We start from the raw sequence: 71,900 nt of genomic DNA on the forward strand, positions 1-71,900 counted from the left end.
TGAAGATCTGTCGCCCAGAAAGAATAATAAATTAAAAAAAAAACTTTTTACTTACTTGCTACTTAAAATTTTCTGATTATGTACTGGGTGATAAATCTGTGGTGGTTGAATTTAATTCCCAACAGATGGTCTGCAATTTTGATTTCACAGTTTTGGTGGGATTTTTTACTGCTCTTTATTTGGGTCACAGCCATAAAGTCATTTTGTAACTTTTTGCCAGTATTCAACTCTACATTTGCAACTGCTTTTTAAAAAACTACAGTATCCCCCTTTTTCAATTACATAAAGGCTTTTGATCATTTGCAGTGAAATATTAAAAAATAATTTACACAAGGTCAAAATTTACTTGTGACCAGTGTTGTATGTTTAATTCTTATGTTGTTGGCATTTTTAAAACTTGCCACTGTACAGTCTACTCATTCTGGTCAACTGATAAGGGTCATCACTTAGGGGTCTGTCTGTAATAGTCTCTATGTCAGTATTTGTCTCAAGTCTGAGCTCCAGCTACTGACCACTTGGAGTATTTGGCTTACTTCCACCTTTAATGAAAAGTGACAGCTGCATTGTTGTGGGATTTTTCCACATTACTTCACAGTGAACATGAGCAGTTATTTTGTATGTGCCCAAAACACTGAACAATTTTCTACCAGGTTTTGTGTCCTGTAAAGGCAGACTTTAACACTTAAATAGACCACTGATACCAAAAGTTACAGGATGTGTGTGGCTTTCACTGTGCTGTTTGGTATACCTCAGAGTTTTGGTGGGAAGCTTTTTTTCTTTGGTGGATAAATATTATAGTTAAAGAAATGCATAAGGATTATAAAAAATAGATAAATAAAATAGAAGGGGCATCAAGAGCTTGGCACATAAACTCCAATTACCCTGCATTACAAGCACAAAACAGACTCCTAAATTGAATGAGCAGAAAATTCCAATGTTTTTTCTCTCTCTGTCTCTCGATGACTCTGTCGAACTTTCTGGATATTACAGAGAAAAAAATGGGTTGCACACTATTGAAAGAATACCTGTTTCAAATCTAACCCAACTCTGATGAATCACACTGTAATAAATCAAAGACTAAAACTGGCAGTCTGTTCTCCAAATAAGGACTTTTTGACTGTGTTGAGGCTGACAGACAGCAGATTTCCTATTTTAATAACTGACTAAAATACTTTGACATTTTATCTGCAGGTAGACCTTGTAGCACTGCATTTAGGGAAGCATGTGAGAAATGATTAATTTCATAAAACATTTTACAAAATGTCTAGGGGAAAAAATATCCCAAAAACTAACAAATCTGTGGGCAGAAATGTGACCAAAGGCTTGTGCCAAGAAATGAAATGCTACTTTTGCAAGAGATTCTCTGAAATTTGTTGTAAACACAAAAAAAGGAAATATACATATGGAGATGGTTGGTACTCGATTTACAGCAATATCATATTAACAGTAAATGAATAGTCACATGTTACTTCCTCTAAGGATCTGAAAACGACCAGGATAAATTATTTCGTGCCCTGCTTTTTCATGAGGGGAGTTAAGGGACATAAGAGTCCTTCCCTGATTTCACGTTCGACCACACCAAACCCCAGCGCCTCTGATACTGAAGATCTCAGTTTAGGAGGAGTTTGTGACTCCTGCAGCTTCTCTAGGACCTTTTACCTAAACGTTTCTCCGCCTGAGAGAGAGTTGGTTAGAGCAGAAACAATTGCTGTGACCTACAGAGACTTCTGTCGTGCAAAGTTTCAGACCTCGTGGCCAAGTAAACACTTTCCGGGAAACGAGCCAAACTGACCGGCAGTTATCTTGTAACAGAATTTGGTTAGGGAGGGGGGGGAATAAAGACAGACGACGGTCCGCGCGCTGCCAGCATGGCGCAAAAAACTGAGGAAAGTGGGCTCCATTTCGCCAAAAACTCAACGGGAAGCGACGTCGGCTGGCTGAAAGAATCCGACAAAGCAGACCAAATCATGTTCGAATCCGGACACATGAATCCGCTATCCTGTGACACGGAGAAACCCTGCTGTCAAACAGCTGCTGCTCCTCAGGAGGGGTTGTTAAACGTTGACTGCCGAGTGGGCGACACTCGCTCTTTTCCTGCCCGCGCCACAATCTCAGAAACAGCCAGGGAGCTGTGCAAAGCCGTGTCCGTGTCGCTGGGACTGACCATGGAGTCTACTGACACGAGCGAAATGGATATAGCTCACCCCTCGTGCGCTGCAAATGACCACATTCGAGGAGAGTACTTGTTGGGAGTTGGAGCGGTGCCGCTGAGCTGTCCGCGCGCCCAGGCTGCTGTCAGCGAGCGGGATGAGCTGCCTCCGCACGGACACAAGCAACTGGTGGACATGTTCAAAAGTTCAGAGACTGGCTCACGCTTGCACCACCTCACCTCCACTCGGACGTGTATGGACAATCGAAACTTCACGCTGTGCAACGCTGGTGACATAACTTCAGAGGAGGCAGATCATTTAGACACGGCGCGTGCAGCCTCCTGCCCTTACGCCCAATCCGGCCCAGCCAACTTGGCACGGTTATCCACTGACAGGCCGTGCCGGGTCTACAACCCCCCCGATGAAGCGAGAGACTTCAGGGAAGCCATGGAGAACAAGTTCGGTGGATATCAGCCGGAACAATTTAACATCAGAATCAAATCAGAGGACAATGAAAACGCCGGGGCGTTATGGGGGAGTAATTACACCTTTGACGAGAAATACAGCTGTCAGGGCTGGGGTCCGAGGCAGTGCATGAATCCTGACAGCACGGGCACAAACGCACCGTTCATATGTAATCCATACGAGAGGAGCGCGGGGCGTCCTGAGCAGTGGTACCCGGGCGGGATGCTGAGGCCGCCCTATCCCAACTCTGGCTACATGAAGAGCGAGGTGGGCGAGTGGCTGAACGTCGACTACAGTGACCCCAGGTAATCGGTTACAACAGCAGCAGCAACAACAGTAATAATATTATTAATAATAACAGTAATTATAATAATTATAAACAGATAATCTGTCAATAAGAACAATATTAATCACAATAATAAAAATGTCTAGGGACGAGTTTGATCCTTTTTCTTTCTTTTCTTTTCTCTTTTTTTTTTAACTTACTTAAAAAAATAAAAAAAACTTTAGGAAGATACTAAAAAAAAGCAGTGATCTAGGGATGTCAGAGATTTATGTGTGTCATCAGTCCACAGGGTGACCCTAATCTGACCACAGCCTGTGCTTACACTCTTCCCCCTCTGTTATTCCCTCTGCATTTTGATGAATTTGGCAGCCTGCTTTGCAATAAGTGAAACGAAATAGAACACTTAATCACAGCAAAACCTGAACTTCAATCACAGAAAAAAAGACAAATTTAATTCCACCTTTTATTATTTATTTCTCAGAGTCTAAGGTCTTTTTGATAACAGCTGAAACATTTGTTGTTCACTTGTTTTTATCAGCCAAATAAATGTCACATTTAACAGATAAAAAATATCACAGTCTCCTGCAGGCAGTGATGTTTTTAAGGACAGTAGCAAACCATCAAACAGAGAACTTTAGAATTACAAAAACAGGATTTTAATGCTTTATTGTAATGATTTAAAATATTTCTTGCTCCATAATATTCAAGTCATATCTCTGACTTGGAGCATTTTTTAATTGCATTATTGAGATAGTCCCATAGATTTAATGACATTTATAAAACCATTACAGTCTTGTTTTAAATAGTATCCCATCTGATTAGTCACTTAACACAAAGTATATTACTTATACTATTTTGTCTGTTGCACCTGTTCATAACATTGATTTGACGTTAACAGCTACAGTGTGATTCTACATTTCAGTGTTAAAATGGTCCTACATTCTTTAAAGAAAACACGTGTTCTTCTGAAAAGTCTTTTAGTTGCTGGATTTTATAGTAATAATATATAAATATATAAATAAAAATTAAGTTTATTTTCAAATTTGAGGGGTTAGTGATTGATTAATGTGGAAAGGTAGGACCTCAGACTTCTCATTGGTTTGGTTTACTTACTACTTTTTTGGTTGATATGTCGAGGATTGACTTTAAGGTCTAGTGTTGTGTTTTTATGTTGTCTTCAGAATAGTTTCCACCATTTTTCAGTGATGGGTTTCCATAAACAACACAAGACCTTCAAACCTTATTTTACAATTGGATGGTCCTGAATCTGTTACAGGGTCAGTGACAGCCACACTACCACACACCTTGTGCTGGTTTGTTTTGGTAGTTTCCTGTATGCTTTTTTTGTCAGGTGGAGTTTTCACTGTTAAAGCTGGACGTAGCTGCTCTATCACAATCTTATTTTTACGCTAAATCCTCCTTGAACCACATACGCTCCAGACACCATGTCCTTTAAGTGACTGCATGTGAGTTCACCAAATGATTGAGGACATTGACACTCAGATCTCAGGCTATTAGAGTTCACAGAGATATCTGTTCGTGCCATAATAACCAAACCTAAAACATTAGTTAATTCACTATTTGTACAGCAAGTGGCCAAAAAGTAAAGAGTAGAGTTCACTTGCATAACACTATAATTTAAAGATTCAACCCATAAAAAGCAGGTTTTAGTTTGGTACTTTAATTGTGAGAACAGTGAGACAAAACACCAGCAAAAGCTTAAACAAGTATCTGCTCCACATGATAAAAAAAACGTGAGATTTATGGTGTCTGTCAGGGTTAATGATCTGTCTATTTGAATTTTTGGACTAAATCTAAAAGCCATGATCAGAAAGGAGTTAAACAGAGAGGTCGGTCAATGTGTGTCAAAGGTCTCCGGCCCAACTGCAAACCCATGTTTGGGGGGTTTGTTTCTGAATTCCACGAGAGCAGATGTATGTGAGCACCAAGCCCTTTAAAATCTGGGATTTCCAGCTCTCTTTTTTCTCATCACCTCAATTCCTGCAGCTTGTTCTACGAAGCAGATTCACAGAACCATTACAATGTAAATGAAAAATGAATGAAGCAAATGGTCTTTAATCCTCCTCTGTTTTAGATTTGAGTGGTTTTTTAAACTATGGTAGCCAGAAAGATGTTTATAGATTCTACAGATTTGCTATAACCAGGGAGTAACTTTATTCCATCTGTGTTTCTGTTTTGGTTCCCAGCATTTATAGAGTAAATATTGTTTAAGTGGTGGTAACTTTGCTCACCACTACCTCCATGTATGCTGCTTAATGGAAAGGAAAACTTTGAGTGCCACTGAATGGAACAATTGATGAATGAAATCAAACCAATGACTGGTCTGTCACCAGGCCAAATCTAGACCATCTGACCTGAGGGCAGAACAGTTTGCCTTCTTTTTTTCCCCAATAACTTTGATTAAGATGAAAAATTTGTGGGTCTTACTTGAGTCCAATAAAGGCACTACTGTAATTGTTTATCAAACAGTGACATAAACAGACAAGCCGTGAATTCTTCCTTCAAAATCAGATTTTAGAAGGAAGAGAGCAAAGTAATAAAGAGGACATTGTTTGCCTCAAAAAAGCAAACATGCATGGTGTACAGTGCAGTGGCAGAAATGTGCATCAGAGGATACTATGCTGTGAAAGTATTGGCAAAAAATATAAATATTGGCTCTGCTGTATTTATTACAATTTAGCTAGTCTGCCTAACTCTGCAAATACTCCAGAGCCATTTTGGATGCAAAGTCTTCATATGGAGAAACAAGCAAATGAAAGTCAACCAGCATTAAGCAAGGGATCTAAAGTAAAACAATGTTTAAGTAATGTATCTATAAAAATCTGATCAGCCTTTCAGTGGTCAAACAGTACCAGAAAAATATTGTTGAAGCTTCTTAAACAGAGCACAGAGAAGTTGGATTAATCTGATGTTCTGCTGCATTAATCAAACAGCATTGTGCACGGAAAATAGCCCAAATTAGATATGACTGACCTCTACTGTTACAAAATGTTCAGATAATGAAAACCACTCATTCATGAAGAAAAAGGAAAAGGTGGGGTTTTGCAAATGCATCTCAGAGTTTCTCTTGTTTATTAAGATCAGTGATTTTTTTCTGCAACATGTCTAGTTTTGTATGATGAATTTGTGATCCTGATTGATAATTATGTTCAAGCATGAAATATAGACAGTGTCTCTTAGAGGATCGGAGGGTGAGAAATGTGCATATGATAATAATCTACACAAATCAGCTTGCAAGTCACAGTGTAATTGCGTCTTATACTACTCCAAAAGATAACTAATCACTGAAATACTGGATGTTTGTATTTGCTCAAAACAAAGCTGTCAGCATAAAAAAGCTAAAACGTTGAAAGATGTGGATCATATTACAGTGTTTTTTTTTCTCTTATTACACTGTAAAGAAGATTTTTTTATACTCTTAATGTGAACAGAAGCCTAAAAGCTGTTAAACTCTTCTCTGAAAAGTAAACCTGGGGGCTTTGCCATCTTCACAGAGACGGCCCTGGGAGTGCTTATAATACAGAGCAGTTTGTTTTTTCTGTGTAGTGGTTGCGACATTATTTTTCCTGACTCTGTCCACTCACGAGTGTGTGTGTGTGTGTGTGTGTGTGTGTGTGTGTGTGTGTGTGTGTGTGTGTGTGTGTGATTAAACGCATTGCCGCAGAACGCTGAGATGCGCCCACAGAAAGCAGAGGACAATTGTGAACGCCAGACTACATACATAGATACAGAAATTATATTCTGTCATGTAAATAAGATAAATAACATAATGCTATATATTCTGTTAAATTAAAGAAAAAGGTATAGACCTGATCTATAAGAGAGCTAACCCCAAGCTCTGATCCAGCATTAAACAGAAATTTAAACTAATTTGATTTCGGGTAGAGGAAACACTGTGTGTGCTCCTGAACTCTTGGCCAGGTCACCATCATAGAAGAGATCTCAGTCTAAACTAGAAATTATCTGGATAAATAAAGGTTCAATGATTCAATTTTCTGCTGGGGTTTTGAGTCTGGTGAGTACAGGATTATGAGATCTCTATCACACAGAAGTTCTGGCATCTTGGTTTAAACCACAGTTTTTGTTTATATTTGTTTTGTTTTGCAACTTTGCATTGCTCATAGCCCCTAGATGTGATTCACAACACAGCATTGATACTTCACACTCCTAACATGTGGGACCTTCAAATTTGAAGTGATCTAGGGCTCTGCAAACAGGAAACAGAGAAAAGTAATGTTTTTGTGAAGTTAGAGCCAAGAGAGAGCTCACCGGTTCAATTCAGGGGAGTGAAGAGATTCAACAAACTTGTTTTATCTGCATCACATTACAGATAAACCAGATTTATGTCAGGTGTCTGGAAAACAAACTCATTACTCTTAACTGAAGCGTAGTGAAAGCAGCAAAAAAAAAAAAAATCCTCTTAAGTGGAAACCCACCACAGTGATGTTGCTTTAGTTCAGGAAAACAGCTCTGGAAAGCAACAGCTGCATGTGATCTTACATAGAAAACAAAGCCAATCTTGTAACTTTGAACTGCATGAAAAAGCAATCAAGTGAGCCTTTTCATTTGTAGCATTAGGGTTTTTAACTGGTTGGACTGTAGTATTTAAGACTGCTCTGCAGTTTACAGTGAAAGTTTTGTCATTGGTTATGAAATATATTAGAAATAAGACTGATGCCTCTTTTATGACCTTTATGACCTACAAAAGCAAAACAAAGAATACATCAGAACAGAAGCATAAATGTTGGTTTATTCTTGGTATTTCTGATTCTAACACATGAAGCTGCTGCTTCTGGTTGGTTTTAGACAAAGATTTTATCAGCATACTGTAAAACAGACTTTTCTGTAAAAAAAGAAGGATCAGGATGACATTTCTCTGCTTTAAGAATACATGCAGAACACGGAAGGGCACACTAAGATCAGAAGGGAGAGAAATAACATCATTCCCACAGATGGAACCACAAATGACAAAAACGATAACAAACGGCTTAAAAAGCCACATTTCAGAGATTAATGAACAACGTGGGTGTGACTGTCATTTAGCTGCCACCACGCCATAAACCTTTTAAAAAAGAAAAGAATTAAAACCAAAACAGGCATTAAATCAAAAAAGACCTCAGTATTCATCAGAGAGAAGTCAATCATCTTTTTTCAGTTTGTGTTTGTTTCTCATAAACTTGTTTCCTTTTGGATAACATCTCTTTCCAGAATCAGTTTTATGGTTTTTTAGTGGTGTGTTTGAAAACCAGTCACAACCACGTTGTCAGTTTAACACTGACAAATGCAACAAATGAGTGGAAATACTGTTCCCTTCAGAGCTACAGAAATGTTCACAACAGCTTTTATTTCAGGTTGGGAGTTTAATTCTGTCAGTCGTAAAAGTAAAAATAACTTTCTTTGTGAGAAAATATAATCAAATTATAAGGTATCTTACCTGGTTTAATAAAAGAGCGAACCAAATGAAACTAATTTTGCAGGGTTACTCAGGGGAAGTATGTAATAGACTGTAACAGTAAAAAAATAGTTGTCCCCTTGCTTTGCATTTGGGGTGATTGATGCAAAAAATAACATTTTGATTCTATCCTTTGATTTATTTAATGAAATCCTCTGTCGCCTAAAACCAGTCAGCACACGGAGGGCCCTGCTCAGTTGAGCTTCATCCTTGTCTGCCTTACACAAAACCTTGATATCTGTTTTACGTCACTGAGGCAACGTTATGTCTGAGCCTTCTCCAATCTCTCCATGTTCAAGGTTAAAGCTGGGCACCCATCCTGGGCCCCTCATCCTCCCTCCCCTGCATTCTCAGTGTAGGCGCTCCCACCGTGTCCTCAGTCATCACTCTCTGCCCTCCTTAACTTGCTCACTCGGGGCCTTGGCACGGTTTCAGAGAGTTAGTGGAAACTGCTTGTAGCATGGAGAATAAAAAAAAAGTTTAAACTAATTATGATCCTAACTTATACAATTTCATAAACCAGTAAGGAGCAAAAAAAGTTGAAAACAGGAAAATCTAAAGTCCTGTTTCATATGTTCCACAGCAGGTTTGAGTCTGGCAGAGAGCACATGTTCCCAATGGAGTTCTTCTTCCCGCCACAGAGGATGTGCCTGATCTGTTCAGACGAGGCGTCAGGTTGCCATTATGGAGCACTCACCTGTGGCAGCTGCAAGGTTTTCTTTAAGAGGGCAGCAGAAGGTAAAACTTAAAGTAATAACTTTAAACCTGAGGGTTTAATCTACAATCTATGCATCCTAAATTTTAAATGTTCTGCACCTATGAAAAAGCATCTGGTTTCTTTGTCTTTGCAGGCAAACAAAAATACCTGTGTGCTAGCAAAAATGACTGCACTATTGACAAGTTAAGAAGAAAGAACTGCCCGTCATGTCGACTGAAGAAGTGTTTTGAAGCTGGAATGACACTTGGAGGTAAGCTGGATTTATAACTACTTTAAAAAGTTTGAATCTGTTAGCTATAATAATTTTGTAAGTTATTCTGTTCAGTGTTATTCCCATCATTTAATGACTGTTTCAAGACACCAGCAGGTGCCCTCTGACTGTATGCTATATGTATAATGTATGTATGTATAATGAGTTAAGATCTAACAGCCTCATGTTTACAAACTTTACATTTTAAGCTTCAAACCCTTTTATTACAGCTAAATGACACATTCAAAGCCTTTCACAATAAGCAAATACCTTTTGAACTAGCTTGCTAGAAGGTGCCCTCTGCTGCGGCCGGGGACCCTAATAATTAGATTAATTACCCAGGGGCTACATCTTCTATTACTTTTTATTTTTTGGTCCTATTTAAGCCAAGAGATGTGCAGAGATGTCCTGAAGTTTACATAACTAGTGGCGTGGTTGAGCCGACTGAAGGATGTCACATCATTACCAGGAGTGAGGCAAGATCAGCATTTCAAACCATAGACTGTAAAAAAAATGGACGTCATCTTGCTCGGCTAGAAGTGTGGTCGCCACAAAAACTGCTCCCCCTGGTGGCTGGCAGCAGTATAGGTCAAAAAATCCAACTCTCCAGCCATCCCAGATGAGCTGTGGTCAAAATTAAAAAATGTATACACCTCGTAGAAATGTTTCTCACGTCTGATTGTTGTGGTAATTTGAAGATACCATTTGGCTGCCTTGTGTTCAAGTCTTTTTTTTCTGAAAAGTTTAATTTCATTAGTTATCTGAGTTCAAAAACAAGGTTTTACATCACCTCAATCAATCTTTCAGTCAATCAAATTATCTTTATCTATATAGCACCAAATCATAACAAACGTCTCAAGAGACTTTCCAAAACATGAACAGATCCAGACCTGTTAACATGGATAAAAAAATTTACCAACAGAGACCCATAATCAAGGCAAAACTAGAAAAGCACTCAGACCTTCACCAAGCATGTTGTGATTGTCATGCAACACTTAAGTCCTACTTTAATGTTATACTCCCTTTCAGCAGACTGTCTGCTACAATTTGGTGTTTGTTACAGGTTTGTATGATAGTTTGTTACCTGACAGTGTTAAAAATTATGATGACTCAGTACATATTTCAAATTCCAGATCTTAGTATCCACAATATTGCCAGGATCTGGATCATAAATTCATAAATTATGGTGACCTTGTTTTGTATTCTTTTGCAAAGCAATCTGACCATTTATTGTGGAGTTATATACATATATGGTGAAAACAGCCCTATCTCACAATGATAAATAATCCTTTCAAAATGTCCTGGATCCAGAAGTTGATCCAGATCACCTCCAAAATTTGATCACTTCTTCCTTATCACATTTTGAACATTTCCTGAAAATTTCATCAAGATCCATTCATTACTTTTTGAGTTATGTTGTTCACAGGCAAACAGACAAACTCTCCCAAAAACATAACCTCCTTGGGGGAGGTAATTAGAAGTCTTGTCTCATCTTAACCCACTTTGAGTATAACACTTGGCAGCATTTAGCAAGTTACAATGGCAAAAAAAAAGCTTTCCTTTCACAGACAGAAACCTCAGGCAGTACCAGACTCATGGTAGACAGACAGGCATCTCGACTTTGTCAGGGTCAGAGAGAAAGAGTGAGAAGCAACGAGAGAAGGAGCTGCAGAGGGAGATTGATGTAGCCAGAGAGAGACACACAGACAGAGAGACACACGGACATAGAAAGACAGAAAGGGATACAGAGTGTCTCGTTCCAGTGTTGTAGTGATGATTATGGTGAGACTGTAAAAAGCCATAGCAGCCAAAGCCTAGAAGGTCAGCAGCGGTTGTGTAAAATGAGAAGCAACAGTTTTTTTTCCTCACATGACTTCTCTGTTGATTTTTACAGTTCATTGACCTCATTCTCTCATTACCAAAGAGGTGCCAATTTGATGATGCTTATCAAACAGGCTATATTCATAGGAGAGAGCAACATCTGAGCCTCCCACTCTAAGCATGACGCCACAGAAACGTAGACGCTGTCTGAATGTGGTGAATTATAGTCTCAAAAACTACAGTTTAAATCACATACGTTCAGCTGTATAAGCTGAAATAAAAACTGTGCACTGCATCCTGAGCAAACAAAGCACACTTCATAGAAAGTGAAGTCCTAAAAGTGAAACTATTAATGGTTTCCCCAGACCAAGTACTTTAGTCTCTCCACAGCACATCTTAGGTACCTCTCTTCAATTGCAGCATCATCACAATAGGGGATGTTACTGATAATCAGGCCCCGACTGAGCTGCCATGCAATTTAGACCTCTTCCATTCACTTCTCCTTACTGTCACCCAGACCTGCTCGTCATATTAGGCTGTAAAGATTGACATGTAGTGGACTAATTTTAGTCCTGTGTTCAATTTTCACTTTCCTCCATTTTCTCATTCTGTTAACGGTGAAAATTGTGCCTGAAGCACAAAGCTGACATGAGACATGTGAATTAAAGCAGCAGACATGCTGGCAATTTTGCCACCAGCCACTGACAAACCCATGGAGGGAAAATGTGATCTAATGCTGTGATTGTAAGTAAAAAGGCACACCTTTTCAAGTTGTGTCTAAAGAGAGCCTCTTTTCACTTAGGTTCTCATCCCAGACATGTAATTCACTCACTGCATTTCAAGGGAAAATTTATGACAATCATTTGCAGAAGTGAAGGCAGAAAAATTATACATCTGGCACTATTATCCCTGTGGTTTTGACTCAAAATACTTTAAAACCTAGTCATAAAATCCTGAAAGAAAATAGATGTCTGGTTTGACTGATTGTATTTGATTCATTTACTATAAAGTTGGCAGTTAGATCAATTCACTTAAAAACTCTGAATCTCTGCCGTATCATATTGATAAGGTCTGTCATTTGTTTTCCTCATAGCTTGGAGGGTTTGAATAGAAGCAATAATCTCAGTGTTCAGTTTAGCATCTGCTCCAGATTGACAAGCATATTTATTACAAATTGCTGGAAGGTTTCATTTCTGGAACTCAAATTCCATATTATTTCTGGTATTTTAATTGTGTCCCCGAATAGAAGCCGAGCAGGGACATTTCTGTTCCCAAACCTTGAAAGCAGCGAGTCTGGTTTCGCTGCAGGGAAGTAGCTCACTGCACATCTGCACCCTAACGTGAAACGTTGAAATACAAAAATGCTTCTCTGATCTATCATTTTCTCCATCAAAGTAAGCTTTTGTTAGTGACCTCGGCCCTGCCTAACGGGAAGTGATCTCTCTTTCCATCAATCTTTCAAGAATAATTGTTTTTATAATGAGTTTATAAAAAAGACACTTCATAACTTTTTTTTATCTTACTTCAAGAAAGCTGTGAAGTTAAAAAAAACAGTCGTAGGGTCAGATTTTTGCTGCAAATGTATATTTATTTATTTTTTTATTCTTATTTATTTTATTTTATTTTTATTGTTTTTTTTGGGGGGGGGGTATCTTTTTTCTTTGTTTTTGTACTGTTTTGTCCCTAATCTGATTTTTATATCAGGATCTTTTTTTTCTATAAATCCTCAATTTAAAGTGCATTGAGTTTACCTATAATGAAATAAATAAACATCTATTCTAAATTTCATAGATAATTGTATTAGTTTGACATGATGATAGGGTTCAGTGCATAAAAAGTTGAAACTTGAAAAACTCAGCCACAGTCTGTTGGATCCGTTTTATGGCCTTGATTTAAACAAATGCATTGAGAGCTTCCTCCCTTTGATGTTCGAGAGCAAACATCACATTTCTTGTTATTTAGTTAAACAATCAAACTCAGCTCAGCAGGATAAATTTAATTTTCCCTGAATTTGGCTCTGGAGATCTCACTGTGTTTCCAAACCATTTCTGCAGTGTTTCCTCATTTCTCCTGAGGTCTTCTGTTGAATCTTTGTGTGTAATATCGGTCACTACCTGCTCTTAATATGAAGGAGTGACTCAATACTGAAACTCTGAGAAACTGAACTCTCACTCTGCACTCTGAGGGGTCATTACATGTTAGTAACAGAGTAATGGTACATCATTGCAGTAAAGTAGTAATGATGACAATTACTTTTTATTTCATGTTGACTTAATGAAGCCAGAGCTGTTAAATTGATACAAGACCAAGCACTTTTGATGGTATCATGGCTACAAAGGGTTTGAATAGTTGACAAATCTGCAGATCAGCTTAATCTGAAAGTCAGATCAGGTCTAGATTCAAAAAGGCTTTCCTTTTTTCTAAGCACAAATTCAAAAGTGTTATTTCATCCTCGAGCTCAAAAAGAATGAGTTGAATAACACAAAACCAAAAACAGCTGTTTTTTTATTGTTAAATCTTGAACCACAAAGCCTTTGCCACAGGAAATTCATAATAAAAAAAAAACAAATGAGTTTTCTTTCAGCCATGGATTTCCAGCGTAGCTCTGAAACAAGAAAAAAGTCTTTTTAGTAATCAGCTTGGAAATGAATTTCACAAGCGTAAGAGTAATGGGGTCAAATGAGGGCATAATTGGCCTGTCGTTTTTAGATAATGGTGTTTTTGGAAGGTCTTGTCCAGACTGCGTTTCATTGGGATCACCAAAAAGTTGTGATTTGTGTGACAAGTTAATGTAATTAACAGGTCACTGTTGGTTGTAATGTTCAGCTTAAAGCGATCTTTGAAAAGGTGTTTTCCAATATTTCCAGGTGGTTACAAGTCTGTGCAGTGAAACTAAAAAGAAGAAAAACAAAGCATACTCTGGTTTTTAATAAAAAGATGTTTCACTGATCTTTTGTTGTTGTAATTTTTATATCTAACTCTTTTTTTATGAAACTCCACAAATGAGGTGTATCTGTTTGTGTGACCCTTTTACTCCAGGTGTAATCATATTCTCACCCTTGTTTTTCTCTATAGCGCAGTAATGGGCAGTGTCTTTGAGTAAAACTTCAGAGTGTTATCTGGATTGGGCCTGATAGCTTAATGGCGGGCCAACTGGAGAGTAATGGGAGGTGTGACAGGCGACTTTGTGGAAGGCTGTCTCATTTCTTCTTCTTTGTGTCAGACCCTCAAACACTGCTCCCTCTCACACAGTCTTAGAAACACTAGTGACATTGTTGAGCTAATGATGTAATGACTTCTTCAGCCTGGACAGCAGAGAGAGAATGAGAAAAGTAGAGATTTTAGGGGCGTGCGTGACACAGAGGATTTTTTTAAAGGAGGGAAATCTGCTCAACAAAGCCTTGCTTTTTTATTTGAGCAAGCGAAAGATACAGTTGCCACAAAGACGATGATTATGATGACAGTTAGGTGATTAATAAGACTCAGACTGGAGGGGAAGGGGAAGTCCACCAGGCAGATGGGGTGCGATATAGCCTCAGCTTATTCACTCTTATTTCACCCTATTTATTTAGAGCAAGAAACACTTTATGATTCTAAAGCCCCGGTTAAGTTAATGTGCTGGTCAGTAATACACTGCATGTCTTTGTTTAGAAAACTGAAAACAGACTGGTTTCTCTGATTTTAATCTGCACAAAGCTAATATTTAAATGTCCCCCTCCCTTCTTTTTGGGCTTCAATCAAGCTTAAGGGACTTAAGATAAGCTCAAAAGAGCCTATTTACATTCAACTCTGCAAAGATCAGGCGCCTGCCTGTGTCACAATAGAGGATCATAGCTATGACTTTTAATTAACCATTTAATTTGAAATATTTGTTATTGGATCAGTCAAAGAATTTTAAGACTTGAAAATCCTTCCCCTTATACAATTTTCAGTTTGCTTTCAACCCTGCTACTCTTGAGCGAGACTTAAGTGGTTTCTAAAACAGACGACTCAATATTAATTCAACTGAAGTGAAAATCCAGGCTGCAGTTTTAATGAGACGCTCTTTGCAAAGAAGCTGCTGGAGGCAATTTCATGACAACTAAGATTCTTTTCACGCATAATCAGCATAACTTATTCATGAATAAAAGGACTACCTCGCCTCATCTTATGATTTCTCAGAGGTCTTGTAACCTCTTCAAGCTAAAGATTGAATTTCAAACACATCAGATTGTGCTCAGTGAGAGGTCTTTTCAGCATCAGTCTGTGCGGCAATCAACAAATAATTGTATGTCTGTTCTCCCATGTGAGCGGTCACCATGTGTATGTGTCAATCACTTGCTGTAATGCTCAGCTGTCACTCTCACATAGCAGCTGAGCTCAAACTGAACTACTGCAGATTTGATCCTTGTGTTAAGACAATAGTAGGTTATCAGGAACAGAGAAGAGTTCAGTGAATGATTGGTGGCTTTAAGTCTGGTTCTTAAGGATCCAGTTTTATTTGGCAGCTGTGTAGCAGGGTGTCGTTTTTTTCATTTCTAGATGTTACCCATTCATATGAGGCAAGAAAAGCACGCTTCAGTTTAGCTTACACACATTATTTCTTTGTGTCGTCATCCATATTTTCTCTATATTGCATATTTGATACAGAATTTAAAACAAATCTTTTTTTTTTCTGTGACTGCTTTAGCTTCAGTGATATCATTTCGACTCACTGCACAACCAGGGAGATAAAAAAAAATTCCAGGAAAAAATCTCATTAATCCATCTGCATCACCAGAAATCTCTGACACATGGTGACCACAGGCCTTTCCAGCAGATGAGTCTCATCTGCTCAGAGAGTTTTCTTTCAAATGAAACATGATTCAAAATCTTTAAAGCTATTAGTAGTTCAGTCCAGGTATTGTTGAGTAAAATTGATGTATCTCTAAAAGGTTACTTATAATCCACTGCAACATTACGAGATATTTGTAAGAGATGATTTGGAAAGCAGAATAAAATGCATGTTTTTTTTGTTTTTTTGCTGATGTTCAACCAAAAAATTTGATTATCAGCACAAAGTAGATGTAGGAACAGATTTTCTGACTTGTAGCGATAATCTGAAAAGGTGCGATATTTCCTTTTTGAGAGAAAAAAAAACAGTACTGAAAAACCCTTTCTTTGAATTGTCTTCTGTTTGCTCCCCATCCTTCATCAATAATAAATTTTGAGGTGAAGATCAAAGCTGACCACAAGCTCAAGTCTGCCAAAAAGATGAATTCATGAGCTCACAGTGTTTGTGTGTTTTTTCTAAATGATACCCTGGGTGCTCAGATGATCAGTTGGTCCTTTTTCTCTTCTGCAAAGTGCCACATTCATGGCACAAAGATATCATTCAGCAAGAATATCGTGTTTTTTCTTGCGTAAGACACATGTAGGTCCAGCGGGTTGGGGATTGTGTGAAAAAAGCACACACACACTTTGATTATCTTAGCCTCAGAAGTGGCCTTTCTTTTTAGGACTGAACTGATTCTGAATGCTTTTCTTTGATTCCAGCACGTAAACTAAAGAAGATTGGACAACAGAAAAACCCTGAGGAGGATCACCCTGGGCAGGAACAACCTGATGCCATGCAGAATATATCTCCCAAATCAGGCCTGAACTTCAACACACAGATGGCTTTTCTCAACATTCTGGAGTCCATTGAGCCCGAGGTAGTGAATGCCGGACATGATTACAGCCAACCCGACTCAGCTGCCACCCTCCTCACCAGCCTCAACGAGCTGGGGGAGAGACAGCTGGTCAAAGTGGTCAAATGGGCTAAAGGGCTGCCAGGTAGGGCACACATCCAACGTTGATAAGCTGTTCAAGCAAAGAATTACATTTTTTGGAAGTCTCCAGTGTTTTTATTATGCTTGTGCTGCAGAGCATTCTAATCATAATTCAAATGGCTCTTGAGTATGCAGGAGAAAACAGTCTGTAGGGAGAGCAATGTAATCTATTTAAAGGTCCCATATTATGCTCCTTTTCTGCAGTTTAATATGGATCATCGATGTCTTCATGAAATGGTCGTAACGTGTTTTGGTCCAAAAAGTCAATAAATCAAGTACAGCAGCATTGTTTCCAGGCTCTCTGTACAGAGCGGTCTGATTTAGCGGGCGTGACCTTCATATGGAAATGAGCCACCACTGATACCGCCACGCTCTTCAGCATCACTGAGAGCGGCCCCAGAGCTCTGAGTGCACAATGTTTAGAAAACAGCAAAGCTCGTTTACGGTAACATTACAGGCTAAGGCCCCGTTTACATGACGCCGAAAACGGTCGATACCGCAAACATTTCGTTGCATTTTGGCCTTCCGTTTAGACAAGACCACATTGCGTTTTCAGTGAAAACGCAAACTTTTGAAAACACTCCCCAGAGTGGAAAGATCTGAATCCGCTCCTCCATCCAGCTTCGTGTTAACACAGAGCAGAGCGTTTCAGGGTGAAACGCTGACGTCACCGCATGCGCACTCCCAGTTTCAGGTGAAGGCTGCTCGCTCAGCCACATTTCCAGTTGAGCCATTCCAGTTCAGTAGGTGGCGGTAATGCGAGTTATGGTTGGATTGCTGACCGTCTCACACAACAAAATGGCAGAAAAAGAAAGAACAGAAGAAGTGACTAGTCCTCCTGGAGCCGTATGAACGTGGATCGTTTTCACGCCGTCCTCATGTAAACGCGGGTGGCTTTTGAAAACGCAAAGGAAGAATCGTTGCGGGAGTCTCCATGTAAACTCGGCCTAAAACAACAGGCTAACTGCAGCTACAGTTAGCATCCTGAAGCTAACATAGAGACAGGGGGGACACTGAGGAAAAGCTCTTACATCTGCTCCACAGCACACAGCATTCAAAATACTCACATTTCCAGGGTCCCAGGTTTGTCGGCGGATGGTTGGTAATGCGCCTGGATTCAGGACCAGTTTATTCGCTAGCCCTCTGTTGTACTGCCCAAAGTTAGAAAAAGCAGTCGGCCGTGAAGTGGCTAGCACACACATGCACAGTTTTACTGAGTGTAGCTGGCACATTTCCTTGACAAATGAACTCTGGCCACTTAGTCTTGTCTTCTTCCGAGATGGGAAGCTTGTGCATGGAACTATGTGGCTGTTCACAGCCAAAAACAGAACAATGATGGCAGTGATGGCTGCTTGAGCAGAAGCAGGGAGGGGGTTCGGGGGTATCTGCTCTGGGTGACCAATCAGGTCAGACTTGCTCCTGATTGGTCAAAAAAAGGGAATGGCTGACGTCAGTAAATCCCGAAAATCCAAACAGCTTGTTTTAGGTCAGGATTTTACATTCACAAGCACTACTAAGTACAGGTTTTGTCATTTCATATCACATTTTGTGGGCTGGGAGGAAAGCCAAAGACCCACAAATTTCACTAAAAGACTTAATAAAGTGATTTTTGCATAATATGGGACCTTTAATGGTGTTCTGGCTCCCAACAGCTATAATCTGACAACAGTGTAATTTCTCTATTAGCAGATAAATACATGCAAGTTAACAATCTGTTCAGATTCAAAATCATGTAACTCGAGTGGCTGGTCCAACCTCCTTTCAGCTAAAATCATTTTAATAGTTGTTGACCAAACTCCTGAGTACATTGCATTTTTACCTCTTAAAAAACTGTTTGGTGATGTTTTTCATGTAATCTGGAGACCCATGAATTGCAAACCCCAACAAAGAAATCTGGTTCTTCTTCTGGTTCATAAAACAGAAGTAAAACCAGCATGAAGCTGCCTCTGTTTGGGTTATTAGTCATCTTAAAGCTGAGACTCTCCGAGAGGTGATTTGCTGCTCCTCTGTGATGTTCAGGATTTATTTTGTAGACATACTTGAAGGGTCAAGTTTTGTTTTGTTTTGATCTGAGCACATGCTAAAGTTGCTTCTGAGTCTCAATTTTCCTATCAGGCTGCACACATTTTTAAGTGAGAAAAGACAGTCTTGGCCTGAAGATTTTATTGCTGTCCTCTGGCTATGTAAGAGTGTTGGCTATCCCCACCAGATGCTCAGCAGATAGAAGAATTAAGAAATTGTTTTGTGGTGAACTGAAATTTCAGATGTGAAATCTTTATTGCAAACCAGCCATAAACAATGTACTTCCCTGTTCCAACTTTGATTTTATTCAGCAAGCTTGCTAGCAAAGAGTTATTCATTCACTCACCCAACTAAATCAGAGAGGCAGTGTGAGAATTCATTTGGCAGTTTGCTTATGTCCAACTTGTTAATACAGTTTGATATTCCCACCTCTGTCAGCTGAGTTTTTTTTCTCCACAAAGGGACTAAAGGAACTCTCTACAGTTAGACACTTCACTGTGTTCACCAGCTTGTTCATCCAACTGTGTCATTTTGCGTTGAGTGAGGAACTGACACTGAGAGTACAGCTGTGAGGCAGAAAGCCAAAAAAAGGAGTTAAGAGATGCTATTATGCCATATAAATACAATAACAGGAACTGGGGGTTCGTTGGAAAACTCTCAGTGGGTTTGTGGCTAAAAGGGACAATGTTTCCATACAAGTCAATCTATTATTAAAGTGAGTATAAAGTGTTGACTCCAGAAGTTAAACATTCCATATTGTTCATAACATACAGTTTTTCCAGGTTATTACTGATTCTAAAAAATCTACCAACTGATACCAGTGGGTGCTGCTGTGCAGAGCAACGTTACTACAAGCACATCTGATGTTGAGGTTAGGGATAGGTACCGAATTGGGTACTTTTATAGGTACCGACCAAATTTACCATGTTTAGGTACCTAAATGCATTCTTGTGACTGTGGGGGGGGGTGAAAGAATAGGTAATTTTCCATGCTGGACATCAGTTAGGCATCAGTACTGTATCGTTTCAAATATGAAAGGTACCCATCCCTTGTTGAGGTTTAACCTTAAACTCTGCAGTATGCATAGCATTAATCATGGGGCTCAGGGTTACGCATGTAAAATTACGGTTGTCCGGTTGAGCAGAAATTTGCAGATCTGGCATTTTTCTGCTTTAGGGGTCCTTTGTTCCACTTTGATGTACTGTGATCAAGTTAGTGACATAGTTGTTGACAAATCTGAAGCATATGCTCCACCAGTCCAGTCTGTTAAGTGACATAGTCCTTTTGTCACAGGGTTTGTTCTAGATCAGGACAAGGACACAAATGCAGACAATCAAACAGGAAATAACTTCTTTGTGAAGCTGACAGGAAAACCTCACAGAAGTAGCTAATGAGCTGCATGTACAAAGAAAGGGTTGAGGTGGGCAGGCAGGCCAAACTGATCCAGGTTTCACCTTGACTGAAAAAGGCAGCAAAGTTCAGCAGAGCAGGGCAGTGAGTCTCTAACAGCATTACCTGGGTAATGGCAGATGTGGAGAAGAACTCCTGAAGCAACTAAAGCAGGGACTGGTGAGAATAAGGCCTGAAGCCTCTAACTGAGGTCTTTTTCTTTTTTGCTGGTGTGGGCAAAAGTGGATGGTTTGGACAGGTGGGGTCATGTGTGCAGCAGCACTACTAGGAGGCAAGGTGAGGGTGCTCCTTAAGGTTCAAGAAACTCAAATAGTGTGTGGTTTCTACCAGAAGGCAAGGAAGATTGTTTGATTTATAGTTGCAAAAAAAGCTAAGCAGCTCTTCAGGGAAGCCCACAGCAGTCTGGAGAAAGTCCATGAGGCTGAGGATAGGTGAAATGCTGGGCCTGTGATTATCTGTGGAGCCCATTGCCAACGTCATATGAGGTTGCACAGTGGAACTGAATTGTATTAATTTATTTTTATTCAGGATAAAAATTCCCATAGGGATAAGATAAAGGTAATAAATTAATCAATTAGTTTAAAAAAACTACCAGAATAGTGAATAAAAACTTGCCAATAGCTAAAAGAGGATTTAGCAGGTATGAAGCACATTTAGCGACACAGGAGCCTTGTCAAGGGTGACTCTAAATACCTTGATCTCACTAGGATGATGGAAGACGTCTTTCAAAGAATTATTATGGAAAGTTTTTCTAGCAGAGGGACCAGCCAGCCCTTACACCCAACCAAGGTCATCTATTCAGTCAGCTGGCATTCATTTAGTTTGGATGCTCCTGCTTTGGCGGCACTGAGAGTGTTGAAAGCTCAGTGGGAGGATGCATTCAGACTTCCATCCTCCTGCCCACAGACCTTGGAGGAAGGAGCCTGATCACCACATTTTAACTCTTTTGGGGCTTTTTGCTCCTTGTTACTTCTTTGCTAATGTATTTCAGTTGATACGATTGACCTTAAGAAATTGACAAAGGGTGGGAAATTATAAAAACAGGCCTAAACAGCTCACTTCTTTACAGATTGTAAACAGTAGTGGTCCTAAAATCACATCTTGAGGAACCCCCTGAGTGACACTCTTTATTTTTTGAAACAAATGGTCATCATTATACTCCAAGAGCTCTGACAAATAAAGTGATCTTCAGCCTGGCTTAGAAACCAAAAACTGTTCCCGGAGTCTGTGCAAAACAGGATGCCTGCTTAAAAAATTAAGACATACAGTATATTTTATGAATTTTCTTCTTTTTTCTTCTTTGAGTATAACATTTTCTTTGTTGTTTTACATTTCAATGAATCTAAACCTTCTCTTCAGGTTTTAGAAATCTCCATGTGGATGACCAAATGACTGTCATTCAGCAGTCATGGATGGGGGTGATGGTGTTTGCCCTGGGATGGAGGTCCTATAAGAATGTCAACAGCAGGATGCTTTACTTCGCTCCAGATCTCGTGTTCAATGAGTACGTACAAATACATCAAATCCAATTTTGTTTGTTGAAATGATTAATTTCAGGATTAACCAACAAGTGATGTTCACTAGTACAGAGGATTGGGACTACTGAAACAAACGTTTGGAGGTTAAACAGTAAAAAATAAGTAACTTTTCTAAAATTCTGACTTAAAGGCAGCGTCTGCGGTATTTTCCTAAAAAATAAATTGTCAGCTTTTACAGGAATAATCCTCCTCAGCTCTCTCCTATGAGCCTCTACACGTTTGTCAGTGCCTGTGTCTGCCCTTAACCCCCTCCTCTGCCTGTGTGTTGATGTTTGGTTGTTTTAAAATGTTTCGGGGTGGAGAGTAGGTGTGGATACCTCAGCGTGCCCAGTGCGCAAGTGGCGTTGCATGTCGATAACAGAGAGTGGAGAAAGTTATCCTGAGTGGCTGCGACAGTGGACGTAGCACGAAAAAGAAAAACACAACCAAAGTGAAACGAAATGCCAAACAGACAAAGCTTGTAACTAAACAAGGGTGAAGCTTGGCTCCACTTTCACTCGTTTGGGGCACTTAAAGAGCAGCATGGGGAGCAACGTGAGTTGGCTTTCTGCTAACTAGGTATGTGTAAAATGCCAGTGATTAGCTTGTGCTAACATGTAATACCAGGTGCACAGCTCTTGAGTCTCTCCCATGTAGAAATGGGATGCTGCAGGTGGTTGCTGGTCCAGTGAGTGTGTTCACATAGCTTTGGTTGGAGGCTGTGGGTGTGTGCTGCTGCTGACACTGATCCAAGGAGGAGGAGCCTAGTTTAAATGTTGTGTTTACAAATACGTTAATGGCTCCAACATTTGTTATATAGAATTAAGATTATCTTCATATATTTAACATTTCTCATAATGTTGAAAAAACTGTGAAAGTCTAACCTTAGTCCCAGAATTCTTTAAAAAAAAAATCAGTCATTTTTCTGACTTATCTTCATTTTTCTCTTCAGTATTCTGTCTGTATCTCACAATCAAAGTTCTGTGAAAAATGAAAAGTTAAGAGTGCTGAGATAAATGCTAGGAAAATTGACAGAACGTGAGAGGAAAAAAAAGATTCAATTTTTTCCATGGGTTGTAATCCTCCTCTGTAGGCTACTCTAAGGAGATCACATCTAGTAAGAGCTCTGGTGCTGGTGGGTGAAGACACCAGTTTTGATCCATCTTTCTCTTTTCATCCCTCTTCATCAGTGACTTTCCTGCTCATGCAAACACAAAAACCTCTAGAAAAAAAAGAATATGAAGAATGAATGCTGCAAGCTGTTTAGGACCCTGTTCATCCAATTTTCTCCTCAGATGTTCTTTTGTCACAGGGAAATTAAGGTGAGGAACTGTAGTTTTCAGCATTCAAACCCCTCACAGTGATACCTGAGTGATATCTGAATGTTGCTCATGAGTGACAACCAAAGTGCTGGGGCATGTGAGGAAGGAGTATGAAAAGTATTTTTAAAGTCCTTCAAATGTTTACCTCAGTGATTTTTTTTAAAACTTCCAGTAAATGATTCAAGCTGAACTATAAATCAGTGATTGTTTCTGCAGTATATAGAGTTATTGTGTAGACTGATGATTCACAGTGAGCAGGGTCTTCTTATTCTAAAATGATTTCAGAAAAATAAAACATATTACAGAAACATCAGTTGAGTTAGAGCTGCTTGAACTACTGTACTTCAAGTAAAATACATTGGCTGTAAACAAAAGAAGGATGTAGCTGGTATCTCTGCACCAATAAAATCAGCTTTTTTTCCAAAACTCGCCCCATGTAGTTTTGTGCCATGGGATCAACTCTCATATGGTTGTGAGGTATCTATCACTTGACTTAGCAACAATAGATGAAAAAAAAAATCAATACAGAAACACCTGTGCACAGACTATCTGAAGGGCAGAAAGAAAAAAATAAAGAAAAGAAACATACAACGTGCATTTTGCCACCAAAAAGAGCAGTTTATCGTACTTTAGCCAACCAAGAGGGAACTTAAGTGCATGTTTTAGCTCCCTACAGAGCGCTTCAGTCATGAGGGGGCTGACAACCCCCCTCTGTGCACACCACTGGGTGGGCGATAACATCACCTCATAGTTTACCAAATGATTTACTTGGAAAGTATGAATGTAGTTTGCTTCTACTGCTGCATAATACTACATAGTTAATTATGGAAAAGTATTATTAAAATGCAAATTATTGTTACGATAATGAGGGGGTCGTTGGAAAAATGTCTAACCACGGTCTAAAAAGTTTGAGAAACCCTGTGTTAGAGAACAACTCAATCTGTTTGCTCACTTTAGTCGGAAATGATTAGCAAATTGTAATTTTTGCATATGCACTGAAATGAAGCCAGAGCCGTCATTTGAGGTTTCTGAGGCCTAAAGCAGACCCTGCTTTGTACTGATATTCTGATTGAATTAAAAAGTTAGAATGCTGAAAAAAAAATCATCCTGAATTGAAATGGACTTAAATTCAGCTTCTGAGACCTCAAACTCAATTTGGAAATCTCTGTTTTTTGTAATAATCATCTGAAAAGTAAGTGTTTAATCATCTTCTTCTGTTTAATCAAACTTAATTTTCAGCCCTTTGAGTGCCTTCAGGTCACTGAAAAAGTTCAGACTTAAAGCACAATGTTCAGTGTTGTGATTACCATACAAATGCATTCAACTGTCAGACACAGAATAAAGCAATTATCTGTGAAAGAAATGTTTGAATGGGATATATTTAAGAGGTTTTTTTCTTTTTATTGTTTTAATGTGAGAAGTCAATAATGCTTGTCACAAGTTTTTATTCTTATTTAATGTGTAGATTTACGATAACTAACATTTGAACAGCCAAACCTTCATGTTTTGCCAGCAAATTTGGTTTCATTTAGTTTCTATTGATGTTCATCTTGAAAAGGTTTTAAAGTAGAAAAATATGTTCTGCAGGTGGTTGCTGGTCCAGTGAGTGTGTTCATGTAGCTTTAGTTGAGGGCTGTGGGTGTGTGCTGCTGCTTGCACTGATCCAAGGAGGAGGAGCCTAGTTTAAATGTCGTGTTTACGAACACGTAACTAAAAGTCCTGCAGACCCTGCAGACCCTTATCTCACAATTCAATAAATCAAAATTCAAAAACAAAATTTGAGAGCTCTGAACTTTGTAGAATTGAGATTATAGTCATAAAATCAACATTTCTCATTATGTTGGAAAAAAAATTGGAAGTCTAACTTAAGTCTCAGAATTCTTAAAAAAAAATAATCAGTCATAATCCTGACTTATCTTCATGTTTTCCCATCAGTATTCTGTCTGTATCTCACACTCAGAGTTCTGTGAAAAATGAAAAGTTAAGAGTGCTGAAAAATATGTTCTTGAATTATGTTTTTGATCTAACATGTGACCTCAGAGAGAGCTAGTCCTGCAAATTTAAATCCACAGTTTAACACTTGTTCGTATTAGATAACAAACACATACAGGCCTGTTTGGTGCCTGATTATGTTTTCATTGCAAATTCATTCATCATTCTGATGAGAATAAATAATAATTCCAAGCCTCTAACCTTTTAGTGAAACTCATTAGGATTTAACTGAGAAGTCAGAACACTTGAGCTGGTTTGTTAATGAACTGGAACTTGGGGTGGGATGAGGGGCTAATTGAGCAGAAAAACACCAATGGCTCAACTGAAGCTGCATGGTCGCTGGCAGACCGATGTGGTCGTGTTGGGAAGCTTCCAGGTTTTGATTGAGTGACTGCTTGAGTGATTGTTAGACACAGTTTCACTCAGAGGCAGCATTTACACCCAGTGACCCTGCACTTCATAAGCTGTTTTAGTATCTGAGGAGCAAAGTGTCTGGAAATAGGATAATTAACTTAGAGCTTTAACACTAAGTAGGGCTCTTAATACTTTTTAAATACATACACATCATTATTTATGGATTGTATTGTAAAGTGAATATTAAAAGTACATTTAACAATGTAGAAACTGAATGTAATAAAACTAAATACAGAGCTCAAGATGTATTTTCAGTACTCCAAATCCAAACTGTGTCATCTCAAAATGAAGACCATGTGTTCTCTAGAAATACAGATTTTTATTGGACACCACGGCCATAATACAGATTTGCAGCAAATGTTACTTGCCCAGTAACATCAGCATACTGATGCTTTAAAGGGGCTGTGAGGAGTTTGAAAGTGATCTTGAAAAAGTCTACTTCCTTGATATATGCCTTATCATAACCCACACTTTAAAATGAGATTATCAGCGCCAATATAGGTTGGTTCAAAATGCTACTTTGGTCCAGTAGCATCATCCAGGAACATGTAAGCCTATGGATATGTCGTAGCACCAGGCTGCTAGGTGTGCTACATATAGCCGGCTGCTGATGTCCAGTACAAACTTACGTTTCAAACAACATTGCTATGTAACTGTACTGATAAATACCTTACCTTGTTGCGTTGTATCTGTAAAAAGTTTGATCAAAGAAAATTTGTTCTAAAACAAACACACACCTGGTTAAAAGTCACATCTTCTCGACAGTCAGTGTGCGTAAGACTCAGTGCCAGAAGGTGGCGAGGCAGTCCAATTACAACAGCTCCTCCTCATCTCATCGTTAATGGACCAAGCTCACCAGCTAGATTTATTTTGTAAGACTTTATGCTGCAGAAAAACGTTAACTTCGAACTGTGAATTTTAACAGTTCAAGTAAAAACTGAGGAATTCCCTGAAGGCCATTGTTTTTACCAGCATGTGTGCTCATACATCTTTTATGATAATCCCACAAAAATCAGTCTCTTTTCAGGGAATGGTGTCATGAATGTAATGGCAGACATTAGAAAACTCCTTTTACAGCTGGTCAGCAGACATTACGCAGCTGTTTGCATCATGTGACAAAAGCCAGAATACCACAGATTTTTACCATCTCGTGGGACAGATGTGCTTGTAAACAGCTGTGCTTAGAAGTGAAAACATCTCAGTGTTTGAACTAAGTGAAATCCCACTCGAAGAAAGGATTGTCTACCTTTTGATATCAGCTGCCATTCAAGCTCAGGATCGTTTCTTCTGTATGTAAAAGTAGTACTTTGGTTGAAAATTAGTAATGTTACAAAAGTTCTGATCACGCTGGCTGTTTTGTTTAGTGTAATGAACCTCAGCCTGTTGTTGTCTGTTTGTGGATTGTTGCACTGGATTAAAAATGAACAGATTGAGTTGATTATTATGTAAATTCTAAAAAAAAAGTGAACTGACTGACACTGGGTAGAAAACTGCTGCTTCCCAGCTGTAAACTCTAACTTTCCTTGCTTATGGCCACACCCAGTGAAGTGATGTCACAGCAGGGTGGGCAGCTCTGAACAGCTGCCTGGCAGGCCTGTTTGCAGGCACCAAGCTAAGAACAGGTGGGAAATACTAAGGGCACAAACAGCTTCAAAGTTTCAGGTTGTGTGAGGAATTTATTTGTTTCCAGAATCTACATCTTGGGAAAAAAAAAAAGTACAGGGGAAAAATTAATTATCTGGATGGATATTCATGTAATTTGTTTTTTAAGTTTTTTGAGGGTGAGGTAGATCACAGGTTCAGACTTGGAGGGCTGAATTATTATGTGAGACTTAGTCAACCAGAAGGGTGTATAATTTAAGCCTTTGAAAGAAAATTGTGCAAAAATTGTTAATGGACTAAAGTGCCCCTTATCAGCTTTTAAATTTGCTGCTTACCATCTCCTGCCAAGTAAAGGCTGTCCTTTAAGAGGGGCAAAAGCCCTGACAGTTTTTACAAAGGGAGTCTGAAATGTAAGTGTGTGAACAATTATTAAATCTATGACTGCTGTACTTATACCTAACCTTAAAAACCCCACTTCAGGGATATCCGTCATGCTATTTTTATAACAGGATGGATTACTTTGTCAATCTGAATATCTCAAAGTAAGAAATTGAACAGCTGACAGACTGAGTTATGGCAGTGCTTAGACATTTTTTAAAAAGGAGAGTTTCTCATTTTTTGGCCCAATAGTAAGATCCATATGACTGTGAGAAAACCTGGATTAATGTCATTTAGCTTGAAATGAAAATTGTCTTGGCTCAATGCAGTACCATAAAATTATGATGCTAAAATCCACACATTTTGTGGGGATAATAAAGTGATACAACTTGTGTTATTTTGTGTGTCACATGGATATGACATATCCTGAGGGTGAGAGGTGACACTTTGTGGCTGCCACACTGCTGCTGCCTCTACCAACCATAGACTGTAAAAAAAATGGATGTCCGCTTGCTCGGCTCGAAGTGAGGTCTCCACGAAAACTGCTCCCCCTGGTGGCTGGCTGCAGTATAGGTTAAAAAATCTGGCTTTCCAGCCATTCCAGCTGGGCTGTGGTCAAACTTTAAAAAATTAATGCTCCTCAGAGAAATGTTTCTCAAGTCCCATTGTTGTGGTGATTTGAGGATAAAATTTGGTTGCCTTGTATTCAAGTCCTTATTTTTCAGAAAAGTTTCGTTTTCATTAGTTAGACGAGGTTAAAAACAAGGCTTTATGTAACGTTTAACAATGATTGACAGCTGTCGTTCTCGTGTATTTTTTTCTGGGATTATAAAATATGTCAGGAGGTAGAGTCAGGAAGTGATTAGACTCTTGAAAGGAAAAATATATATATTATTTTTGTCACCCAGCTCCACTCAGATTCGCCCATTATCCCTCATCGTCTCTACTGCGCGGACTCTGGCTGCAATCCTGCCAATGGCTGCGCCTGTGACGGGGGTATTTTGGCTTCAAAACCGTACAATGATAAATAGCGGAGCCACATTGTCCACTCTATATACAGTCTATGCTACCAACAGCAGTTTGTTGCTATATTCTCCTGAAGCAACACCAACTGGTAAAAACTACATCAGGAGTTTCCAAACGTATCCACATACTCTTTAAGTTACCTGTCGGCCAAGAGCTACCCGTCTCTACCTGAAAGCATGTCCTGAGTGACGTATCCGCATGACAATTAGCAGATAGGAAAAACTGCACTGTGTTTGCATTGCTTTGTTTGATCAGTGATGCACTGAAGTACATCTGACCAGTAATGTTTCTAAAAGTGCAAAGACAGGCAAACAATGATACCTATTTAACAACAAAGAGTGAAAAAATAATAATTTCCAGTTCTCTCTGGACACATCAGTCCCTTTTGTTATAATTTGTCATATTATGTTGCCTAACTGGCTGTTTTATTGTTTAAACAAGCATATCAATCATTCCTACTACTTCATTTTTTAATTGACTGGCACTCATTTGTGTGTTGTAATTAACTACAGGTCTTAAATTCTTACTCCATTACCCAAGAGAGAACATTCAGCTATTTCCTATCTCCTCCAATGAATTTTAACTTTTTTTCTCCAGGCTGCAATTGATATTATTTCAAATTCAAAATATTTTTTTCTTTTTTTTTTGTACCTCATCTCGATCTTAACAGTGTGAATATAACCAGGTTACAAACGGTCTTTTTCCTGATTCATGAAATAAGTGGAATCTTTTCATTCTGCAGGAGATGAAACTCTGATCACGATGCCCAAACCCTCACTAGCACCATTTATTGAAAGACCCCCCAAAAACTAGTAAAAGTATGATGAATATAAAATATCTCATCACATCTTATAATATTCAGATACTGGCGATAATTTATTGAACCTTAGTCATTTGAAGGTAGGGAACTCTGGTGGTATAGAGTTTTGTGTTTTATTAACGTCTTTCTCTAGATGTCAAAGATCACATAGTAGAAATCTGTGGAGTTATAAAGATGATTCGCTGTCCTCATCACCTCTTAATAGTCATAGAGCTCACCTCTGACATCCAGCAGGTTTTTATGATAGAATAAATGCCAACGATGTGAAACAATTTTTCTTGTACCGCACATGATAGGATCCTCTATTACTCCACATTACTTCATATCTCTCACTGTGACCTTTTTATGTCCATAGACATCGGATGCACATTTCCACCATGTACGAGCACTGCATACGGATGAGACACATTTCACAAGAGTTCCTGATGCTGCAGATCACTCAGGAGGAGTTTCTCTGCATGAAGGCCCTGCTCCTCTTCAGCATCCGTAAGTACTCTATGAACTCAGCATCTAAATCACACGCTACCTTCACAGTGTTGTCGATGAAGTGTGGGATTGTCAACCGTGTTTTCTGCGTTTTTTATTTTTCAGTTCCAGTGGAAGGTCTGAAGAGTCAGAAATACTTTGATGAACTGCGCCTCGCCTACATCAACGAACTTGATCGACTCATTAACAATCGGATGAAAACCAATTGTTCTCAAAGGTTCTACCATCTCACCAGACTGCTGGACTCGTTACAGATGGTAAAATAAAAATGGCTTATGTGTTGTAAATTTAGCACAGGAACTGTTAAAGTTTTGGAAGTTACATTTTGGCCTTTTGTGCCTTTATTCAGAGGGAAGTGATAGAGCAGGAAAGAGACCAGGGAGGGACAAGGGGGCACGTTAAGGACACATGAGATTTTAAAACCATGGAGCATATGATTCTGATGTAGGATATGAACATGTGCATTTCATTGACAAAATTCAACAAGCAGAGTAAAAGGTTCAGGTCTGGGTTGTAGTTGTACTAATTTGCTTAAAACATTTCTTGGCAGTGGTTGCCGTCCTGGGGGGAGGGGGATCTTTTTAATGGCCCACAAAAATGCTGCGTTCAACCAGAAACTGATACTTTAAAATCTTAGCTTAAATTGTAACAACTGTTTTCCAGCACAAAGAATTAAACTGCTAAGTTTACAACAGAATGATTAAAAACACCCTCAGTTGGTTTGTGTGTGTGTGTGTGTGTGTGTGTGTGTGTGTGTGTGTGTGTGTGTGTGTGTGTGTGTGTGTGTGTGTGTGTGTGTGTGTGTGTGTGTGTGTGTGTGTGTGTGTGTGTGTGTTGCCACCCTGTTGGAGGTAGAGAGCGGGTTATTTCTGTTAGGATCATCCATGTTTTCATTGTGTTTCCTCTGTTTCAGACCGTGAAGAAGCTCCATCAGTTTACATTCGACCTGTTCGTCCAGGCTCAGTCGCTCCCCACTAAGGTCAGCTTTCCAGAGATGATCGGGGAGATAATCTCAGTCCATGTACCAAAGATCCTGGCAGGTTTGGCCAAACCAATCTTGTTTCACAAGTAGAAGGATTTTTTTTTTTATGAAAAAGTGACTCATCTTTGCTGCCTCCATAAACTTTAACAAAGGTTCTGTTTCCCTACATCTTCAGTTAAATGGCTCTAAGCCCTGTCCTGTAATCTTTTCTTTTTCCTTTTAGCCATAATTGAGATACTTTGTTCATACCATTAAAGCTTTTATCTGAAGCGGTGCAAGGCATCATATGCCGACAGCTTTGCTTTTCGAGAGTGAAGTGTGTGTTTGTAAGCTGGAGTAGACATGCTACTTTACATAAAGTCTGTAAATCATGTTAAGAGCAAGCCTTAAGTGTAAGGGTTCAAACATTTTATGTCTTTCATAAACAGTTGGCGAAAGTGTTCTGAAAAAAAATTAATTCAAAGAATATTGGATCATAGCAGGAAACAAATCCTTGTTTCCCATGAACTTGCCAAAACAATTTTTTTTTTAATGCTGCCTTCAGGTACACCTGACAAGTTCATTTTTTCACAGCTCTCTATTGTGCAAACAGCTTTGGTGGCATTTTAGTCTGTAAGTGCCTTAAAATCAGGATTGTATCTTTTGAAAAGTTTCATATTTATTTTATTTTTTTTCAAACAAATGTGCAAAAATTTGACGTGGTAGTACGATGTGTCTCTATTCTGCAAAAAGTGCTATGACAATCAGTGTTGATATGACGGTGGGGTGTCCAAAAATGAAGTATTACATTTTTTCTGCAACACAAAAAGAAATCATGTTGTAAAAATGTGAACCAATTATAGTCTTTGGTGCTGCTTTAAGAGCTGAGTCCTGAAACAGAAGATGTAAGGTGCCAGCAATGCTTTTGAAAACAAAATACAACCCTCATTCACAAAACGAAGAGGAGGTAGCCTCCTTAACTTAACCAGTTTCCAATCTAAAGCTTTTTGGAATAAGGAAGCCACACCCTGGAGCATCCTCTGCTTTGTCCTTTCTTTGTTCTCATTTACTGCTCATAAGCTGATGATACACACTCGTTTTTAAACCCACCATAAAAGATTAACCCCTACAGCTTGCAATTGCAACCAAAACAGCCCCTGACAAGTAGTAAACAACTTCCTGATCGGTGTAATATCAGTGAGCGGATTGTAGACTTTAGATCACATAGTAAGTGTCCAGGATGCTTGTGGTGTTGGAGCAGTAAGAGACCACAGCTGACCACACAACCACCAGGCATGTTGGTGCTAGTCAAAGTTTTAGCTCAGAGTTTAAAACTTGCGAACTCATCTGAATGAACGAAGCAAATTGTACATGCATGCTTTTGATGACATCAGCTGTTAAGTCGCTTCCTGCAGGTCATTGAAAAGAAAGCGGGTCCAAGGTACTTTATCCTTTGTCAAACCCAGAGGTGATTAATTTAGAGCCTATACTAACAATCACTAAAGATACAGGTTTTTGTGCTGCTCAACAACTGGGGTCACAGAAAATTTCCTCCCAGTTGTATTTGGTGCTTTTTGTGGTGTTATTTAACCACATATTATATTATATATATATAACTCAAACTTTGCTAAACTTCACTAATTTGTATACTCAACTATTTGAACTGCTCAAGGAGGTCAGCAGAGGATGAAAGGCAACATCAGGTCATCATTGTAAAAAAAAATAAATAAAAGTGTTGTGTCTGGTAGCAGCCACACAACCAAAGCCTCACATCCTAACAGAGAGAACATTTCTAATACAGTATGAAGTAAAAAATTCGGGATGTGTAATTCTAGAAAACACAGATATGTTAAGCTAAAATGCTCTCCACAGACTTTCTATAAGAGCTAGCATCTGAGTCAACACACCACATGCTTATTGACTCCCAGCACCTTACGTCTCCTCATCTTACCAGCAGCAAATTTGTGAAACTTGTTTCTTGATGTCACCTCTTTTAAATGCATCCACTTATAAGTATGCAGAGGGTGACCTTTGTGAAGAATTCACTTAGCATGATTGAAGTTGAAAAGAGGGTTTGGACAATTTCCAAATTAGGATAGTTTTGGGTTTTTTTTTCCTTTGCACGTTTTCAAAATTGTTGTTAATGACAGATTAAGGTGACTTTGAGAATGAACCTAAATGCATTTCCTCAAGGCATTTAGTATAGCCTTTATCCTGTTTTGACTGATCTTCAGTGAGAGAAAAAAAAAAACGTGATGCAGCTGTGAAAAGAGCCACAGTAATATCATGCCTTTTCTACATTTTCTTTCTACCTTTTTCAGCTCTGAATGTGAAAAAAGTCTGTACAGGATCTTTAGCTTAAAGCATGTACAGGCAAAGTATAATCATAAACAAAACAATCGTATTATTCCAAAACCAGCAGGACAAGAAACAGAAAGAATAGGCCAACTGAAAACTGGAAGGGCTTCACATGTGAAAGTCCTTGACTTGCCCTGCCAGACCCCAGAGATGAAAACCAAAAAGAAAATGTGTGGAATGCCTTGAAGATAACCAATCACAGACACTGCTGGGCAAGACTTTGAAGCGCATTAATCTACCGAGTTGTACACAGTTTTGGATTTTGTCTTTTCTCTTCAAACAGGAACAAAGTTGTTCAAACATGAGGCTCCTTGTACATATAACTTTCTCAGCAGTTTAAATTAAACTGAAGATGAGGCTGATTGCAACATGATTTTAACAAAACTTCAACTTATGCCATGTATTCTGCATCCTTTAAACATTTCAAACACTTTTTCTTACTCTGTAATAATTACATGTTTCCTCTACAAGCTCGTAGATGCATGCATCATGTGTTTGTGTAACTGTATGCAATTTGCAACTGTTTGTATCTTAGCTTTTCTGAAAGCAATGCATGGACAACCATGTGTCCCTACAAGTGTTAATTATGTGTCTGAAGGCATGTACGCTGACTATGACTGTCAGATTTTATCCTGTTCATTGTTTTTGTTGATAAACTTAAGTGTCGCATTGAGAGTTCGCAGCATCGTCTGCAGAGTGAACAACATCATTTTATACAATATTTCTCATGTAAATACAAACAGGGAGGAAGTCGAGAGTACAAGTACAGGTGCTTCATCAGACTTGGCCCAACTTCAACAGCTGATCACAGCTCTCAGAAAAAAATGTGAAAACAAGCTGAGATAGCAGCCACTCAGTGTAAAGTTTATACCACACTGAGATCAAAATAAAACATGAGAAGAACTGAAAAGTTCAAGTCTATAAGGTCTTTCTTACTCATATCTAAATGCAATATATTTCAAAGCTGTTGTTACAGTAAACATTATGTTACGCTCATCCTTGAACTTAATGCTTGTTCTGAAAAAAGGTGTTTTTTGTTATATTCACAACCTCAATCCTAGGAAGCTGTTTAAAATGTTGATGGAAGCAAAATTTGATATTTTTCGTTTTAGGTGCACATTGATTGAAAATACTGCAAAGACAACGTATTCAATTTTGAAACTGAAAAAAAAGTAATTTAATAAACTGATAAAGATGTAATGCCAGTGCCACATTTTGTATAAAGTTGGGACAGGAGCATGTTTACCTCTGCATCTCATCACCTCTTTGATTCGTAAATGTTTGGGAACTAATGAGATGAGTTTTTGGAGTTTTAAAAGTGAAAAATGTGCTATTCTAGTCTGACAAAGTATTTAGCTGCTCGATGCCTTTTTCTTCATATAAGTTTTTACTCTGGGTTTTAGATCTCCAGCCTGCAGTTTGTAGGTGAGGACTGTGTTCACAGGCAGTGGGTGTTATTTGTGATTTTCACCCCATGCTGTGATTTCCACTTCAGATTCATGTCAGCTTTTGAAGTGGGATAGACTGAGGCCCAAAATCAATACTGGATGGAGGATCATGGCCATCCATCCATGTCCCTTTTGTGGAAAGATTACTCCAGATTCTCTGAACTTATTAAAGGTCTCATATTATGCTCCTTTTCTGCAGTTTAATATGGATCATTGATGTCTTCATGAAATGGTAGTAACATGTTTTGCTCCAAAAAGCCAATAAATCAAGAACAGCAGCATTGTTTCCAGGCTCTCATAGCCCCTCTGTTCAGAACGCTCTGATTTAGTGGGCATGACCTTCATATGTGAATGAGCCACCGCTGATACCGCCCTGCTCTTCCACGTCACCAAGGGCGGCGCCACGAGCTCCAAGTGCACAACATTTAGAAAACAGCAAAGCACGTTTACCGTAACATCACAGGCTAAGACAACAGGCTAACCGCAGCTACAATTAGCATCCTGAAGCTAACACAGAGACAGGGGGGACACTGAGGAAAAGCTCTTACATCTGCTCCACAGCACACAGCATTTAAAATACTCACATTTCCAGGGTTCGAGGTTTGTTGGTGGATGGTTGGTAATGCGCCTGGATTCAGGACCAGTTTATTCGCTAGCCCTCTGTTGTACTGTCCAAAGCTGGAAAAGCAGTCGGCCGTGAAGTGACTAGCATGCACACACAGTTTTACTGAGTGTAGCTGGCACATTTCCCTCATAAATGAACTCCAGCCACTTTGTCTTGTCTTCTTCCGAGGTAGGAAGCTTGGGCATGGAACTTTTTGGCTGTTTACAGCCAAAAACAAAGCAGCACTTCAGCTTTGGCATTTTGAACAGCAGCAGAGAGGGGGAGTGGGCGGGGGGTTCTGGATGTCTGCTCCTGTGGACCAATCAGGTCAGACTTGCTTCTAATTGGTCATAAAAGGGAATCACTGACGTTGGCAAATCCCAGAAATTTCAAACAGCTCGTTTTAGGTCAGGATTTTACATTCATAAGCACTACTAAGTACAAGTTTTGTCATTAAATATCACATTTTGTGGGCTGGGAGGAAAGCCAAAGACTCACTAATTTCCCTCAAAGACTAATTTAAGTGATTTTTGCAAAATATGGGACCTTTAAAGATATTATGGACAGCTGTTGAAGAAATCCCATCTTTACCTCATCATTTAACCAACCTATTTCAGTTTAGTCTGATCAGTTGGGAGATGTTCTACCAGATGATAGGTTTGAAGCACATTTTATGTTTTGATGTCCCTGTCCCAACTTTTTTGAAACCTGTTGCTGGCATCAGGTTTTAACAACCATGTGCTTTTCACAAAAGAAAACATTTTTGAGTTGGGTTTCAGTATTTGATTTGTTGTCTTTTCACTTTCATAGTAATATATTGTGTGTGAATGATTTCCAAACCATTACAAAACCATTGCAACAGCTTTTCATCAGCATTTTACACAGCACCCATCTTCTTTGGGTTTCAGGTTGTTTGAGTCTTACAATTTAAAGTATAAGCTGTCCCCTATCACACATCACAAATGAACAAGCTACATAGATGCCCTTGCACATTTTGAATAATGATATGGTTTTATCACAACAGGCTATTGTGTTTTGTCTAAAGCTAGTGCTTGCCCATTGTGCTGCATATTTAAAGCATTTCTTTGTACATGCTACTTTGAATGTATATATTGATTGATTTAATGTCTGTTATGGTGTCTAAACACTTGACTTTGAAAGTCCTCTCTTGTATGATTTTTATCTTTTGTGACCCGTTTTTTGTTTTTCAATATTTGTGTTTTTAGAATTTGTGTAATGCTGCAGCAGTCTTTTAAAGGCGATTAAAATAATATGGATTCTGAAGAGTGGATGTGAAGTTCTTTTGATTGTAAAGCCAGCTGATGTGATAACTATACAGAATATGTTAAGGTACTATTGTTTCTGACTTAAAGGCCAAGTGAAGCTCTACTGATAACAAAATGGTTTTTTTTAATCACAATAGAGATACGTCCTGTGAACAGTTGGTGGGTGTGGTTAATTAAACTCAGTGTGAGTTGTATCTTTATAAGTCACATATCTCTTCAGTACAGCAGAAGAGAAGTATGTAAGTGAAAAACATGTATAATTCAACTTGAATCACCAGTAAACAAAGAGCTCCCTTCACTGAGAACACACATCCTTTTGTTTCTTGTTTGTGGGCTGTCTGTTTGAGAGTCTTACTTACTCTGAACTGTATTAATTTTTCTGAAGCTCAAGGTCATATGAATTGGCAAGCAATAGGCGAGGGGATTTCCAGGAGTCCATGGTGTCATGCCAAAAATCACCAAGTCTACTGCTAAGCCTGGTACAGTAGCTAATAGGAATCGAGGTTCACTCTGGTGGATTTAAGGAGGTAACTGGAGGTGAGGGCTGGAATGTGGTGGGAGGAATGGACTGCAAAATAAATGCAATCTCAGCCTAAAACAACCGTTTACACAAAGGAAAGGTTGTAAAACTAAACCACACTAATGTAATGAAAAACTGTTCCCTGTTTTGTTTTTTCAAGACTGTGATTCAATAATCCAAAGTCTTCCCTTTTGAATCACATTTCAATCATGTTTGCTGAACTGTACGATCTTGCCGTTGAAACAGAATATTTGGCTGAAAATGACCAAACCTCGTGGAGACACATGATATATTATTCTCCTCAAAGGCAGCATAGTTAAGTTTTGAAAAAGATCACGGTGATAGTCAGATGGCTCTATGAGGTTCAGTTAGGAATGCAGCACCACAGGGGATGGACTGGAGGGAGCCTTGGCAGGACAAGTAAGTTACTACTTTGAAAATTTTGAGCTTTTTCCTCTTATTAGCCATGGTAACAGAACAACTCTGCATGTCAACAGGGTCAGTGAAGACAAAAATATCTAGATTGCCAGATTTCTCTGAAAACTGGTTGATGCTTCCCTTTTAATAACGCTGCCCTACTTTGGCGATCCTCTGACTTATTTTCTGGCGCCACCATACAAATATAATTTGTGGCTTTGAAGAAAATGTATAAACTTGGATTGTTTCCCCGAATTTCTGTAGACATATTCATATTCCTCCCAGTAAATTGTTATGACTGGGGATTCCCACACTGTAGACCTAGCGCCGGCTTCAATTAAAATCTAAAAATTTCACCAACAGGCCTAAATCTGTTTTCACCAAATTCTGCTGATCTAAAACCACTTTCAGCGCTATACAGCGACATCTTTACAGTGCTAGCTACTGGATGTACATGCTCAGCAGCCTCACTAAACCTCACACGTGGCTTCTAATTTTCAGTGAAAAGAAAAAAACAAACATCTGATTCACACAAGATGGGAATAAAACTATTTACCTGCTTCACTTGTGCCAATAACTTACTCTATTTGTTAGAATCCAAAGAGGCCAATTTTCAAAGTTGGGATGGGATTCATCAACTGTCATTCTCTTGCCATCGAACATGGTTGAGCTTTGGTGCAATGGAAAGTGAAGCCAGCAATGCAAATTGTGGCTGTGCTGACTTCCTACTTCAATAATTGCTGAAACAGTGGTTAAGAGTTTTCAAACCTCCAGTGGTCATACAGGAAAATTTCCATACCAACTGCCCATCATGGTGCGAAAGATCCACTGTAGATCAGATTTTAAATTTCTCATGAATATGTAAGGAAAGCATTGAATGCATACAATTTTTTTTCACCATTCAGAAAAGAACAATGTCACCTGACAAGAACACATATCCTTTCTTAATTTCTTATGTCAAATTTGTCATATACATCACCTGACAAGATACAGCATCCTTGGATTGTAATCCATGTGCAAAAATTATATCAGCTTTTCGGTGTAAATACAACATTTATCTTCAATATATTTCTAGGTAAATACATTGAGTTAAAAAAGTTTAATTTGTATTTTGCTGAAAGTTTACCTGGGATCCCACAGGTCTTACTACTCGGTCCTTTCACATTTTAAACTAGAGAGGACCAAGTGAGGAATAACATGCTCTTAAGAAAAAAAATGTCACCTGAATGTTTCAAAAGCTGTATAATGACTGAGAGGGAAATATTTACACACTGTGCTGTGACCTGAGCATATGAGCGGAGTATGAGCAAACAAATGGGGAGTGGAGCTGGCAAATTTTGAAAAGTGCGCAGAAGCTGAGCAGGATTTTTTTTAGTTAAGGATGGGAAAGCAGAGCGGTGTGCTATCCTGCCCCAGTTTCGCTCAAGTCTGAAGCATGTCCAAACCTGGCCCAGAACCAGAACCACGCCCAGAATCAGAACTAATATAATGGAGCAGAGCGGGATATGATCTTGGTTGAGCACTTGGAGTACAGGCGGAGCATCATTTAGCATGGCGTGACAGAGATGGACACTTATGTGAGTAAGAAGCAGAAATTCTCACAACTCCACCTGCTCACATGCTCTGGCAGTGACACAGAATAAAATGCTTAGACACAGGCTTTTATTAGAAATACCCATGAGTCACATTGAGAACTCTTTTTGTTTATTGTTCTCCTCGTAGACAACTTCAAGCATAACACCCAGAATTTTCAAGGGTTATCAGAAAAAAAAACCACAAAATAAATGTAACATTTACATAATGAACATTTTAAGGAAAAAGACATTTAAAAAATAAAACTCTGGAGTGTAGTTTTCACAAACTGTAACAATCACTTTTGCTGTTTAATCCCAGCGATGTATTTGAGGTTCAACAGATTCAGGTGAAAAGCCTCTTTTTTGAGCCCACCAAAACACAGAGGGGATGAAGGGAATGACACCAAAAATGGGAATGTAAACCAGTTGGCTTCTTTGAAATATTAATTTGCATAATTTATTATGTAGATTCACTCTACATATACCCGAATACAGAATAACACTGTACAGCAAAATATATATATATTTTTTCAATATAATGCCCCTCCAGAAAGGATGTCTCACGTTGTTTCAAGTGACATTCATGATTCAAATGTTGGTGTCAGGATCTTTTTTGTGATATGATTTACTTTAAATAGCTTCCACCTTGTTTTAAGATCCACCTAAAGAGTCATTAAATTAGCTTAATCCAGTTTCAAGACCATCACCTGGTGCATCTGTAAAGGTTAAGACTATGAATTTCACTTTCCAAACTAAGAATGATTAAATGGTTATGCCAATCGGATTAGTCTTCTTTGGGAGAACTACTATACAGAGAGAGATTAGGTTAGGTCAAACCAAAACTTTTTAACACTGATGACTTAAACAATCATTAGTGACTAAAACTTCAATCTAAAAAAGGACAAACAATGTTTTTTTTTTTCCCTCACTTTGGATAAGAATCAAACTGAGAGTCAACTACTTTGCACTGGTGTTGACTGGTCTTGCCAATAAAAATGAGATAAAACCATTCATTCATTACTAAAGCCTTTTCTCAGTCCATGTAATAAAACAAGGTTTACTCTTTCGTGCTGGCTGCTGACTCGCGGTTGCTTGTGGCAGTCACAAGATGTGGCCACCGTAGCATCTCCTCCCCTTTAATTCTGAATGGACATAAACAGCAACACATTATGACACAGCATTGCCCAACATTTTTCATTCAGCAAGCTTTAAAATTCAGGGATAATTTCTCACCTCCTTTTTAAAAAGTGTTCCTGATGATGGCGACGGAGAGGCTGGTGGACTAAATTAGAAGAGATAAATAAAATTAATTTACATTTCCTGTTTCAGCTCAAGGTCGTCAATGATCTGCCTCAAGGCTCAGCTAGTTTTTGTTGGAGCTGACTCACTTATTGAAACAAGTCTAATAAGTCTGGGTCTAAGAATATGCATCAGGCTCCAGCAGTTGGTTTTTCTTTTTTTTAAGGTTTTCAAAAACAAGCAAAGAGGTCAAGTTTTGCAACAAGGCTCAGATTATTTCTTCAGCAGGACAGAGAAATGAATAAAAACAACCTTTAGTTTGTCACTCTAACAATCACTCCCTGTAGTTTTTTTACAGTGCTTACGGCAAATTAATCTAAATATATCCACCCTCTCCTGCTTTTAAATACTTTTGCTGACAGAGGTCTGCTCCGGAGGTCCAACTTCTTCCACCGTGGGATAACTCACAGTCTGTTTCCTCTATCCAAAAGCCAAATAAGAGCTTAATACGTCAGCACCTGCCTGTTTGACACATTCATGTGGACTGTAACAATGATGGAGGAGATCACTGTAAACACAGAGATAAACTGTCTTTGATAAGACTCCCACAAATTCTTCCCACTCAAGTGTTTTTCATTACCAGCCCTCATCAGTGCTGGAGCAGAGGGCTGCAGGGATACAACTTGGACTCCCCCTGAGCCGAACATTAAAAAGCAGACGTGTGAGTCTATCTTCATAGTTACATCATCAATGGGAGGAGTCCAACAAGAGCCACAACAAGAAACAGCTTCTTTTAACTCACTAAGAAAGGATCATTTTAATGTTTCAATGGGCATTCAACTGATTTAAATGGTTTATTTCTGGTAACATTTCTCCACCTGAGGCTTTTTATCTGCTGGAGCATGACGTCAGAAGGCAACAAAAGCATCTACTTACCTGCCAACTTGTCTAGAGGCATTCTCAAAAAACTTTGCTTTGGAAGCAACACTGCAGAGAAAGACAAAACAGACTTGTAGTATCGCAGATGAACTGATTCATCCTGTATTTCAGATCCTTCATTTAATCTTTTGTGATCAGTCAGAACGCGGTGTTTAATAAGCAGCTTTTTTCAAACCTCTCCCTCTAAACACGCCTCCCAACAGTTTTCAGTGTTACATCAGTGTGGTATTTGTACATAAAAGCCAGGATAATCTCTGTAATTGAGGGGGAGGATGTTTTTACATGTTACAGCAAGATACATTGATATTGTACTTGTAGGCATCCAGGAAGAGACCAGTGAGGCATTCAATAAGACTCTGAAAACAGGGCTCTTTAGCTATCCCAACATCAAGTCAAATTAGAATCTGAGGATGAAGAGTTGTTTTCACTAACTGATTAATCTATTACCAGCACAAAACCCAATCTTATCCCATAATAAAGCAATAAATCAATTAGTCACCACAACCCTTTTTAGCCTTCTACTTTCAAGACACAGATTATTGTAGACACTTGTCACATGGGCCATCATGCCCCTCATTTACAGGCCAAATTAGATTTCTGGAGCAAACACTCACTCATAAACACATCCAGAAGCTACTGTGAAACACCAGTATTTATTTTACTTATGCTTCTTGCCATCTGGTGGAAGTAAATCCAGTATCCCGTACCCTTTATGCTCTATTTTTGGCCTTTGCCATCTCATTAGGGACTCATCTGGTTTTGGGATGCAAAATATTAAACCCTTTTTGTTATCTATTGCAATTCACCAGATGTTGGTGACACTGTACTGAAATAAGAGCAGTATGATCTGTACCTTCCTCCTGCTAGTGGCTGGGATATGTTAAGCAGCATGTAAACACTTTGTCTTCCAATTTGATCAGGGAGCAGAGGATGGCCTGAGTGGTTCAATCCAACAAGAGTTACTGCCCCTCAAACAGCTGAAAAGGTTAAAGGTGGTTTGAATAGAAAGGTGTCAGAGCCCCAAGTGCATCATAGGTTATTGTTCTTTTTAGGGCTGTGGGCCAGGATGCTGATGCCCCAGAACTGGACCACAAACACACACACACACACACAGTCACATAGGGCTCTTCCACCTTGCCTACTCTACCAGTCCTGTGATCTCGTCTTTCCTTTGTTTCTGCCTCTGGTGCAAGCACAAACACTCACCAGCCACCAGTCAAAACAATCTGCTGCAGTTCAAACCGAGCATCAGAAAAGGGAAGAAAGGCAATTTAAGTGACTTTGACCATGACCATTGTTGGTGCCAGATGAGCTGGTCTGAGTATTTTAGAAACTGCTGATCTACTGGGATTTTCACGCACAACCATCTCTAGGGTATACATAGAATGGTCCCAAGAAGGGAAAATATCCAGTGAGCAGCAATACTGTGGGCCAAACTGCCTTGTTGACACCAGAGGTTAGAGGAGAATGGACAGACTGGTTCCAGCTCGTAGAAAGGCAACCGTAACTTAAATAATCACTCATTACAACTGAGGTCTGCAGAAGAGCATCTCTGAACGCACAACACGTCCAACCTTTAAACAGATGGGCTACAGCAGCAGAATGTTTTATGACCACAGTGTACCCATTTTCTGATGGCCACTTCCAGCAGGATAACGCTCCATTTCATAAAGCTGGAATCATCTCAGACTGGTTTCTTGAACATGACAATGAGTTCCCTGTACTCAAATGGCCTCCACAGTCCCCAGATCTCAATCCAATAGAGCACCTTTGGGATGTGGTGGAACAGCAACTGTGTGATGCTATCATGTCAATATGGACCAAACTCTCTGAGGAATGTTTCCAGTACTTTGTTGAATCTATGCTACGAAGGATTAAGGCAGTTCTGGTGGGTGGCCAGTGAGTGTAGGTAGGACCCTTTTGTCCCTCCAACACACCTTTAGGACATTCATAATGAGACCAGACATTACAGGGCCCAGGGGTGAAAGATATCAGGCTGTTAGCTGACAAAAAGGATCACATGACATCAGATCCTAACTTGATAAGAAGTGGGGGTCTGCATGATTCATCAGGAAATAATAATGTTATGGCTGATTGGCGTCATCCTGTGATAACAGAAGCAATAACGCAGTCATCACTTTGGCCACTCTTTGCAGTATCTTTCAGAGTCAGTCAAATCATGTCAAAAACCATGAAAACACAACATCACAGGTGGCGTTTAAGGTTTTACTGCAACCACACCAACTACCACACGAATGTCCGACTGTGGCTCAACTCAGATGTCATCTGGTTCATCAGACCAAGTGTCTGTTCTTTGGTAAGAGAGATCTGAAGATAGATCACTGAAGCCTTATGGGTTTCTGATTTTATTAAATCTGCATGACTTTCATGTTTTCCAGTTAGCTCCCATTAGATTGTTTTTGAGGTTTATTTGGTCATTAAAAAGAAACGGTTGCAGAGTGTTTACTGAGCCTCGTGTCACTGTCTACATAGTAATACTTCATTTCATCCATTAAAAGTATCATGAAGTCCTTACTAGGATGTGTTTATGTTCTCGATGGTGGCTGAGCTGGGGGGCTTCAGTGGAGCTGGGTGTCTGGAGGGGGGCTCAGGAGGCCTCACCGGGGGTCTACAAATTGCGTGTTTCTCTGTAGACCTTGTTCTGCTTAAGCCATCAGAATCTCCTGTCAAAGAAAACACAGAAGTGTCATGTAACACTACATGGGTAAGTCAGAAACATAAGATGACCTCATTGAACCCTGGGATTAAAGGCTGTCTCAAACAATTAGGGCGTACAAATTGATGATGAAGAGATAAAGGCAGAAAGACATTCTGTTTGTTAACAACACGGTGCTCTTTATTTTAACCAAAAAAAGCTTTAAATAATTTTCCATTGAGGCCAACTTCCTGGTAACACCATTTAATTATAAAAAAACAAGATCAGACTGAGCCTGTACATGATTAGACATCAGGTAGACAGTGAAAAAAAAATATAAGAGTTGGCCATTAACTTGCTAAGATCAAGAGACATCAGCTAAATATGGGGCAGTTCAGGCCAGGAAAAACACAACAACTGACACCGCCCATCATCCGTCCTCCAATAAGATCACATAAATAAATAAATTTCTTTGGTTTATTCGAAAACAATACTGTAATTGAAGTTTTATTTCAATTTTGTGCTTTTTCCTAATGGTTGCTGCTATCTTTCATCTTGTTTTCATTCTTTTGAGGCAAAGGAAAATCTTCAAGGACAGGAGTGAGTCCTGAGAGGTGGCCAGGCCAAAACGTAGCAGAACCACAAATGGCACTGCCCTTGTGTTTCTGAGGAGGACTGAAGAGCCAGGTAAACACATCCACGCAAATATGTAGTGCTCATGACACCAACCTCAATGGCCACCGCAGATGACACCCCAAAATTCTGGTCCATGATTATTTGCCCTGTTAGAGGTTAGGGCCTATGTTAAAATTGTCTATGTTAAAGCAGCCTGCTTGTACCCCCCTTCTTAAGTTATTTTTAGGCTTTTTTTGCCTTAAACCAGATATGTGATGACAGTGGATTGAAGGAGTGTGGGGAAAGACGTGCCAGAAACAGACCTCAGGCTGGACTCAAACCAGGGCCACCCCCTTTAGGGTGAATCTCATGGGGCACAACTTAAATCACTAAACTGGCCATCAAATGCAGCACCTTACTATGCTTGTTCTTTGAATTGTAAAAATATATGCACACCTATTCAGAAACAGTTGTGTCGAAAAAAAATCAGTCAGCCAAAAAGTGTTGGAAAACTGGTCTGACTATCAAAGTACATTTTTTGGGAATGTTTTGGTACCAAGTAAGTTAAAAATGAAACATAGACATTACACCTCTATGATACTTTGACATACATGATACAAGAAGACACGATGAGGGGCAGCTAAAAGGGTTAAAAAATAGCTACTTGGGTGTGCACCATCTACCAGGGAGTGTTGGTCATACCTTCTCTGTGAGCTGATGTAACTTTGGGAAGTGGTTTCCGGCTCTGGAAGGATGGCACCCTGCTAACATAGATTCCAGACTCCCCATTTGCTGCTGTAGAGGAAGAAGAAGAGTCTGGCTTTTGCCTCGTGTTGTCTGTCTTTCCAAGGTCAGAGTCAGGTTGTTTGTCCCTACGGCTGGCTGTTCTGGGCAGTAACGCTTGTCTTGGAGGAGGCTCTCTTGGAACCAGTGGAGCGCTGCTTACAGGTTTTGTCCGCTGTAAGGGAACTGGATTGGCTGAGACCTCCCCATCTGTGACAGGGCTGTCATTCTGTCCATCTGTTACAAGACACACAAGAGGGATAAATACAAGGTATTGACCCCCAAGGGAAAACTCGACAACGAAATACTTGGATGGGGAACAATGTTCAGGATGATAAGTCTATGGTCAAATGTTGTAATAATAAGGAAAGTTCACAACAAAAAAGAGAAGGAAACATCATACAAACTGATATTTCACTGTGTGTCCCTGAAACTGATACTTGTTTTTTTCTCAGCTCTTTTGTTGGTTTTAAAAACATGAAAAGTGTTTGCTAATGAGTTTTAAGTACATTACACTGTTTAATTGGATCACACAGAGATAGTTACAAGGCTTTACTCCGTATAAAGCTCAGAATCATGTAATACCACAAAACCCAGGGAGGTGGATAGAGATTGAGACACACCCACTTAATGAGGGCTACAGCAGACAAATGAAGGAAAATTATACAATTTTGCAGCAGCATTTGCAAAAAAGACTGATGTGAGATAAATAATGTCAAGTTAAGAGGTTTATTCAAAATTGTAAGAATTTCCTTTGAACATTAAAATAAGCTAATCAAAAGTAATTTGAGACAATGAATTAATTTGATTTGCAGTTCTCTGAAAAACAAACAGTTTACTTTTGATAATAACTATTGAAATGATATCTGGTGAACACATGACAATCCACACATTTAAAAAAAAAGGAGAATATGAACCTGCAGATGCGATGTGGAACAAATGATTCAGGAATGGTACAAAAAAAATCTAAAAAGGAGTATTTAGCACAGACAGGGTGGATAATGAAAAGGATGATGATGACAGTCGGGGCCAAAGGAGGCTAATAATTACTCTCTGTGTGCTGAAAGAGGTGCTGACTAAGAGCTTGATAAACACGAGGTGGCCGCTTGGAGATAGTGATGGGTTGTCGCTTTCTCGGGGTGATCCGTGGGGGAGGGACAGGTGGGGCGGTGCTGTCCTCTGGTGTATTACTGAAGATCTGCGTTGAACAAAAAGAATATGCTTGTTACACTTTGGTTCAATGGCAACTCTTTCTGGGTCAAACTAAAGCTAGTAGCTTATTTTTCTTTATCAAATAACAAGCATACACCTGTGTAACAGAAGAAAAAAAATACAGGTTATTTATCAAAGCAGGGTTTTAAAGCAATGGGTGCAAATGCTTCATTTTGGAAATGGACAATTATAAATGTTTCAGCAGCAGAGAATCTCGTCCTCAGAATTTAATATCTGAATGCTATGAGCTGCATCTGGCAGATTTAAAAGATGTTAAAGAGACGTGTTTCTGTTGTTGGAGTGACACCAATACAAACTTGAAAAATTGTACTTCACTTCTACTTTTTAAAACACTTGTTTGTAAAGCTGTTTTTTTTCTCTTTACATTTCTAGAGCTGGTAGCTTAATTAGATATGTTTTGTTAAAGAGTAAGCAAGCTTAAATAAGCATTTTACTTCTGCTTGTTCTGTCACCACTCAGTATACAAATGTTGTCTGTTAAAGCGTCTGCACTGTGGAAAAAAAAGCTCAGACCCTACAAAATGTGGACTCTGTGACTTCTGAAGGTGTGCTGTGGTACCCAGCAAACACAGCGGCAGATGCATTTCACAGTTAAAGTTACAAAATGGGGCTTAGTTATCTAACAAACTTGCAAATGATATTTGGAAAATTTGGATGCTAAGTTTATTCTTGGCTCCTCTGGCCACCTTCTCTATGATCACTAGTTCCTCTGTTTCCATTGTTGTGTTTTTTTTTACAGACAATTGATACTGGGCTGTTGAATACTTGATTTCATAAGGTCAAATTGAAGACAATAGACACAACTTAGCTAAAAACCCTAAAGTGATTAAGACATTGGCAGTGTTACAGGACTGGCTGAGTAACAAATGCCACCAGAAAAGTTAAAGTGAAGGATTTTTTATTAGGTGCTGCTGAAATTTTTTGGGTTTGTAAGAAAGCCAACAGAAAAATGACAAACAGTGAGACAAATTTTTTTGTTTGCGAGGTTAAGGTAAAGACCATAGGCTGTATAATATATGGACATAATCTCCATGACGTCACCCATTTGTCCCTGATACAGAATAATGAAGCCAACTGGCGTAGGGGGTTACATTTAATTGTTGTTTAAAATGAATTTAGCGCATAAGTCAGCTGATATGAGCACTACCATTTATCAAATTTGAGGACCCGTAGGTTTAAGACACAGGACTAAATCCCTTTTGAATAACCTTAAAATCAGTGCTTTGTGAAAACCTGTTTAGCAGGCAGCTAATATGCCAGATAATGTACAGTGAGCAGGTGATTATAAAAAATGTATTCCTTCAAGGTGTTGTTAGGTGGATGTAGTTTCCTTTAGACAAACTTAGAAACTGTTTCCTGAGACTTTATGTGAAGCTAACTAGTTAAACATTTGTTGTCCAGACATATTTACCCCTCAACCAGAAAAAGCACACTCTGTTAACATTTAAAACTTTCTTTTAAGTAATTTCACCCTGATTGGCTTTTAAAATTTCCTGTCCCTGTCTTAACAAATGCTGTGTTTGATAAAGAGAAAAATACCTTTTTATAATCTTCAATCAGGATTTCAACCACAATATTTTGGAACTTGATGTCCAACATGGCCGCCACAGTCTCCTCCTTTGCTCTCATTAGCGTGGGACCAAAGATGACAGCCATATTTGAAGGAGTCATTAGGTTTTCTTCACTGTGACTGCACACGCTGTCAACAAACACAGAGATAGTCAGAGAGAAAAATTAAACTTATTGATTTGCAAATTAACTCAATTCATGTCAGGAGGAGAGCACAAAGTCCTGAGTGAGTGGTGAAGTCAGTGTTTTTGAGCACGTACTTGACCAAATGTTTGATAAGCATCTCCAACATCTCCCGATTCTTCTCTGGTAGTTTGTAAGTGAGTGAGTGAATTTCACTCAGTCTGAAGTCCAGGTTGTCTGACTCTGTGGCACAAACAGGACACCAAGTGACTGAGTGATGGTATTTACTGACTGAATCATAAACATGTTCATCAACATTGACCTGTAAATCTCTCTGTATATAAAAATGTACCATTTTAATGGACACAAGATGTGAACAAAAACTTGAAAGCGATGCAGCTTCCATTCAACTCCTGAACGACATTTCCAAGAAACAGAGGCCACCAGTTGTCTTACTGTAACATCCTGACAGAATGAGGCTACTGCTATTAAACTTGTGGTCTTCTCTGTTTTACAACCATGTTGTGTGATGGATCAAAACAAACAGAAGACTCAGGTTTCCATAAGAGTCTCTCAGGGAGGCCTGAGGAGCTTGTTAAACTGTTGAACCTAAAGTCTGCACATGTTGAAAATTGTCCTTCAGTTGTTGGTTTATTAACCTCTGTTTTTATCCAGGCAGATCTCATCTGTGTCACAGTTTATGGTTACAGCTCTGGATTTGAAGACCGTAATAGTGAACAATCTGTTAAGCCCAGATAACTGCATCAATTTAATCTGAACTGACCTTCAAAACACTAAAAATAACAACTTTTTTAATGGTACAATATTTGCATTTTCCATTACAAGCATGTACACCAACCACTGTACACCCATGCCCCTATAAGAAGACACTTTCATTTTATGTAGCAGCTGTTGAAAATGACTCTTGCCATTTTTATGTATTCCCTGCTGACAGGTGTTTTGGGGAAAAAAAAGGATCTGATCTCTGAAGATGTACTTCAAGGAAATTCCTGGACATGCTTTCAAATTTTTCAGGAAACACCAAGTTAGAGTCCAGAGATTCTTTCATGATAGGTTAGTATTCAAGAGGGAAGAGGGGAATTTAACAGAGGGCCAGAAATTGTGACAACATAAAAAAAAGCTTAATAAGCGATTATTTCCTGTTAAAGACTTACTTGCAGCACACATGATGTCTCTGTGGAGAGCGTAGGTCATCAGAGGCTCAGACAAACTCCTGCAGATAGATGCAGACACTTATGAAAGAGTTCAAGAGCAGTTCAGTGTAATTCACCATGCCAAACACAGAAACAAAAAAGCAGCACTCTCTTATTATACAGTAACAGTAAAAAGCACTCAGACAGAGTGCAAGATCTCTCAAGGCTGCACTTTTATGACACGAAAACAAATTGTTTAAATGTGAATCAGCATCCAGGTCATTCCATCAAGAGCTATATTTAAAAGTAGGCTGATTTGCAACCAATTAAAATGCATTTAACCACAACTACCAAATTATGTAATTATAATTAGCTTATCAATCTTATTAATAGACCAGCTGGAAATTAAAGACCGTGCACAAAGTTTTAAACGATACAATATTGAGTAACCATACAAGAATCTATAAGGCACTTTACACATGAAATTACCTCAAGTAAAACTTGAGAGCACTTGTGATGGTTTTGATGTCCCAGTCACTGCTTTGCAGATCTACATCCCCAGGATTCATGGGGTCTAAGAAAACATAACATCAAATGAACAGAAACACCACATTGTTAAGCTGCTGTTAAAAAAATCACAGGTTGATACTAAAACCTAATTGTTTTAATTTGCTGGCCAGCTGTGCAAGTTTAGCTGGGATGCTGGGTTCCAGATTAAGTTCTGCTTTTACTTTCCATGCGGACAGCCTTTCCCACACACACCATAATCAAAGACAGAGCATAGTTTAGCTGGGGGGAACAGCAGACAGTGTGATAAATGCCCGGGAAGGCCTGCCACCATCAACATGAGGCAAATTCACACGATCCATTGTTATTTGAAAAAACTTGCTCATTCACAATATTCTGGTGTGAAGCTAGGAGCAGGAGCACTGTGAGTCAGCAACCTGCTGATACCTTGTCATTCACACACAGAGGCCTCACATATAGTCACAGAACCTGGTTTGTTGTGCAGTAAAGTTCGAAACTGAGTGAATGGGCTGATGTATGTCCTTACCAAAGAAGGCGTTTAAAAGCTTCTGCACTTGGATGTTGCTGCCGACAGTTCTGTACACTCCTTCTTGTGTGACTCCTGAAAAGAGGAGAAGTGAAGGTAAAAGGAGAGGAGGGGGAAGTGTAATCCGGACAAACACAGAGCAGTGGAAATGTACCACATGCTCCTCTTGAGAACATGTGTGGGCCAGAATTAGAATACAGATGTTCCCCTCTGATTGTGAACATATCGTTGATTCCCAACCTGAGCCAACAGTATGAATCATGGGTTAAATTATATGTTTATGGATTGAGCAGTTCATTCCATTAAGATAACTCATCCTGCCAGAGAAAAATCTTCTGACAACAGAGTCTGAGATCACATCTACCTCTGACAAAGGTTTCAAAGTTTTTGAACACAAGCAAAACTTTATTAAAATAGTCGGAAATATTACAAATATCAGGCAGGCAGGCATATTCGATGATAAATATGTGGTGATTAAAGTTCTGCACAGCCTGTTATTATTTTAGACTCCTGGTCTGGCAGAAAAGGACTTCTCTGAGAGCAGCCTGCAGGCGTGGAATCTACATGTAACCTTGACTCAACTACGCCCCCCTCAGGGCAGCCAACTAAACTAAACTAAACTAACTAAAACAGATTAAGTCTCTGAGAGGACCATGTTACCTTTTGTTTCAATGTAGTTGATACACTTTCGCACAAACTTGAATCCAGTTTCATTCAGCTCCACTGTAAGAGTAGAAATCAAGAAGACGGATTAGTAACAAATCATTTATTCAAAATATGTTTAATGAGGACATATGTTCAGTGACACAAGATGGGGAATGACACCTCACAGTGTCTGTCTATATCACATTAAATCAACACTATGGCTCAGTTCATGGTGACAGACTTACTTTCAGCTTGCTTGTGGATTGGGGAATGATAGATCTGAAATGAAAAAATTTGAAAGGAAATTGAAGACTGTGAAACACATGAAAAAAAATCTGTCTGGGCTTGGATATCTAGGCATGATTAATGAACACAATGTGCTTCTTAAAACAGAAAATGAGAAAAGCATGTGATGACGGTGAGAAGAAGACACAAAGTGTAGCACTGAATCAGACTTCCTCAATGGAGCTACAACCTGAGGGAAAAGCACATTTTTATGCCTGAAGCCAAAAAGAAACACCCAAATGGGCAACTGCTCAGGTAAGCATGGTTAAACGTGCAAACCGTCTTTAAAAAAAGAAAAAGAGAACGATTACAAAAGATTGTGTAAAGACATAATGTCATGTTTGTTACTTTAGTTCAAATGTTCAAACAAATTAAAACTGTTTGGATCAAGTATAATCAATTTCCAGCAGCCAGAAGATAAGTGCCTTGGTACTGCAGTGGGCCAGTCTCAAACTTTGGGTCCTCTGGGTGAAAAATATAGAGTTGTTTCAGCCATGGTGGAGCCAAAGTATAAATACCCATCACCCATATTGAAGTCACACACTGGTAACAGCTCTGTAAATGATGATGGCTGAAGTTACACTGTGCCTCAAGCCAGCAGAGTGCGCCTCAATCACCTCAAATAGGTAGACCTCATGAACTACCCTGAGTCATAGAGGTGGCTTTTTTTCTAAATTGCCAAATGTGATACCATGAACTTGCAAGGATACCAACATGTGGAGATTTTGATATTTTTTCATCTTTGCTCAATTTCTTCTTGCTGCAAAATGAGACAAAACTGCATAGACAGGAACTTGTGGTAAGTAACCAACTGTCTTTTTCACATTAGAGTATTTTATTAGTCATTGGTTGATTGGTCACTTACTAAAATGCTTACTTTACATAAATATAAAGTTAACGTGCATGCGGAGTACATGGTTGAGCATTATCAGCCTTGCTTCCCATCACCGCAATTACAAGTTGGTTGCTCCAGTCAATACTAACTGCCACAGTGCTATGGTGCTCTACTACCCAGATGTAAACAAGCACAGATGACAGACATCTCAAAGTGGAACTGTGATCAGCAGTATTTTAATTTGGATTGAGGTGTTAGCCCTGCTACTGTTAGCCACACTAGGCTGACTATTTGACCTATAACTATGTCCCGCCCACAAATGTGATGAGCCAGTCACAGGGCTTACAGTCATTCTTATACACTCAGACATTCTTACCAAGGAAGTCCCCTGAAATACATTGCGGAAAGTCAGTTTTCGTTTGGTTTCATGAGGTTTTTCAGAGATTTTAGTTTTAAAGATGGTCAAACGGTTTTCCCAGGGTACATGCAGCTCCAACACAAAATATCCTTAGAGACTGGGGACAAGGTGTATTTTTGACCTTTTCTCTGACTACATCTCAAGCAAAAAGAGTGTCTTCTTTGGATTAAGTTGTGCGGTAGACCACAACATCAACTCCACTCTGTCTGCATCTGTTCCAAGGCAAGTCAACATCATGTTTGGGGCATCATATTGTTACTTAGCTGGAGAGAAATATAGAGTTATCTTTAACATCTCTAATGTTAGCTAAAGTTAGCCTTACATTAGCAAGCTCCTAGTTGCATTGTTCAATATGTCACTTTGTTTCTGGGAGTGCATGACAAATGCTGATCCTCTATTTCTCTGTCGGAGATGGTGATGGCAGGGAACTGCTATTAATCATGAATGCACCGGGAGCTGTAAATTTTTAATTTAAAGTTTTTTCTCAAACCTATCAAAAATAAAGTGCTTAACATTTCCCTCCAATGTGTAGTTTAGACCCTTTTGGTGACTTCTAGGTTATATGTGTTCTGTCTGTCTGTGACTGACTGTTCATTGTTTGTCCTAGTGAGTGGAAGGGGGTGTGGCTCAGCCATAGGTCGATTGGAGCCATATTAGCCATGATGAATACATTAGGCTCAAATTTTACTGGTGGGTCAATAATTTGTTACCTGACAGTGTTGACAATTATGATGACCCAGTACATATTTCATATTTAGGATCTTAGTATCCTGAATATTGCCAGGATTTTGATTGTACTTTAATATCTGACAGAAATTATCATGACCTTGTCTTGTAATGTTTTGCGAAGCAATCCGACCATTTATCGTGGAGTTATATAGAAGTATGGTGAAAATGGCCCTATCTCACAATGATAAACAATCCTTTCAAAAATTCCTGGATCCAGATGATGATCCATATCACCTCCAAAATTTCATCAACTTTCATCAAGATCTGTTCATTACTTTTTGAGTTATGTTGTTCACAGACAAACAAATGAACAGACAGAGAGACAAAATCTCACAAAAATATAACCTCCTTGGCGAAGGTAACAAGCTTTACGTAGGTCAAGACTGAAAGGAAAACACATACCTAATTAATTAAAAAGCTGCTCTGAACAATTATGTGTGGAGCTCTGGTAAAATAAGGGTGAAAGTTTTGGCGGTTTGGGAGGAAGAGAAAATCAAATGCTGCTTTATCCTGCTTGGCTGTGAGTCAGGGAACACTGAGTGAACCTGCGCCTGATAATTGAGTTAGTCTGTGGCATATTGGCTTACTCATGTAGGTGTGAGACCATTTAGTGCTCTATAGTCAAGTCTCAGGAGTTTGAATTATGAATCCAAGGAAGTAAGAGTTGTGTTTTATAGACCAGTGTAATATGCTTCTCCTTTTAAGTGTTAATGAAGACTTAATAAAAAAAAGGTTTTCTGAAGGGTTTTGCAACAACAGTAAAAGTGTCACCCAATAGAGAAAATGTTAACTTTCCTGATATGTTAACTGCTTTTCAAAATATTTCAATATCTAAGCAAGGTGGGCAAGTTCAGCAGCTGACAATAGTTCATTGGAGAGAACCCAACAGATGATATTTGTTCACCAGATTATATAACTAACAAAGCAGCCCCTATCATGCAGCACAAATTAAGAACCAGTTTAGCAGACTGCCACACAGTCAGACAATTTTCTGTATGAAAAATCAATCTTATCTATCAAAAACAGCATTCAGACCATTGGTACCAAAACTGGAGTCTTAATGCATCACAGATCAGAATAAGGTTGCTGAAAAGTTCATTAAGTACAGTCTCAGGGCTGTGCGGAGAAGGTCAGTCTGCTTCTACTTTCAGAGCTCCAGGGGAGGGATTTATCACATACACAAAAGCTCAGAGATTATAGCCTGTGCATGTGAAAAAAGCTGGATTTGGTGAATATTTGGCAGTTTTGTTGGAAAAATAACATCATCACAGCTAATCCTCGATCAAAACAAAGCTTTGTAATCACCCTTTGTCACACTATAAAATATCTTTCCTCCACAGACAAAAAGCTCTTTGAAGGCATTAGATAAGACTGTTAACAAATTCAAGGGGTTATTCATCATCCTGACAAAGTCCCTGCTTGAGGTTGGTACTTTCCAAAAGGACAAGGGGCATAAGACATTTCTGATTGGTCCTGTCTTCAGTACTTTACTTAAAGCTATTTGTTAAAAAAATCATCAGTGAGTTTGTTGGGGTCGAAATAAAGACTTGATTTCACCATTATTCTTCGAAGTAGGAGACAATGTTAAAAAGAGCTGTGTGGGGAGTGCACCCTATATACCAGGGTAGGCCAACCAGTCAGTGACCAAGAGCCACAAAAATCACCATGGTACAACAAAGAGCCAAATCACGCACGTGGTCTTACAAACACACTTCTTCTCACACATATATGAAATGGCATAAAATGAAAATCGATACGTTTCTTATTTTCAAAGCAAGATTTGTTGTGTTGGTAAGTGTGTTTAAATTCGTATTTGGAGCCGTGTCAAAGACAAATATCTGTTTTACTGCAGAAGAGACGAAGTTCAATCTATCTATCATCCATCTATCTTTCTTGCTGGATATATAGATAGATAGACAGACAGATATGATAGATATGAGCACATGAGCTATTAAGAGGAGCACGTGTGGAGAAGGGAAACTGAAACTTAAGTATCAATCTCATCACCCAAGTATTGATCAATACTGATCCCAACTTTGGCATCAGTATATCATTATTTTAGATTGATTGGCACACTGTAACTCATAACTATATAGTACATAGAAGAGCCACACACCGAAAGGCAAAGAGCCACATGTGGCTCACGAGCCGCAGGTTGGCCACCCCTGCTATATACAGTGGCCCCCAGGCCCCCAGTGGTTGTTAGTTCGACTCCCTGCCATTAACATTTACTGGATGTCTTCCCCCACTCTCTGCATTTTCTGCTTTGTTGTCTCTCTTGCTTCTTGCTGAAACATTCAAAGAAACATTTTAACAAACATTTAAAAAGCTTCAAAGGAGCTCAGTTGACAAGTCAAAAGTGATGTGCACTTTGTGTCAAACAGAATAATAGCTGGTAAAGGTATCACTGTTTGTCATAATAAGTCACTGAGTTATCCTTTAATAAAGTTTTTAGTTGCACTTTGAAGCCACCTCTATATAAGACATGTCTCAGGCCACAGTGCAGCGGTGGTTCAGCTTTTACTTGTATGATAAATCTAAAGTTAAGATGACCAAGCACATTTCGTTTGCATTCATGCGATTCCCAAATAAACCCACTGGTAAGAATTACATCACTAAATTTTGATTAAAAAACTGTTTAGCTATTAAAGATAATGAATTTTAAACATGACCATGTAATTAATTGTAACTCTGTATCCTGTATCTAAAGCTGAAATGTGCATTAGAGAACTGTTTTGTGCATCAATGAGAGCAGGCACCCTGAAAAAGTCCCAATTCCCTCTTCAGTGACTTATTAAATAAAACACTGGACATGTTGAGAATAAGTCTCTACAAGGTTGTTTTTTTTCCTGCAGAGGGCTTTGATTTAAAAATAAAGTAAGGGTTTGAATCACCTTGGCTACAACAACTTCTCTTTTCCACTGTTGCCTCATTGGCCAAAGCACAAAGAAGCACCAAATCAATGTCTTCCATCCCCACTGTTGCTGCAGTTTTGCACAATAATGCTGCCTCTCTGTTTATTTAGCACCATGAATGTTGCAGAGCAGCATGTCAAAACAGGAAAAAGTTTACAAAGTGAAGTTCTTTGCTCATGAAGCAAACAAGAGCACCAGGAAGTCTGAGTAGATCAAGAATACACAGAAACATCCCCGTGTTTAAACAAGTAACAGCACGCACTGACATACTGAGAGGCCCAAACAAGCTGATATGAAGTTTCCATATGAGTGAGGGGCAGAAGGGGAGCACCTTATATTTCAGTTAGACACAGAGCTACAAGGCACTGAGAGTGTAGCAGAGTCAGTGTGACGATGGAGATTATTCTCCTAGACCACAGAGTTTATCCTGGCTCAGAGACTTTGCAGACCTGGCAGGGGAAACATGCGGTGGATCTCAGCTTGGGAATATTTAAGTGGTTGGAAAAGCTCTTGTGAAATTTTGTTGATGTACAAAAGTCACTGGGGAAGTAGAACATAGAGAGGGCACTGAAAAGTGTGCCCTCAGTTATTTTCACATCCTCTTACAGTTTATTTGTTTTGTCCGTAGCTCACGCAACATCTGCCACCAAAGCATTCAATGGGATCGAAACCTGATCTGACAATTAAGAGAAATCTAAACTAAACGTTTTCTGCCTTCCTCATTGACTTAGTTGGTCTTCAGCAAAAGAGCTTCATACAAAAACAGATTCTTTCTTCATCACCTCAATTTTTCACAGTTACACTAAAGCTTGATTAAAACGGCAACAAGCAGATCAGGAGTAATGTGAACTTGGTCTTCCTGCAAAGACTTATTTAGACCAACAACAGATCCGTGCCTGTTCTGTGGCCGCTTGAGTCATGTGACGAAGGATTTTCTACACTCCCCTCCCTAATTACGAGCCTCTCCTTATCCATGTTGTCTTTATTGGCTTCAAAAAAACAGAAAACCTGTTGTCTACACAATTGGCTCCACTTGTTATGATGGTTTTTTGTTGTAGTTAAGTGATAAGAGACAGGATCTGGCGGGTGAAAACTGATCAGATACTTCAAAATTGTTTTGTGCCTAACTTCCTGTTGTGCATGTATAGAAACACTCTGCATTGCATCATAGTTTGGATCTGAGTGACCTCATGAGGAAAAAAATAATGTTCTCCTGCCTGCTATTACATTTAAATTTTAAACTCTTGTGCTTATGCATGATCACTTGCCTCATGCTTGCTGAATTTGAGCTTTGGTAGGCCTCAAATTTTGGTTCTGCAAATAAATGAGGAAGATGGCTTCCACATTATTTCCGAAGAACAAATAAATAAATATTCAAAGCAAAACTGCTCAAATCTTGCTTCAGTTTTCTCTCTTGTGGGGTTAACAGGCAGATTTTAATTATCTGCAAATCAAATGAAACTTGCTCAGTCTAGCTTCTTCCTCAAAAACTTGTGATTGCATATTTAACTGCTTGCCAGTATTTAAAGAGATTTTTTCCAAAAGAGGGGAAAAAAAGGGTCAGACTTGAAGAAATTCTGCAGATTTGAAATGGAAACTGGCGTTGGGAGTTTCACGTGTCAACACAGTGGCTGTCTCGCTGACTCCACATTGCTCCGCAGATAATTTGGCACGAAAGAAGTTTTCACAGACTTTATATCAAGGAGAAGAATATTCTACAAAAAGATGAGAAATACACTCACAGGCTCTTTTCCATCCATGGCCTCCATCCACAACTTCCTGTCTCCCTCTGACAGAGCCTGGAAAGTGACTGGTGTGTTTCTATGGAAACAGAAACAAATGCCATCAAATAAGCAAAGGTTGCTGATAATATATTCAGTCTCAGGATGTGGTACTATCGTATCCAAACATTGTGTCCAAACTCTTACAAATCCTACTCAATGTTTCATGAAAAACAGGGTTGACAAAAACGTAAAAGAAGAAAGATTTTCAGCTTTTAAAGATATGAAACCACCAAATCCCGCGTGGTTACGATGGCGGGATGAGTTGAGTGAACAAGACAAGCATGACGAGATGATGAAACTCCACTGTTGAAATCTGTGTTCTGCAGAAGACAACAAAGTCTGGTGCCAAGTTTTGTAGCTTGTGGGCTACTGAATCAAATGTTAACTAAGACAACTGTGCTACAAGTTTGAAGCTCCTTGTGCCAACTGCACTAATCAGCTAACGATGGAGACAAGTCTAATGAATTTAAAACATTTATGTGAACTTCTACGGCTTAATATCAAAATCTGAAAAAGTGGATGCCAACTTTGTTCAACTGTGTTTCTCCAACAGAGTCTTGAGCTTTCTTAAACACAAGTATAACTTCTTTTAGAACAGTGGTGTTAATTTTTTTTTTATATCTTAAAACAAAAATGTACTGAAATGTTGGATGTGACGTGATCAAAGTTCCAGAGTGCAGGGTAACTGTGTGTCGGAGCAATATCCAGATGAGACTGCAGGCAGCTTTAGATAAATTTTACAAAAAGTCAAATGAGAATTCAGCGAGATCAACACAGGATTTGCTCAAATCATGACATCACCTGCTGGAGTGTCGGGTTGAAATACCCCTCTTTGGCATGACATTACTGCTTTAAATGAGATGCACAATCAGTCTATTACACAGTAAAGAGCAGTCAGAATCAGAAGTACCTGTCAGTTAAAAATGTTATTTGTTTTTAGTTGTAGGCTAAAAAAGGCCGGTCACATGTTTTAAAAAAGCAAAGATGACAGACGGCATCTTGCAGTACAGCACTGGTGGCACTTTTAACTAGCGATGGGTGAGTACTGGTATCAGTATGTGGTATCAGGTATTGAGTATTGGTTATTGGGTCCGCCTTTTTTCAAGGTATCGTACTCACGAAGGCTGCTGATACCAGCAGTTGACACTCAAGGCAAAACAAATCTTACGTTGAGTCCTCGCTACTAGTTTCATAGCTGTGGTTTGACACCATGGCAACTGGCATCAGGTCTAGTTCAGACAGCATGACTGAACCAGGGGAAGTGAACAGTTAAACTGTTGTATTTTTTGATTTATTAGAAACAAGTCGTAAACTCAGAGAGAGTTGTTTGTGTTATATTTTGGACTTAATGGCAGAGTGACTGTGCTTTCTTTGTTCATGATGATCTGTCACTGTTAACTGAAATGCTGTGTATGAAAAGTACTAGTGGTATTGGTACTTGGTGTTGGTGAGTACTCAAAAGGGAGTACTTCTACTGGTATCAGTCTGGTATTGAACATCTTTACTTCTAACCATAATATGAAGAGAAATTTGTCGGTAGATAAATGGTGCGAGCTCTAACTGTTGCCACATTTGGCTTTGACCAACTTCTTTATCTGCAGACTGGGATGAGTATTGATAACTTTTATTGATACCAATGCCATATAGATTCCGCTTATCAATCTGATTCTTTATCAATTCTCTTACCAATTCCTCCTGTGAACAAAACTGGATCAACATTTATTGAGTTAATAAGTAAATAAACATGACATGACACTCTTAGTAATTAACCCTGTGTCGTCAGATGTTTTTACATGTCGGTGGTGTTGCCACCTTTGCATGATATCACAGTGGTGCACAAATTGAACTTTGTATTGTTAGGGTGTTTTCTAGTAAAGTGAAGCCAAGCTTTTGAAAGATAGATAGATAGATAGATAAAATACTTTATTAATCCCTGAAGGGAAATTCATGATTGATGATTACTCGATAACCAGCTTATGTTTGTTTAGCAGTTGTCTTGGAAATTCTGCACCTTACTGACGAGCGTGATTGATGTGTGGCATGTCATGTGATGTCAATGTAAGGTCTGGCTGCGCCAAAGGAGTTGTTAAGCGTAAAGGCTAATGATGTCATTGGATTGAACTATTTCTAATTGATTCTTAACAGAAACCAGTTATCAGTACCCAGCCCTAACGCAGACTCTGTGGTTTGGCGTTTAGCCATGGTTCTGTACTGCTTTCTGACAGTTGAACTGGTCAGCTAACTGGAATTCAAATGATCATTTGAATAACGCAGGAATTAGCCACTTCAGATCAACTCTAATCATAAGTATTTACAAAATTTACAAAAATAATGACTTCTTTAATAAACAGCATTGATGGAGAACTGTGGATCTTTCTTGTCCTGTTTATAAATGCTTCCATTTACTGACAATTGTTGACAAATCACTGTCAATAATTCATGTTTTCATACAAGTTAAAAGTACACTTCAGCAATTCTGTTTTTTGTTTTTTAGTTGTTGTTTTTTTGTTTTAATTGTAATAACTTGAATTAAAAAGGACACAGCATTCGAGAAGCCTCCTTCAGTGTTGCCATGAATGTCTTTCAAAGGTAAATTTGTCCTTTCAAAGAGATTCATTACCTGGTGAAGTCACAATTTGACATTTTGCACCTTTCTGAACACGCCATTTAGTGTGTCTTGAGGTCTCAGCCAAAAATTAGTTTAACACATATTCATCTCACAGTTTGAAACTTTCTCCACATTGAGTTCCCTCGTTCAAAATTTTAGCTTAATTTTTATTGGGGTTTTTAAAAAACAGAACAAAGCAAAACAATAGATATTTCAATTTTTTTCCTTAACATTATGTGATGCAGTCTTTCTGCTGACATGAACAGTTTTTTTTATGGTGCTGCTCAATGACTGATTTTACATTCCTCTCAGATTGAAAACATACCCCAGTGTTTCCACAATGATACGCTACTGCTTCATGTTAGCTGTGACTGAACCAGCAGGTGTATGTAGAAAAAGTTTGAGTGAGATTTCAAAGGAAAAGAAAGAATTTCATAAAAAAAATCTTGGGTTTGATGTGTTGAATGTTTAGAAAATAAAGTCTCAAAGTCAGACATCTAAAACAGCCAAATAAACAGTTCCTCACACAGTTCCTTTCTGTTTTTGAAGACTGCTTTGTCTGTCCTTCTGTAAAGGTCAAAGGTCAGGGACTGGTCTTTGTGTTTGGGATATTTCAGGGACATCCAGAAAAGCAGATGGCTTGCCTTAAAACACCTCAATCCTCCAGCACTATCTACACTAGACAGCAGTGCCACCTTCAGTCTCTCCCACAGCCAGCTCTTCATTATTATGTTGTTCAGTTCAGTTCAGATTAATTGTTGTCATGCAGAGGTTCTTTCAGGCACTTCATGCATAATTTACTCTAATTTTAAATATCAAAAAACACCTCCTCAGTCAACAAGTATTGCTGCAGATTTCAAGAAACTAGAAAACGACGGAGCTGCCTGTGGCTTAAGTATCTATTAAAATTTATTTTGTTCTAAATGACCTGCTTGTTTAATTATGAGCTTGTTGTTTTCTGATCTGTCAAGTCACAGGGTCTGCCATCTGTTTTTCAGTGTGCGCCTGTTGCTCAGGGATTGTTTGGGCTACAGTCCATTTAGCCCTCGCACTTTGTCCTTGTGAGCCACCTGTTCAGCCTCAACCTGTTTATCCCACAAGGCTCTTTTGTTGCCTCATCTTGCGTTCTTTTCTGTTTTGTTTTGTTTTGTTTTGTTTTGTTTTTTACACATTTGATTGCGCTCACCTCTCAATGGTCTCCACGTCAAAGCAGAAACGCTTGTCGATGGAATCAGACTTCCGGCGGATGCAGGATTTCAGTGTCAGCTGCGTGACCCCCTGAAGAGAAGCATACAGATTCGAAAAGCGGTTGGCACCCTTGACAATAACAATAATAGATCAGGCAGATGTTATTTTCCATGCCTACAAGTGGTTAATTTGTCTTTAAATTGACCTAGCTTATATCTGTGAAGCACCTGTTTAGTTGTCGGCTTCTGTTCACAGGGCACCATGACCAGCAGCCGCCCCTCCTTACGATACTTGCAGTAATATTTCACCCACGTCATGCCCAAAGCCCCTGAGCAAAAAAACAAAACAAAACACAGGACAGGCCTTTCAGAGAAGATTCCAACAAGTATTAAGTTTCTGTTTAAACACTTTGTGAACTCACACTTCTCCTGACAGTTCAGATAACCCTCCATTGGCATGTGCATTTTACAGATCTGAGATGGGTGTTTCATCCTCTTCATTAGCTCCTCCATTTCCTCCTGAGTGCTCTCATAGTTGTTTCTTGTCTGCAGGGTAATACAGACGGAAGCACTTAAGACTTTCTGCACAACTTATTCAATTATGTTAAATTTAATAATGACACTGCCAGAAACTAAACTCACGTTCTGTAAGCTGAGCTGCAGTTCTTGCTTGTAAGGCATGAAGTCCTGAGTCATTTCCACTGTCAGGTTGTTGAGTGTTAGGATGCTGTGAAGAAAGGCCAGCACCTGTCCAATCAAAACAGGAATTATAGGGTTAAAACAAATCCCCCAAAACCAGGACCGCTGCCAAAAAGAAATGAAAAACCACATGGGGTTTTTGTGTGGTTGAGCTTTTGGTTTGCTTATTTTTCAGGTGTGCTGTTACATGTGTGCAGCAGGGAAAGAGGAAGAGATGGCGACCATAGGAGAACCCACCGGCTCCACCACATCAAACTTCTTCCTGTCCTGAACCTGATGGATCTGGTAAACGTAGTCCACTGAGGATTCATAGAAGTTTACTCGCTCTCTGTCCAAGAGTTCATCAGCCTGGAGCAAAAATAACCACACTTTAGACTGATATAGTGTCATCACCTTCAGTTGTGCTTTGGATGATTTATTCACCACCGAACTGGTGATTATTTGTTATACTCCACCTCTTGTAGTTGACTCTCTTTCTTCTTTGCAGACAGATTCAGGTGTTTGTCCACCTGGGAGTAATACTTTTCACTGTCTTTCTCAAACTTCTTTCTCTTTTCCTGCAGGACAGAAATGAGAGTATACATTATGATCAGACTAAATACAGCTTTTCCATGTAAGGAAATTCATCAAGCAGTTTGAACCATGTACATTCAGCAAATCTGGTGGCACTGGAGGTTTTGGACTGTCTCCTCCTTGGGTTCAGTGCTTTTCATTATTTCTCACCTGACAGCACTCCCTCTTCCCTCAGTAATAACCGTTCAGTCTCCTTTTAAGTGTTAAGTCTGTTGTATGCTCAGGGTTTTTTCTTATGTAAAAAATATCTGAAAGGAGGAGCCAGCAGCTCTAGACCTGGAGATTGTACCTTTGAGAAAGTTAGTCTTTGCATTCTGCTCTATGTTATTACTGATAACAATAAAACAGTTTCATCATTAAGAGGGTGTCAGGGACAGGAAAGGAGGAAGTGAATATAAATCTGATGGGGGTTTATACTTGAGTACTGAAAACAGGTGTTGTCATAAGTGGAGAAGTTACACAAGGACATCACACCTAGGGATAGGTACCTTTCACATTTGAAACGATACGGTACTGATGCCCGATACCTGGCAATCGGTCCCAGTACTCAACGGTACCACTTTTCGGTACTTTTTTGTGTTTATGTGGTAAAAAATATTAATTTGTTTAATAATAAAATATTTCATTTTTCAATTTAATATAATTATTCTACAATACATAACCTTGCAATGCTGTGTTCATGTCCCGCATGGAAAATCACCCACTCTTCCACTCCCTCACAGTCACAAAGATGCATTTAGGTACCCAAATGTGGTACCTTTTGGTTTTACGTGAATCAGTGCCCGGTACTTTTGACAGAATTCGGTCGGTACCTTTAAAATTACCTAATTCGGCACCTATCCCTAATCACACCTCTTTCTGTTTTTGGAGGAAACAGATTTTTAAAAACAGAGGTACATAAGTTAGACTGAAACTCAGCAGAGAGATCTACAGGAAGCACTTGATGAAAACTTTACTCATGAGAAACTCTTGTGATCAGCAGAGCAGAATCAGAAAACAACTCAAATGTCATGGTGAATATTTAAGCTGATGTCCTACAGAGCTTCCTGTTGTGAATCTTGGCAAAAGAGCATCAAGAAGGTCTCAGTTACAAAACTGCTTTTATTTCAATAAAATGTCTGAGCAGGTTCGAGTCTCAGAGAGGAAGAATAAATCTTTTTATTAGGATCAGCATCACGACATATGTTTTGCAAACATATGGTTTTAATTTGGGGAAGTGGCACCTAATGTCCTGTTTGGTCTTAACATTAACTCACTGAACAGATGCTGAGCGCTGATGCTGAAGCACTTTTTCACAGGAAGTAGTCACTGATCACTCCCATTGCTTCTATGATACATCTGCAAATTTCTCAGGGTACTGAACATCTTGTCAGTATAAAACTTATCTAGCCTTGACGTTTTTATTTCAATCACGTTTTTTTCTTTTAAAGCCTAAATAAAAGTCAAATACATGAAAAATGAAAGAGAGATAGAGAGAAATAAACTTACTTTTGTTACCCCCAATTGTTCCTTCCTGAACTTCTCCAGTGGCTTGATGAGTAGATCTGAAGCATTCTGCACCTGAACAGAAACAAAAGCAGACATTACGACACTGCACAAGTAACACAACAAACACAGTTAACTTTCTGTCATTTATGACTGATGACTGGTGAGGTGGATTATCTGTACAGTAAAACATGTCTGAAGAAGTTTAAAATTTATTCATGTGATGTCATTGAAGCTACTCTTGTGCAGCACAGCATGCATTATTCAGTCAATGACCTCGAGTTTTAAAATTAGATCCAGCAAACCCAGTCTAACAGGAAACGCTGCTTCTAATGACCTGACTGGATTGTCAAAGTGTAAGCCAAGATGATGAAATGAAGAAGACTGAAACGTGTTTATCCGGCTCCGCTTAAACAAGAGATGATGAAAAATGTGTTGTTTTGATACAAATTATCAAACTGATTACATTAAATTTATACAGTACTACAACATGCATTGATGGTAAGAGTGTGTGAAATAACGGAAAAGATCGAAACGGCTGGAAAGGGAACAAGAAGATCAAGAGGGGAACTGAAAGCAAAACAGTATTCTGAATTCCCCAAAACAGAGGGGAAGACACACAAGTTCACAGTCACACACACACACAGTGTGTGAAGGTGTGTTTGTGACTTCAATTATCACACATAGGCTGGATTTCAACAATGCACAACAAAGTGAGGTATTTCCAATGTGGACTCATAGTCATTCATCTGTAACCAAGTGTGCCAAAGGTTTCCTCCCACATTGTTGTCCTCTTTAGTTCAGGAAGTGTTAATTTGGTTTCTAACAGCTACTGAGAGGGTCAGATAGGATACAGAGTCAGCGTGGAGGAAGCCGATAACCCACCAGCATCATCCTGTCGTGCTCCACTTCCTGCAGAAGTCCCGCAAACTCCTGAAAAGACTGAGCTGCAGATTCAAACAGAGAAATGATAAACAGAAAATGAACAATGCTATTCTTAATGGTCGGACACACAGGAAACACAAATGAGACCAACAGACCCTGCAGTCTCATCAGAACACATTTAATGGTGATGGGAATTCCCAATAATAATTCCCTGCCCTGAACTTTAGGGCACAAGTTTGTGTTTTCCAATCATTGTTTCTGTTTAATTTCTCACAGCCAAGATTCGGAGGAATTAATGAGTGGCTGCCAAAAATGTTCCTTTCCACTGAGGTCAAGTACAGCCCTGACAAACACTTGGTGATTTATCGTTGTAATACACAGGCATCTTAGCAAAGGTCTGATGGGTCATTCAGTTAAACAAAAATGAAAGTAAAATTCAGGAAAATAAAGTGTATGTTTGTGTATGTGTGTGTATGTGTGTGTGATCATACCAATGTTAATCTCATCGTCTGTCAGGGAATCTCCGATGACGTCAAACTGGAACATACTGAGAGTCTGGGAAAACTTTTGTACTGCCAAAGAGTAACCTGTCACAAAGAAATGAAGGTATTGCACATTACCGGAAATATGAAATCCTTTTTTTTTTTTTTACAAAAAGTAAGAAAGTGATATAAAATACACAATTATTTACCTGTTAAACAATAAAAACCAACCCTCATTTACACAAACACTCATCAAGATGACAATTTATAAAACTTGAGGAGCCTGTCAATTACTGGGTTACATTCAAACTTTTTACCATCAATTCAAAAAAAGTTGAAACTAACCTTGTCAATAAAAAAAACTCATCAGAAACATCAAGATATTAATCAGCACAAGAAGAACAAACTTTGACAGAAACAGTGACTGAAAGGAAAATTATTAATAAGCATTTGTCATCTTTTCTTGTTGTTTTTATCAAGGAGGCAGGGTTTATGGCGGAGCCCAGTCAATCAGCAGAGGGAGCTCTAAATCTTTAGGCTTCAAAGCAAAAGAATCATTTGGTGTTCATTTTACTATAGTAAAGTAAAATTAACACTATGTGATTGTTATTGTTACTATGGTATTCCTTGCTATACCTGTCTATTCAAACTTACATGGCAATGTATCTGGTGAACATGGCTTTCAACTCTTTTATCATACTACAAATTCTCCAGAGACTTCATCAATAATATTTGTATTCATAAAGGTTTGTGTGGGGGTTTTGTGAGTATTTACTGCATATTTAACAATATTCATAGCTGAAGATGGATTTAAAAGTTGAAAAGAACACAAACAGAAAATCCTGGTGACAAGAAAGTGGGATAAAATTGTGACTGTCATGAATGTGTCTTGTCGCAGCATGCACTCATGACCTCTGGCTATTATCTGAGCTGAATATACAGTGGGACCCTCAGCACTCTGCAGCACCTACAATGACTGGTTCTGTTTACCAGCTCAAAAGCCTGTCACTGCTGATTTGGAAAGCAGAATCAAATCTCAACCAGTCAAACCTAAGAGCAAACTCAAGTGACCCAAATGCACATTTGTTTGTTGTCTGTTTGCACAATTGCACCAGATATCTGTCCTATCAAAGCAGTCTTTTTGGTTTTCTCCTGTGGGAGCACTTCCCACCTCCCCAAATGTGTCCACCCAGCCACCCACAGTGATCCGGTAGGCCCTCTGAAAGGCCCCACTGATGCTGACCCTCTGTCAACCCCCATCACATCACTATGCATGCATGCAGCGCGCCAACAAAGCTCTTCCTGACTTATAACAGTTTAAAATAGTAGACATAAACTTGTAGTATGCTTACCTTTGATTGCAGTGATCACATTGTTACCATCTTTAATCAACTCTTTGAGAAATTTGCTGGTCCTATCCAGCTCCACTTCATAACACTTCAGAGTCTCCCTGAAGTCCGGACTGTCCAGATAGCAGTCACTGAACTCCAGAGGAGGATGCCCCATTTTCTGGATGACTCGGGGTTAGACAATAGAGAGGCTGATTTGTTTCAGTGAGCCACGCAGCCTACGCTTGTCTACCGCACATTGTTCATTGCTGCCCTCTCATCTGCCCAGAGGAGCACAAACCGTGGTGTCCGTGGGAGCCTGCGACAGCTGGTGCTAACGTTAAAGTGAACCAAACAGTGACGGGCAGCAGGTTTATATTCACTTCCTCCTTTCCTTCGCCCGACGCCCTCTTAAAAATGAAATTTGGTTGTATCCTTCTCCTCTTTGACACTTTTTCCTCGTTGCAGCGTCGTGATTAGGAGAGCGGCTTGGATCCCATTGGACGCGTCCCGTTCCGAAACATTTCAGACCTTCATGACACCTCTTCGTTTCCTTTTCCTACCTTTTCGTCAATTAACAATACGCTTTGAGAAAACACAATTGCTATCCGGAATAATTTTCTGTCAATTTATGTATTTTCTCCCAGAATTACCATATAGTTATTATTTTAAATATAAAGCTTTCAAAGAGAGTATCGCAAATATGATTTGGACGACACCAACTGGCCGGAGACTCACATAAAACTCCCTCCTTTCCACACCCAGGAGGTTCTTAAAGGGGCTGATGCACAGTTGGAGCAGTTGCACTGACGATGAGGCTTTCAAGTGCCGTGGGAAGTCTGGTTAGCGAGGTTTTTACATTTTCTCTCAAAACAAGCGATGTACAAATCAGAAAGTGGTGTTAAAACATGAGTGGTAGAATGAAATTATATCTCATTTTTTCTCCACGAATAAATAATGATTTATCTTAGAACATCTATCAAAAGATAGAAGGTTTTTATTGATAATGGCACTGTTAATTTATACATTTATTGTCATTGCTAAGTATTTACTCTCTCGGGACAGGTGTCCAAAAATGATGAAGATGAAGAAAAGACAAAACATTCGGTTTAAATAAAAAAGCACTGTACTTTTTCAAGGATGAAAATGTCATAAATTTAGATTATTTATGACTGTACATTTAAGAGAAACTACACTTGAAGAAAATAAATTGATTTTTTTTCTTTGAACAAAGTTTCAACTTTCACAGTTCCACTGCTATATAAGATAAAGCAAGTTGGTCAAGATGAAAGATTCATAAAAGACTTTTTTTTTTTTTTTTATCTTTTTTTTTTTGTAGGCTATAGTTTTATTTTCTTCTTGACAGTAAATCAAACATTTAACTATTTGTTTTCTTTTCTGAAAAGTCCACAACTACAAATAGGATGTCATCAGTCTATGTCATGAATAGGTGCTTCACTGTGAGATTGCCCTATTTTAAGGAACTGCAATCCTTAGAAGTATGGGATGAACAGGCCTCAGGTTTAGCTCATAAAGTGAAAATCAGATATTTTCAAGGAGGAAAGTAATCACCACATTTCACGGACATGGTGTTTTGGGTAATGCCCTTTGATTTAATCTGCTTTGAAGAATGACAGCAGTAAGCAGCCTTTAGTAAAATGTCAACTATAAGGCTCAGCTGTGCTGTAGAGGATATATTCGGTATTGAAAGAGGCCAATGATTCAGACTCGTCAGCAAGAACACATCCGATGTAGACCCATAAACGTGTCATATGAAGCATGTGATTATTCCCTGAGAAGGACAGGTCACACCTGCATGTGACTGGGTGTGTTCCTGTGCGGATGGTAAAGCCCTATAATCTAACCGGTATTTGTAGCACACACACTTTCATCACAATTAGCTTACACAAGCAGTTCAGTGCCTCTTCCAGAAACATAATTCCAAATCCACTGAAAAATATTTTAAATTGAACAACAGGAAGTTTACTTGTACACATAATGAAACTGGCAGAGGGGGAAAATACATTTTCTTCAAGGCCACTTGATGAAGTTGTGTTCCACTTTAGAGATATCAAATATGTCTTTAAATGTGTATAACATATTTCATTTTATGCTGACCTTTTCCTGCTGCTTCATATTATGGAAGAATAACAACTGAAATACTGCAATGACTGTATGTTACCTCCAGATGTCATCCTTTAGACTGAACTGAAGCTGACTCATGACAGCCAGAGTTAAGTCAGCAAAAAGCAGGTTTTATACCAAGTAGATCCCAATATTCAAAATAGAGATGTTTCTTCACACAGTGGAGGGGCTGCCATCATGATATGAGGTGTTTTTTCCTTTAGTGGAGCATTGGAGCTCTGGGGTGTGATGTTGCAGGGGGTCCTGGTCTGTGTGGTAATAACTGGGTTTTTCAACAGGACAATGCTGCAGTTCAGCCTGAAATAATTTCTTCCAGATTAATAACTTCACTCTTTTGGACCATACTGTTTGTTTCCCAGATCGAAATCCACTTTAAAACATTCTGGCAATGGAAGTTTTCAAAAAATGAACATCAGTTCCAGACACTGGATGCCCTCTGTGAAACAATCTTCACCACTTGGAGGCCACTAGCCTCCTGGAAACCCACTCATCAAATATGTCGAAAAAAAATTTTTTGAAATGATTAACAAGAATGATAAAGTTACTCATTACTGAGACCTTTTTTGAAAGTTCTATTTCTATTTTTGGAGGGTTTTTTTTTTTTTTTTTTTTTTTTGGGGGGGTGCTTATGGTCTTCCTTTTATCTTCTTCTTCTTTTTGCATTTTGAAAATCTTCTTAAAACCTTCTTTAGATCCAACAATGTAGAATGTAATTTTTTGCAATTTTTATACCAGTTTTAAAACTTGGATTAGGTGTTTACATCATTTTGATGGGTGGGCAGTGAGAGCAGTACATCAGTTCATCAGTGAGGTTATCAAGAGGGCACCTTCCTTCCCTGATGTTTCTTCCTGTTAGACTCAACAGTCAGCTCTTACATCACAGTCTCCCCCCTTATACCAGCTCTCGCGTCCACCTCCAGCCCTGAGAGGACAAGGCAGGCCTGCCAGGGTGAAAGGCCTGTTAAGGCCTTCTAATAAAATAATAAGACCTGTGTTTGAATGGTTATATAATCATTTTTAAAATGTCAGACAGTAAAATTTTATGACTCAGAGGGAAAATATGTCCTAAAAATTTACAAGTAGCTCTTCATCTGCTTAGATCACGGCCAAGTCACAGTGGGATGTCTTAAGTTTCACTAACAGTTGTGCTCTGTTTTTATTCTTTGAGCCATTTTTTACAGATAAATAAATGAGGATGAGTGACATAATCCCTGGGTTCACTGTTTGGTGATATCTTTATAATCGTTTCTTAATGCACAGCCACCAAAGTGGCATAAGTAACCGCAGTCCAAAGCTGTATGGCGTCAGATTCAAGCAATTAATATTAGCAATACGTAACAAACCACCAAAGATGTGTCACATATTTTTTTTTAGCACATCTTAATTATTTTTTTCATCTATTATCAAGCATTACCTTGATTGAACCAACATGCTAATTGTTTCTGTACATGTAGGTAATCAAGCCTACGTTGGTGACTTTCTAAGGGAGACAACTTGGACACAAAGTGAGTCAAACAGGCTTTTTCATTTAAAAAAAAAAGGGGTTTGATCCCACGGAAATACGTCAAGCTGTGCTCAGCTCAGAGTTTAGGGTAATCGGACAGAATCTGTGGCTAAATATTGGGCGTTGCAGCCACATTGTGGACCTACAGGCTGAGGAGGAGAACCAGATGCAACAGATAATGATGATAATACCCTCTTGTTCTTATCTTTAGATTTCAAGCATCACTCTTTGTTTCAGAGCATTATGTTTTTACTCCACATTGCGTCAAAAACACCCTCCACTTCCTCTGCAGATGGGAGTACAAAGAGGACGAGTGGACAGACGGTTGTCCCCACACAGATTCCTCAGCCGGGCACAAATTAAAGCATTTGATCTGGAATCTGAAGCTGTTTGTTTGGCCCCTCTAAATGGGCCTATTGTATGCAAATATGTCATCCAGAAGCATATGACCTCTCCAGTGCAGGGCAGTGGCTAGTGTGAGAGAAATCATTAGCAATGCAAAGTCATGGTGCTCTGATACTCTTGTTCACACTGATGTCCAGATCGAGAAAAAAAAATCTGGCAACGTAAACGATTCTGGATGTCTTTTCTGATTTCAAACTAAAGCTGAAGGTAAGTCTTATTTTTCCTTCTGTCTGATGAGGAAGATGATAAAGGTCACTTTGATTTAGAAGCCTTTGACTTGAGTCGTTCCATAAATGGTTTTGCTTCACTTTGATTGTTAAGATTTTTCTTCACAAAGAATGAGCAGACGCCAAACTGTGACTCTGTAATAAGCTTTCTTTTAAATGGGTTGCCTCATTTTGAGGTTGCAAACTTGCAGTCACTAAGTCGTGTATATCTTTGAGGTAAAATCTGGTCCAAAAGTAGATTTTAAATTTCACAAATTCTTAGCCATCATAGAAATCAGAAACTGATAA

At 39.0% G+C, this 71,900-nt stretch overlaps 3 protein-coding genes across 4 annotated transcripts in view; 2 read left to right on the forward strand and 1 right to left on the reverse strand.

The window, feature by feature from the left end:
• Positions 1–1,629: 1,629 nt before the first annotated feature.
• Positions 1,630–36,598, forward strand: ar (androgen receptor). 2 transcript variants are annotated; one of them, XM_074671609.1, is made up of 8 exons: positions 1,630–2,920; positions 8,958–9,112; positions 9,226–9,342; positions 16,678–16,956; positions 21,744–21,888; positions 29,811–29,941; positions 30,047–30,198; positions 30,855–36,598. In XM_074671609.1, the coding sequence occupies exons 1-8, from the start codon at positions 1,869–1,871 to the stop codon at positions 31,011–31,013; spliced, it is 2,190 nt and encodes a 729-aa protein (XP_074527710.1). In that variant the 5' UTR covers positions 1,630–1,868; the 3' UTR covers positions 31,014–36,598. The 2 variants fall into 2 exon arrangements, with proteins under 2 accessions (XP_074527710.1, XP_074527711.1); XM_074671610.1 differs by having other exon boundaries at positions 8,961–9,112.
• A 2,655-nt stretch (positions 36,599–39,253) lies between these two features.
• Positions 39,254–68,063, reverse strand: ophn1 (oligophrenin 1). Its single transcript, XM_074672085.1, has 24 exons — positions 67,356–68,063; positions 66,013–66,108; positions 65,522–65,583; positions 64,640–64,711; positions 63,034–63,135; positions 62,816–62,926; positions 62,522–62,626; positions 62,302–62,425; positions 62,108–62,208; positions 61,879–61,970; positions 58,043–58,121; positions 51,364–51,397; positions 51,134–51,196; positions 50,474–50,548; positions 49,909–49,993; positions 49,441–49,499; positions 48,403–48,508; positions 48,113–48,272; positions 46,392–46,539; positions 45,261–45,578; positions 43,824–43,971; positions 41,285–41,335; positions 40,343–40,391; positions 39,254–40,251 (listed from the first exon to the last, which is right to left on the reverse strand). The coding sequence occupies exons 1-24, from the start codon at positions 67,507–67,509 to the stop codon at positions 40,246–40,248; spliced, it is 2,400 nt and encodes a 799-aa protein (XP_074528186.1). The 5' UTR covers positions 67,510–68,063; the 3' UTR covers positions 39,254–40,245.
• Positions 68,064–71,460: 3,397 nt separating this feature from the next.
• The window catches only part of gjb1a (gap junction protein beta 1a), a 4,051-nt gene continuing 3,611 nt past the window's right edge, over positions 71,461–71,900 (forward strand). The window contains exon 1 of the mRNA XM_074673135.1: positions 71,461–71,592. The gene's annotated coding sequence lies outside the window, so the exon portion shown is untranslated. The remainder of the gene's footprint in view (positions 71,593–71,900) is intronic.

The sequence above is a fragment of the Halichoeres trimaculatus genome, unplaced genomic scaffold, assembly GCF_033239565.1.
Source record: "Halichoeres trimaculatus isolate MK-OKI-2021-1 unplaced genomic scaffold, fHalTri1.1 fHalTri1_scaffold_6, whole genome shotgun sequence".
In the NCBI taxonomy this organism is placed as follows: Eukaryota; Metazoa; Chordata; class Actinopteri; order Labriformes; family Labridae; genus Halichoeres; species Halichoeres trimaculatus.

What these genes read in the sequence shown, in the direction of transcription:
- ar (XM_074671609.1), top strand. Translation starts at nt 1,869, where the DNA reads ATGGCGCAAAAAACTGAGGAAAGTGGGCTCCATTTCGCCAAAAACTCA. An exon ending in GTCGACTACAGTGACCCCAG is followed by an intron (nt 2,921 to 8,957) that starts GTAATCGGTTAC and finishes TATGTTCCACAG; the next exon opens with CAGGTTTGAGTCTGGCAGAG. An exon ending in TGCTGGACTCGTTACAGATG is followed by an intron (nt 30,199 to 30,854) that starts GTAAAATAAAAA and finishes CCTCTGTTTCAG; the next exon opens with ACCGTGAAGAAGCTCCATCA.
- ophn1 (XM_074672085.1), bottom strand. Translation starts at nt 67,509, where the DNA reads ATGGGGCATCCTCCTCTGGAGTTCAGTGACTGCTATCTGGACAGTCCG. An exon ending in AGCACGACAGGATGATGCTG is followed by an intron (nt 64,712 to 65,521) that starts GTGGGTTATCGG and finishes GTTTCTGTTCAG; the next exon opens with GTGCAGAATGCTTCAGATCT. An exon ending in AATCCACAAGCAAGCTGAAA is followed by an intron (nt 51,197 to 51,363) that starts GTAAGTCTGTCA and finishes CTACTCTTACAG; the next exon opens with TGGAGCTGAATGAAACTGGA.